The sequence below is a fragment of the Carassius gibelio genome, chromosome B5 (genome assembly GCF_023724105.1).
Source record: "Carassius gibelio isolate Cgi1373 ecotype wild population from Czech Republic chromosome B5, carGib1.2-hapl.c, whole genome shotgun sequence".
Classification (NCBI taxonomy): Eukaryota; Metazoa; Chordata; class Actinopteri; order Cypriniformes; family Cyprinidae; genus Carassius; species Carassius gibelio.
This window is the reverse complement of record NC_068400.1, coordinates 28595627-28667715: the sequence shown is the minus strand read 5'-3', so window position 1 is coordinate 28667715 and position 72089 is coordinate 28595627. Positions and strand designations below refer to the sequence as shown.

The following is a 72089-nucleotide window of genomic DNA, read 5'->3' as shown; positions in this document are numbered from 1 at the left end:
ACCGGAAACGCAAGCTCATGTGAAAAAGTTCGCATTTTGCTGCGTTCCAAAGTTCAAGTTTGGTGAACTCTGACCTGCGAATTCGCATCACGTGAAGCTGTGGGACAAGTAGAAGATCGATACGTCACTGCGTGACCTCTCTGTAACGTTACAAAAATTCAAAAATGAAGGATTTGCTATATAACTTTAGCTGTCCTATTTTATATATATATTTTTATTATATATATTTAAAAGATTATAAAAATAAAATAAACAAAGAAGCTGCATGGTTCGCAGTGTCATTGGAAACAGGAACAGATGGCACATTTGAATGAGGACCTTTCAATAATTTTTTATTGCTTAGGGTGTAAGTATATATTTATACGGAGAGAGAAATACAGAGAGTACAATATAATAAGACGCTTTCGACGCCGTTGCAAGAGACACAGTACAAGCACATATCAATCCATGTGATAATTGAGGAGAGACCATTTTATCTTGCTCCCGCCCATATTCGCAACGGCGTCCGAAATAATTTTGCACGTTTAAAGACTAGTGTGACTGCACCTTAATGCCGATATTTGAAAAATATCCTTGGGCCTTGGCGATATATCGGTCGACCAGTATTCTTTACTGACCACCAACTTTTGATTGGTAATGTCCAGTGTTGGGTGTAAAGGCTGATTTATACTTCTGCATCAGACCTACGCTGTAGCCTTCACGCCGTAGGCTATGCGTCAGTTTTCATTTATACTTGTGTGTCGTTGCCTGTGTCAATGTGCAGTACTCATGCAAACCACTAGTCTGCAGTGTCCTGCGGCATTTTGATGGTGTAACCTGCAGTACCACAACAAAAGCTGAAGAACAAGCGGCTCATCTGAGAAGCATTATAGCCGTGATGGCGACAAATAAATATTAAATCATTATTTAAAACTACAAAGGGAGACAACATCGGAACAAGAGTAGATGCCATTATTTCCATCTTCACAGGACTTGTACCACGTCAGATCAACATTGTTTGTTGCGGACAGCTAGTGATGTATAATTCTATGTAGTATAATAAATGATAAGACACTTCTTTGCTTTGTTTTATTTTATATAAGAAGGTGTAACATTAAAATATATTAAAGTGCACGTGAACACACACAAAACTAAAGTATATACGGAGGAAGGGATTCTTGCAGACCGATCACAGCGCTTGCTGTCTGTGTAGAATTGACGCACTGTTAGATTTTTGGAGAGGTGCACATCAGACTACAGTAGAAGGGAGTGCGTCTACATGTAGCCTACGGCATAGGTCCGACGCAGAAGTATAAATCAGCCTTAATGCATTACTATCATTAAATTACTTATCCACTGAAAAAATAAAGTAAGGGAATACTGCTAATTTTTAGGTAATATAATTACAGTTACTTATAAAGTACTTGCGTTACATACTGTAAATAATTTAAACAGTTCTAAAATCAGTATTGAATTTGAAATTTAAATTTAATGTCTAAAGATAACATTTTAATTCAGCGTCTCTAACCCTCTGTGCACCAGCGCGTTCACTTTCAGTTTTTCCCGATTCACAGAGAAACAATAAATGCTCAGATACAGATAAGACAAAAATCAATCAAGTCTAAAAAGGGCCTACTTTTATTTGTGTACACTGACAATAGCAACAAAACATTGTGCTTTTACAAAATAAACAAAACATCACAAACTCTTTAAGACTTTTTAACAAATTGAAATAGAAAATGAATATTCTCTGATTATGTAATCCATATGAAACTAAAGCGAGGTCATAGGCGGTGGGTGAACCATCTCCAGGGTAAGGCTAAAACTAGCCAAATGTATTAAACATTATAAAACCATCTCTTCGGGCAACAGCCAGACATGGGTGTCATGTATAAAATATGTTTAATGGGACTGAATTTGTATTGAACGTGATTACAATTTAATAAAAACATTATACATTTATAATTAGGCTCTATAAAGTTATATAGAAATGAACTGACATTATCACTAACTTCAGAGGCATCATGTCCATTCAAATCTTCATTCATGCTTTGGCTGGGACTGAACCAGAGACAGACGCGTGTGTACAGCGCTGCTGCCTTATAGCAAATCACACACGATTGTGTTGATCTTATGAATGCAATGGCCATTTATTTAATTTGTTCTTACCTACATTAGTTAAAGTGTTATTTTTACATACACCTGTACGGCTTTTACTAGCTGGGCTTTTCTTACCAAACAAATGTATTGTTTAACTTTTCTTAAGCTTTTTTGTTATTCAGATATGTTGTTATTCTGAGTATTTCTATTTGTTAAAGGGTTAGTTCGACCAATTTGCAAAATTATGTCAATAATAACTCACCCTCATGTCGTTCCAAACCCGTAAGACCTCCGTTCATCTTTGGAACACAGTTTAAGATATTTTAGATTTAGTCCGAGAGCTCTCAGTCCCTCCATTGAAACTGTGTGCACGGTTTACTGTCCCTGTCCAGAAAGGTAAGAAAAACATCATCAAAGTAGTCCATGTGACATCACAGGGTCAGTAAGAATTTTTTGAAGCACCGAAAATACAGTTTTGTCCAAAACTAGCAAAAACTACGACTTTATTCAGCATTTTCTTCTCTTCCGTGTCTGTTGTAAGACAGTTCAAAACAAAGCCGTTTTTGATATCCGGTTCGCGGATGAATCATTCGATGTAACCGGATCTTTTTGAACCAGTTCACCAAATCGAACCAAATCGTTTTAAACGGTTCGCATCTCCAATACGCATTAATCCACAAATGACTTAAACTTTTAACTTTTTTAATGTGGCTGACACTGCCTCTGAGTTCAAACAAACCAATACCCCGGAATAATTCAGACTGTCCAGCAAATCCAACAGCAACATGTAAACGCAACAGCACAACTGGAAGTGAAAAATTAGAAAATGAATACAAAAGAGAAACTCTAAACTGAACATTTGGGGGACAAAACTGCTCACGCTGGAGAACATTTGGACATTTCGATGTGATAATGACTCAGCCAGCATCTCATTTGATGCACTGTGTAGGGAGTCTCCATTCTGTGGTGACTGAAGACATATCGGTCGGATAGGTGTGCTGGGTGGAGAGAGAACAGGGACTGTGTCCATAAAGAATGCAGATGTCTGTCTCATTAATGTGCCATCTGTTCAGGGGCATGCTGATGGGTGCACAGGGAACACTTTGTCACAACAAAAGAAAGAGCATAATCAGCCATTTGTCCTATTTTTTGTCTCTCTTGTTGCTCATCTGAACTTCTCATTCTTTTCCTTTGTATCCTCCTGTATTCTTGTTTAGATTTCTGACTTGTATAATAATTGTTTCTCTCACCTTTAATGTTTTACTCTCTCTCTCTCTCTCTCTCTCTCTCTCTCTCTCTCTCTCTCTCCCCGCTTTTGTCTTTCCAGGAGCAAGACTTGTTTTTCTTTCATGACCTGAGTCCAGGTAGCTGTTTCTTTCTGCCTAAAGGAGCCTACATCTATAATACGCTGATCGAGTTTATTAGAGTGAGTAATCCCCATATTTTGAATTCATAGTTCATTTTGTTACTACAGAGCTTATTTCATCCATTTAAGAAATTACAATAGCTGACAAAACAAGGGTGAGATGTAGAGCAGGGTTTGCAGAGGTCTATTAGGATATGCTAAATTGCATTTTATGGATGTCACGGTTCAGTAGACCATGTTATGGATGGGTTGGTCCACTTCAAGGACCCCATTAATGATTGTGAGCCAACCACTTGAATATTTATGCATTTTCACAGACCGTTTTTGTTGCATTCTTCTAAATGTTATTGTGTAGAGTGAATACAGAAAGAGGGGATTCCAGGAAGTGGTCACACCGAACATCTACAACAGCAAACTATGGCAGACTTCAGGACACTGGCAGCACTACAGCGAAAACATGTTCTCCTTTGAGGTGGAGAAGGAGATCTTTGCTCTCAAGCCCATGAACTGCCCTGGACACTGGTACTAAATCTTTCTGTATTCACTGCAATAGAAGTTTTGAAGGAGTTGTTAATTGTTACCGGGATTGGCAGTTTCCCGAATGCAAAAACTTAAGCAAGGGGAATCATTTTTTGCAGGATTTTTCTTTATGTAAACCTGTTCCTTATTTGGCAGTCTGATGTTTGACCACCGGCCGCGCTCTTGGAGGGAACTGCCTCTGCGGTTGGCTGATTTTGGGGTCTTGCACCGTAATGAGTTGTCTGGAGCTCTCACTGGCCTGACCAGAGTCAGACGTTTCCAACAAGATGATGCGCACATCTTCTGCTCTATGGACCAGGCAAGTTACTTTGGAATAAATTATGCTTCTTTGTGTGACTTGCTGTAAGGGCTGCACAATTAATCGAAATGTACTTGAAATCGCAATTCGACAGAAGCTGCGATTTTTGTGCGTATCTTTCAGTGAAGCACGGTTCTGTGATCAGTAGTAAATCTCAGTCCAAAGGCCAGAGGTCAGAAACTCCAAATATTCCCAGAAGAAGAAACACAGGAAATGCCTGTAGCGGTAGCTGGATAAACAGAAGATTTAACTGCTTTTATTGATTCAACATGACTAATAAACACGATTATGAACATATATGGTTTATCTGAGTTATTATTATTATTATTATTATTATTATTATTATTATAAATTTCATTAAAAGGAAGTATATTTACAATGCAATGCCTTTATCACTGCTTAGAATACTATGAAATATGTTGTATGTGAAGCTACGCAAACAGCTGTCATTATCGCAAACGATTTCTTAGATTTATAATCGCGCAATAAAATGTCTGCATTTGTTTTTTTTTGTTTTTTTTTGGTGTAACTTGCCAGTGAACTATGGCTCTGTGTAGTATATGCTGCTCCATCTGAAAGCACGTGATGATGATTTACTGCTGATTACAGAACCGGGTTTACTGACAAAATGCACATGACAATCACATTTCATTAATCGTGCAGCACTACTTGCTATTTAGGTTTACCTTTTTACCATATCTGTTGTACATGTAATTGTGTTGGGTTATGCTCTTTAAGCCATGGAAATGTGTGTTAAAGGGCTATTTTCGATTAACAAGCCTATTGATGATTTGTTTGTTTGAATTGTATTTAAGAGGTCATTATTCTCCTCATCTTACCTCCATTTCCTATCTAATAGATTGAGTCTGAGATAAAGGGTTGTCTGGACTTCCTACGCACAGTGTATGAGGTGTTTGGCTTCACCTTTAAACTGAACCTTTCCACCAGGCCAGAGAAGTTCCTAGGAGAACCTGAGGTGTGGGACCAGGCCGAGAAGGTAAAATTTAACACAAAAAGAACATAGGAAAATAAATGCACATATAGTACTGTTCAAAAGTTTGGGTTGGTAAGAATTAAATCATGCATATCTTATCTAGTGTGAGTTCATTAAGCCCCTGTTAATTGTTTTAGCAACTGGAGAACAGCCTGAATGATTTTGGAGAGAAATGGGTTCTGAATCCTGGTGATGGAGCTTTCTATGGACCAAAGGTGCAGCTGAATAAATAAAGCCTAGTATAAAAATATGTGAATTTAGGAAATGACTTTACACTCAAGTATTTTTATTTTATTTTTTTTATTCAGATTGATATTCAGATAAAGGATGCCATTGGCAGGTATCACCAATGTGCCACCATTCAGCTGGACTTCCAGTTGCCTATTCGCTTCAATCTTACATTTGTGAGGTATGTTTACTCGAGTAAACATTACTTGTTTTCCGGAGTAAAATAACAAGAAAAAGTGAAAACCTGAGAGTACATCCAGATACATTTCTGTTCCCTGCACAACAGTGACATTTTGTGGTTCTATTTGATTACTACACCCCTGCTGGATTTTGAACTGTGCAAGTCGCTGACTTTGTAACTCAAACTTTGTCTTTCTTCAGCCATGATGGCGATGACAAGAAGAGACCTGTGATCATCCACAGAGCGATTCTGGGTTCAGTGGAACGCATGATCGCCATCCTGACTGAAAACTATGGGGGAAAGTGGTACGGCTTAGCAAGGGGACTCTCACACTATAGTGTTTAGTCACACACCATATGTTCGCATTCTAAATTCTCCGGCTTTTGTTTCCCACAGGCCACTGTGGCTGTCCCCACGTCAGGTGATGGTGGTTCCTGTAGGACCCACTTGTGATGAGTACGCGCAGAGAGTACGTTCTGCTTGCTATTTCCCATGCAAGCTCTGATTCCAGCACAAACATTATCAAAAACTATCCCTTGTCAATCTCAGGTACAGCAGGAGTTCCACAGGGGAGGGTTGATGACGGATGTGGATCTGGACCCAGGCTGCACCCTGAACAAGAAGATCAGGAACGCTCAGTTGGCTCAGTACAATTTCATTTTAGGTGAGCGATCCAGAATAATGTTTAAATTAGAAAAACATTTTGATAGATCATTTAAAAATCTTCTTTTGCTACTGTAAATTATTCGTTTTATTTTTATGTTTATATTGTAATTTAAATGAGCAAGGCTTACAGTTATTTTACCTGTACAAAAAAGTTAATGTAACTGTAATACTGCTTTATATTGCAAAGTGGTATTTCATATTATTAAAATTATCATAATCATATGCACACTTTTTTTAAAGCAAATAGTATTACAGTTTTACCGCACTTTATTCTTCTAATTATTTACCTAGAGCAGCTAATGAATAGTCTTGCACATTCAAAGAAAACGGCATGCTTCTACGTTGCAAAATAAAGTGGATAATTGTCTTGTTTCGTAAAGTCGTAAACAGCACAAGCAAATCATTATTGCTTCTCAGTAGCTTCAATTAAAATTCCATTTGCATTTGTTTCAATTGACAAATGTTAACAAATTAGTTGTGATCCTAACTTTTATGGTTGATTCAATGACAGTGGTGGGTGAGAAGGAGAAGAGCAGTGACACGGTAAATGTTAGGACTCGTGACAACAAGGTGCATGGAGAGAGGAGTCTGATGGACTGCATGGAGCGACTCAAGGAGCTGAAGGCCTCAAGAAGCCGTAACGCAGAAGAGGAATTCTGAACTTCCTAAACATCCTTCCAAGTCTTCCTTCATATGCTCAGATGCTACTGGGCAGCAGCGTGCTGCTATTCTGCATTTATGATCCATAATTTCTCAGCCGGATCAGTGTGGTTCACGGGCTCAGGTTTTAAATCAGTGGCATTATTTAACTTCTCATTCAATTGTCCAAAAGTCTGAAGAGATGATTTATCAGTAATACTTTGCTTTTAAAAACCCTGGGAATTTTATTTGTCAGAAATCCATTATACTTTGTTATTACAAAGGGTCTTTTCTATCAATATATGAGAATGGGTGAAAATGACAATTAAGTCTGGTAGCTTATCTGATGTTGTTGGGGATGAAATAAAACGGTATATCTTTCCATTCTTTTTATGTCTCACTTTTGCTATAACGACTTCCAATGCTGAAAGCTGTTATTGTTGGAAAATTTATAATCAACATAAATAGTGGCGCAGAACACTTTGTTGAAGTAGACGTAGTTGTTTACGTGTTTAAGCCCAATGTTAGTTTCACTTTCGCTTGCGTTGTGCAAGTGATTTAGGAGAAATCGTCTGCTTGCAGTTTGTACGTCTAACCGGATAAACGAGCGAGTAGTAAACGACAAGCAGACTTAAATGTTTTAAGATTTTTTTGGATATATTATAGCTTATTTTAACTTTATTAAAAGTATATATGTTTTCCCATCGTGTACTTCTGCATTCGGGCGTTTCGACCGAAAGCTTACGTTCACGTGATGTTTATTCGCAAATAGACTTTTTTATTTTTTATTTTTCTGTTCACTGATCTATTAAACGCTCCTTTATCAAAAATAAGGATTTATTATTATTTTTATTTATGAAAGGTAAGGCAAATTCATTTTGTGTATATATGTTTGGGAAAGAGTACTTTACATTATTACTAGTATCGTCGATACTGTACATAAGCTGACCCTGTATAAAGTCAGGATATGCATAAGTTAACTAGATTCTTGCCGATCTTATGAGTGGCTATAGGGCAAAAGAATCAATCTGTTTTTAATTTGAAATGTAATATTTTTCCCGACAAACTACATTATTGTAAAGAAAAACGAGTAGACTCTTAATTTCACTTTCGTTTATGCACAGTTAAATCTTGCTTGCTTGAAAAAACGCTGTGCTGTTTTTCTTTAATATAATTGACATTTGATACGATGTTTGTCTGATGCAGACAATAAGTGTAATTTATAGTGTCTAAGCAGTTTTGGGCCACTCCTTATGATTTCGATGGAAGCTCATAGACCCGACAGGCCGTCAAAACAGGCTACATTAAAGTTTACCTTCCATGCAATGTCTAACCTCTTTCAAGAACAGTTTATTTATTTATTTATTTTTTATTAATAATAGTTTGCTATTATTCATTGAGAAATTATTTACTGGTTCTAGTTCTGCGATGGAGTTTACAGAAGAAGAGAAAATATGGCTGCAAAGAGTGTCTGCTGAAGTAAGAATACTGTTTTTCCTCTCTCTCTCTCTCTCTCTCTCTCTCTCTCTCTCTCTCTCTCTATATATATATATATATAATTATAATTTTCTATATATCATTTATTTACTTTGTATATTATTCCAGCATGGAAAAATAAATAAATAATTGTAAAGTCTAAAAGTCAAAACAAAACAAAAAACCACCAATTTAGTCTGCCATGTGATGGCAGTATAGTACAGGGCTATACTGAATCATGAATCATGTCCTCAGTTGTTCTACTTTATCATTTTCACCTGTACTTTGAATAAAATCATATATTACATAAATAAATGGAAAAATAATAATAAAATAATAATATTTAACTTATTTAGATACCTGAAGGAAGTGAACTCACTCTAAAAGAGAAGCAATTACAGGAGAAAGCTAAGCCAGAGACTGAATTTCAAGCCCAGCTCTTCCAAGCTATGGCCTCCATACGATTTGGACTGAATGATATAATAACCTCAACAATAGAGGTGAAAAACTCCTTCCAGCAGAGGAGCAGCATCTCATCACAATGTGGATAAACATCAAATACCAAGAAGAAGTCGCGTCTGCTTTTTCTTTTTGGTTATATAACAGTGAAGTCAGGGGATTTTGGCACTTTGTAACTAGCCACAAGGATACAAGTTCATCTTTTTCATGATCTCAGCAGGATATTCTCATGTCATTAATGTTTTATTGGTGGATGTCAGGTTTGGATCATAGTTCCACCAGATAATGTAGCAGCATTGAGTTTTAATGACCTCAGCTCATGTAATGTTTCCTCGGCTGTGAACAACAGGATGCTTCACTGTGCTATTTAATGCTGACTTTGAGAAAAGAATGCTATTGCTGTTTGCATGTTTTTGCTTTTTTGTTATTGTTGCTTTTTGGTACGATACACATTAATGCTTTTGAAATGTTTGTCTTGCACAGTGCTCCAAAAACTCAGTATGCTTTGTTTTTATCATGTTTGCAGGGATGATAACATCTCTACCTCAAATACAACTGCAAACAGCACAATACATATTTTCTTTTGCACACATGTATAACAAATTGAACCATGGGATCACGGATAAGTGCAGAGTTCTAATTCTCAGGTGCTTCAATTGTTTATTTGATTTATATCCATGGCTTACACAAAGCTTATAAAAAAATTTTATTCCAAAATGTCCGTGCATTCCACACTGTTTTCAAGTTTTGAAATCATTTTACTGTATTTTGAAGTGAATAAAAATTAAAATGAATCAATGGAGTGTATTCTATATATACATTTTAATGCAGGAATATGTAAGGTAATATGTAAGAATTATATATGTATCTCAGTATGTTACACGATTTCAGTATATTTTTGGCTGTTTGTGTGCAGAAAATAAGTCACTTGATGTTATAACTCTGACATCCACACTGTGGTGCTACTCCGTAAGATAACAAACGCCACAATGCAAGAAAAATAGACCCAAGTCAAAGAGTCTAATCTTCACTTCAGTTGAACCCTGGCCCCAAGTGATATATAGCAGAGAGCCACTCCAAGAATCTTCCATCTTCCATATGTTTCATCGGGCACCTGGCCATGCGGAGTAAATGCTCCATTAAGCTAAACAAACTGAGCTTCTTCTGCACACAAAAAACTCAGCGTAAGAGGACAATGAGGGCTGCATGAGTTCGGTGTTCTGGATCAAGAGCCTGCAGCACATGAACAGAGACATGGCTCATCAGCTAACCTCTGGAGAGAAACTACAGAGATGTGCAAATACTCCATGATTGGAGAATCTAAAATATATAATAATTAGGATAAATGCTTTTAAGATAAATATCAGAAATATTTCTGAAGGGTCATGTAACACTAAAGATATAATGATGCTAAAACACACACACACACATGTTTGGTCAGCTATCCTTGTGGGAACTCTCCATAGGCGAAATGGTTTTTATACTGTACAGACCGTATTTTCTATCGCCCTACACCAACTTTAGCCCTAAACCTAACCCTCACAGGAAACTTTCTGCATTTTTAGATTTTCAAGAAACTTCATTCTGTGTCCTTTATTAGCTTGTTTACCCATGGGGACCTTGATTTTGGTCCCCACTGTGACACGAGTCCCCATGAGTCTGTGTGTGTTCAGGTTTAAGTCCCCACCAGAATAGAAAAACAAACACACACACACACACACACACACACACACACACACACACACACACACACACACAAACTGCATTTTAAAATATATTAAAATAGAAAAAAATTATTTTAGATTGTAAAAATACTTCATGATATTACGGTTTTTGCTGTGTGTTAGATCAAATAAATGCAACCTTTTGAGCAGCAGAGTGACTTTAATAGTTTAATGAATAGTGCAAAAGATTTTTGTTCATTATGTGTTAACTAATGCTCATAAAATTAACATTATTAAATGTTGCCAAAAGCATTTCTTGTTTTCCATGTGGTCTTGCAGTTTATTTAGTAATTGTTTATTTATTAATTCATTCTATTTTATTAATTAATTTAATTCTAACTAATAAACACTTCTCCATTTCTCACATCAACAACTATGGATGTGAACAAATCCCTAAATGATGGTGAGTTACCCATGAGGTTTTTGCATGGGAAACCAAACTGCCATCTTTAATATCATAATGTCTCAAAATCGCATGGTTCTGCTTATGCATCTTTGATGACATTCTGGCACATCTGGAAAGATTGTTTGTGACCTCAAGCAAAGCCTTCCTGCAAAATCACAAGTATGACCTCTGCGGATGACCCGATGTAAATTAAGCAAACTGCTTTACACAGGCAGCATGGCTGTAGAGGGGAGCGTCACACTCCGCGCATGTGCAAGCACTTTTCAACTTTGAAGTTCATAATATGGGTTTAACCCTAGATAGAACACAGTGAAACCAAATATTTGCTCTCAGGCGCACCACATCATAAATTGCACATATATAACTGCAAGGGAACTGGCCTTGCAAAGAGCTATATATGTTTTCAGTGTAGCTTCAATTCATGTTTTCTGATTTATTTCATAAAAGGAAACAGCTTGTACATTTTAGTTATAAGGTTTTAGCTCTACCAGAATGTTACATTGTCTTCTGCTGTGAATTACTAAAAAACGAACCAAATGAATGGCCTGACCCCTTACACTGTTAAAGACTTACTGTGTAAATGAGCCCAGTCTTTGTAGCCCGTGGCCTGGGCATTTTGGAAACTTCCCCCTTAATTTGTGCCTTGTGGCTACAGAGGTCTGACCAATGACATGACATGAATAAATCATCTGTCAAGAAAACCTCCAATCAGAAAACACCCCAGGTGCTCAGCAACAAGCCTCCAAAACCTCCTCCACACAACATGCCACATAATGATCATTTGGTGGCCAATTAGTGAGTACCCCATGCTAGTGCTAACACCTTCCTCATAATGAATAGAGAAAAGAGACATGTGTTCTTCATAGTGTTGCTGATGTTTTATATTAAGCTGTGGTGAGATCAGGGCGCTATTTGGATTGGTGATTAAGGCAGCATTGAGCGACCGAGAGTTTTGTGTTGCACATTTTCCCACATGTAAAATAAAGGGAGGAGGGATGTGAAATGCTTCTTCTGTTGACACTCACTTGTTGACTATACTAAAGGGCCACTATGCCAAAAAAGAAAATAATATATACATAAATTTCTAAACTGGCACTTTTCTCAAATGTATGCAGAAAGAGTTCATCTAAAAGCAGAAATTTGCCTCTTACTTACATACAGAGTTGCTTGTGGCTTATGAATGGCTGGAGCTTCAGGCTTGTGCTCATTCACACAAATTACTGTCATCTATCTCTCAGTCAGTTAAGTCATCTGTCAAAGAAAAGTGTTTGGACTGACAAAATGTTTAAGGCCTGTGCTGCATTTTAAAGGGATAGTTTACCCCCAAAATAAACATACTGTCATCATTTACTCAAGTTTACCTAAGTTACTGAACATAAAAGAAGATATTTGTAAGAATGTGGGTACCCTTGCTGGTTCCCATTGACTTCCATAGTATGGGAAAAAATACTCTGAAAGTCAGGGGGGGGTCAGAGACTATGTGTTTACCCACATTCTTACAAATGTCTTTTTGTGTGTGCGTGTGCTTGTACATGTGTTCAGCAGCAGCAGCAGCAAAAAAAAAAAAAAAAAAAAAAAAAACTTTTGAGGGTGAGGGTGAGTGATTGATGACAGAATATTCCTTTTTTGTGTGTGGACTATACTATCATTTTCAGAAGAGTTCTTTGACTGACAGGTAAATCTCTAATAATGATTTTAGACACACATATGCCAATGAGATTAAAAACTGAGTTATTGCTGTTCTGTTTCTGGAATCAACATGTCTTATTTTACTGTACATATCAAAAGTTATGGCTTTGTAAGATAAACAAAGTTGTGTATACCTATACCAAGCCTGCATTTATTTGATCAGAATTACAGTAAAAACAGTAAAATTGTGGAAACATGACATTAATTATTTATTTATGTATTTATTTTTTAATGTAGAATATGACTGTGGCAGTAAGCTCCATATTAGTAGTCATTTAGTGACACATGATCCTTCAGAAATCATTCTGATTTGCTGCTCAAAAACATTTATGATTATTGTCAAGGTTGAAAAAAGCTGTGCTGCTTAATAATTTTGTGGAAACTGATAATTTTTTTTCTGGATTATTAAGTACAAAAGAACTCCATTTATTAGAAATGGGAATATTTTGTAACATTGTATCAGTTTGATATGTCCTTGCTAAATAAAACAATTAATTTATTTTCTTTAAAAAAAAAGAAAAGAAAAAAAGAATGGAATAGAATGGAATAAAATAAAACTGAAAAACACTTTTCACCGCTATAGTCTTGAAATATGAATAACAGATGCCCCAACAGAACATATAGCCAGGAATCCAGATCATGATAATTGATTGACTGTAAGGATTATAAGTGTGGCGCCAGAGCTCAAGTCATGATACCTGGTTTCTGTTCAAAGACTGGAGCCAATGCAACCAGTGCTGTCCTGTTCTGATTGGTTACAGCTGAAGAACAGCCTTTCATATCTAAAACATTTTAATTTTGCACATTCATTTATTTTGTAGTGTTTATTTTAGGAACTATCAAAAATAAACAGAGCTAAATTTAAATTATTTTATTTCATTTAAATGAATTGTTTTTATTCTGCAATTTCAATCCAGCTGAACAACACCATTTAATTTTTAAATAATAATTTTACATGTTCATTTCATTTTCATTTCATTATCGACACGCAGAAAACTAAAAAAGTTGTGAAAGTGCAAGCTCTCTATGTGTAAAACGTCAACAAGCATATACATAAACTCACTTGGCGTCTAAACACAATTATCACGCTCGATTTCAAACATCTTTTTTCAACTCTCTCTCTTTCTGCCTCTCAACAGGCCAAACATTCAAAAGGGGACATATATCAGAAGGGAAACTAAGCAAGACAGAGGAATGCACTCAGTATTTTCCCTATTTTTTCTTCCTTCTTTCGCTCTGCTTTTTCTCCCTCCCTCGAAGGAACGTTTACTTTAGGTCCTTAAGAGAGAGGCTGGGAGGCTCGAGTCCCGATTTGGGTGCCCACAACTCACCAGGGCCTGCAAGCCTGATGAAGTTCAAGCTGACAGCTGCATAAATCACAGCCCACTGGAGCTAATAGGTGGCAGTATTAAAATCCAGCCTCCCGCCTCGGACCACCCAGGTAGCCTTTACAGGAATAGGAGCATCCAGTCATATCTAACACAACTGAAACTGTACAGCCATCTGAGGCACTTAGCCCCCCGCTCGCCCCCCTTCTGGCTGCTCCTCAACGGGTGGGGGGCTCTCTTAGTAACACAGGAGAGGAGGATGATTCATATTTGGCACTTCCATAAAGGCTTCAGATTCAGGCCCAATATGGCATAGTCTGTCTCGCTCACGTTCTTCTTCTCTTCGTCTGGAAAAACCTATAAAAATCTAAGCCAATAACTCAACAGAAGTTACTAGCTTTCCTCTAAGAAAGAACTTGTGAACTGAGCCACTGTTAGTCTTTTAAAAGTGCAAAAATACCATGTTAAGATATTGGCCCCCTTTAGGCCAGTTCATAAACATTAAAATACATAATAAAGTAACAAAACATAAACAATATGGGTGTTAAAATGATTACAGTGTGAAAAATTTCTTAGCTTTCCTTTGCAAAGTTCAACCTTGGTTACACTTTAATATGAACAGGCATGTATGAAAGTTAGTGGAAGTTAGAGAAAAGTGTTTATAACGTTTTAAATATGGATATTTTTCTTACAAAAATGCATAGATTCACCTTTATTCACCCAATGGAGCCATGTGAGGCATTTTTCATTATGGATGTATGCACTTTATTGCACTTCTTTGGAAAGTTGAAAAAGAATTAAGTGCTATTATAAAACTTGGAAGAGCAAGGAAAAATGTTTAACATAACTCTAATTTGGATTTATTTGGATGCCTTGACGGTGACTAAAGCATGGGCTAATTTTCATTTAGATAACATAAACTAACATTGAAAAGTACTTTAGTTTCGTGTTAATTTTAATATTTACTAACACATTATTATAATCTAAAGTTGTATCTGTTACTATTATTAAATGGACCTAATCGTACATGAACTAACAATGAACAGCTGTATTTTTATTAACTAACGTTAACAAAGGTTAATAAATACTTTACTGCATTAATTCATGTTATGAAGCACTTTATTGTAACACGTTTCTATCCACTTTTGCTTATTGCCATGAAAATCATCCCACTTAAATGATTCAAACAGCTTTCATCTCAAATAATATGTTTTTACCTTTGTCTCTGATTTATTACAAAGCTTTTTATAAAACGTTAAGCATAAAATTTCTACTTTTAAATCGGTCCTTTTTTACTTTCATTGTAGTATGTTCCTAACTTTAACCTCAAGTTTAGCTTTTTTTTATTTTATAAAAAGGGGGGACAAGGAGTACCCCTTTAACCTCTGTTACTTGAATGAACCAACACAGTACAGCCAAAAAAAGCAAAAGAGTTGTATTGCATAGTTACCGTATTGTCTGGCTACAAGCAGAGTAAAAATGGGCCTCACCGTCCCAGTGGGCCCCCCACATAGTGGCTTGGCCTACACTCACTTCAGCTCTGTTTTCCCCATTTCAGAGGGTGAATCCCACGTTCTGTCATGCTATATCTGAAATCAGACCTGACACAATCACTTTCTGTCCCTGGAAAGCACTCCTAATCCCCCTGCTGTTCGTCAGAGCACTTCTCTCAAAGATCAATTTAGATTATACTGGGGATGTATGACTGCTTAAAGATGACACCGTGACTGACGCACATATTTTGTGGTTGTCATGAGCTACAGCATATGCTTACTGTTCACTATGAGCACATATTAAAAACTAGTTCACAAGCATAAACCACACTACAACATGTTTATTTCCTCTCATGTTTGATTGTATGAAACATTTAAACAACTTCGAGCTGTTGTTTTGGCCTAGAGTGACCTCATTGTAAACAGTTTTTCTAGTCAGTTGTTGGGGGATTTAAGAATCATCTTGGAACATTTAAGTACACATTTATCATATGACACCTGGGATTCACCACACACACACGCACATGCACACACACACTGCCACCGCCACACACGATTATTTACCTTACAGGCAGCTTGCTCTGTTCTTGCCTTTTCACAAGATGCATCATCCTAAAATGATTTGTAGTTGCTCTTTTTACAGTGTGTGGGATCTGGAAGCAGTACAACTGATTAAAATAACCTTAAATTATGAAGCCCTCAGAGAGAGCGGAAGTTGCCTCTAGTAATGTGTGAAGTGCAGACAAAGATACTATGAATGAAACCTTGTCATTGCTGAATTACAGACATTGCCCAAAGCCAGCAAACTTCACCACAAGAAATCTCATGAAACACATGCTCTGTTATTACTACTACTGTAAATGATAAATTTTAAAATATAAAAATGTAATAGTAATGTATTATATCATTAATACAGATATATTCATAGTTCTAGTAAAATATGTATGTATGTGTGTGTGTGTGTGTGTGTGTGTGTGTGTGTGTGTGTGTGTGTGTGCACCTACTTAACCATATTTTGAGACAAATTTGTACTAAACATGACAAAATCTTCAAAAACCTCCCTTTGGGGATGTACTCATTTGAAAAACTTCAAGTTTTTTTTTTTTTTTTACTGTTAAAATTACATTTTCTTTAAGGGGTGGTGTAAGTAGTGAGTTAGAATTAGCTTATAAAATCTATAACTAAATGTTTATAGAACAATAAGTCTATGTAATGTCCCCATTTAGACAACACATTTTAAGTCCTGCATGTTATATCTTAAAGAAAACAATCATTTTTATCATTCTTGTAAAATAAAATAAAATAAAATAAAATAAAATAAAATAAAATAATTGCAAGATGCAAGACAAACATAAGGGTGCAAGATGAAATAATGTGTGTAATATTATTTTGTTATTGTAATATTGCTGTGAGTTTAATAAAACAAAAAAATTGCATTTTAATTACTTTTTAATAGATTCAGTATTTAATTATAAAATCGAAAAAAAATGTCATTACTCTAATTTCAGAATATGAATATTTTCTTATGCATCAACCACTAAAAAACTAAAAAACTAAAACAAACAAACAAACAAACAAACAAAAAATCTGGTGACTGAGTCTCAGCAGGTTATTGCTATTTTAATGTCACATCCAAAGAAAATTCAGCATGTATTTTTCATGCTGGTGAGTTGATGGGAGGAATGTTGCCTATATGCATGTCAAAGCTTGTCAAAGCCCAGCGGTGAGCTGCATTTCAATGAGAATCTGCGTGCATTCAGCAGTCCCTTCAACTTCCATTACAGTGACACCACTCCACCCCTTCACACCATCAATACCACTCTTGTGCTCATGTCTGAAAAACAAAAATAAATAAACTCACTCAATTCATTGCTAATGACCAGGCTCTTAGGTCATTGCTTTGGCGACCTCAGGATTTGGCCCGTTACAGACACAGTATGTGTGTGCTTTACAGTCTGTAAATGGTTTGAGGTCATAGTCCATTAATGATATTTACAGTAAAAGCTGTGTATGGGCGCTGATGAAGGGCAGTTTGAACATTTGAGGGAAAATAAAGAAAACACAAACACTGATCCAAACAGTACTCACCCCAGGAGAAAATGAGACACTCTCCCTCCTTCTGTACACATGAACACATTCAAGGACGACAACATATCAGAAAATGTCACAGGCAAAAGGAACTGAGCTGCTGGAAAATAAGAAAAATAATACATTTGTGTCAAGCAAACAGTTTCCAAGGAGCACCGTTTTATTTTTCAAGAACATAGTTTTTCATGTCGAGCCGCATGACAAACTGTTTTATGTCTTGAAGTGATGCTATAAGACATGAAGCATTCAGTAATAATAATTTACCAAACAACATATCCTGGAGAAGTTTCACAGGTCTATTAATTTCTGTTCTGACAAGTTTTTGACCGATTAAATTAAATAACTTGGTTATAATAAAATATTTTTTTTTACATTTATATATATATATATATATATATATATAAAATAAGTCAACAATTTTCTTGACCAAATATTCAATAAAAAACTGTAATTTTGTGAAACATTACAATTTATTACTGTAACTGTAGTTGATTATGCTTTAAATTGTCATTTTAAAAGCCAAATTGTTTAGCAGCCATTACTCCAGTCTTCAGTGTCACATGAATCTTCAGAATTTGTTCTAATACGATTATTTCTGCTCAAGAAATATGCAATAGTATTATTAATGTTGAAGACAGTTGTATACTTTCTCTTCAGGATTATGGATGAATAGAAAACTTTTGTAACATTATACAGTAAGGTATAAAAGCTTGGCATCAAATAGATTTTTTCTTTTATTTATTTTTTTGTGAAAGAAATATATGTTTCTTAAGCTGCAAATCAGCATATTAGGGTGCTTTATGAAGGATCATGTGATGCTGAAGACTTGAGTAATGAAGCTGAAATTCAGTTTTGCCAACACAGAAATAAATAGCATTTTATATAGAAAAGAGTTATAAATTGAGTTTTAAATGGTAAAAATATCTCACTGCTTTTACTGCATCTGAACTGAGTGGCAGTGAAAATGGTTAAACACATACACAGTCCCTGATCAGTGATGACTGTAGCAGTACGCTGGACATGAAGAGTGTTGTGCCAGGGTTCTGCGGTGTTATTCTACTGTGGTTGCGGAGCAGGATTTGAAAGAAACTAAAACAGGGCTCTCCTGCAAGTGGCCAGTGAAAGCACGTAATGCTGACCAGGGTGACCACAGATGAAACCTTAAGTGTGGTAATAGTTTTGAATTTTAGGGGAGTTTTTCTTCTTTGGGTTAAGAGGTTTTGCAGCTTTTACCCACCTGCTGTCTCTTTTTAATGAGGCACAGTGTCCGTATTCAGTGTGACCAATATGCATTGGAGAGCCTTTTGAAGAGATTCCAGTCTTTGCTTCTTGAAAGCTTCAAGCTGATTACAATCCCCGTCGTCAGCGAGTGCTGCATCCAAGTATATGTCTGTCTTGAATCCTGGATTAATTAGACTTCTGTGATACGGGCGAGAGGCCAAATTAATTTTGTAATCTGTCTTCGAATAAACAAGAACCTTTGGGGAATGCTGCATTCCTCGGTTTTTGCTTCATTAGGACCATGCAGTTCTTTTGAGAGGGTTATAATGGGATTTCTATGGACTGAGAAGCACCCTGAGTGCTGTAATGTTTCGTACCGGGTGCATTATCCCATTCTAAGCACTTCGAAAAATTCACTCAACTTTTTTTCTCTTTTTTTCTAACACTAATGTCTGTTTTTCATGATCTCCCATTGAATACTTATGACCCTGTGACCGAATGTTAAATTTAATGCCCAATTTAACACGGGCTTTCTTGTCAGATGCCTCTTTGTAGTCGTGGTCCTTCTAATCCGCCAGCAGGAAGCTGGGTGTTGTTGATGTCTGAGCTACACCAGCGGAGCTCCATTGTGCGGCTGTGACAGACTGTCCCTGGGTCCGGCCCCAGAGCTGTCAGGTCTCGCTGTCACACTTCTCAGCGGGCACGCCACGGCCAGCCGTCAGGGGTCCTAAAGCCAGGTCTTGAAGCAAGATGCCAGGCTCGGCTGAGTAGCAACAAGCCATGTCAGGCTCCAGGTTTCATGGGTGAAGTGCGGCTTTGTTTGTGTGTCAGTGTATCAACAGACGTCTCAGAATCAGAGGTTAAAGAAATCTGCCATTCGTTTGGAGCGCACCACACAGCTCAAGTGTTACAGTAAGGTTTGGATAAATATCCACATGAGTTCCTGGAAAAAAAAATTATGCCAACAGTTGATTGTCAGATGACATCACAAATCACAGCTTGTAAACAGTTCAGGCAGCTCTCATGTCTGTCAAAATGGCTTTAGCAAGAGAAAAAAAGTTACATTCAATACTGTTCAAAAGTTGATTTTATGTGTGTGTGTGCGCGCGTGTGTTTGTTTGTTTGTGTGTGAGTGTTTGTGTGTGCACTCTTAAAATAAAAAGTAATTCACAATGCCATAGAATAATATTTTTTTAGTCTAAATGGTTTCATAAAGAATCTTTAACATGTGAACATCCTTTATGTTTCACATAGGATTGTTCTTTGCAGCAAAAGAAGGTTCTTTAGATTATAAAAAGGTAAGGAAGAGATGGTTCTTTAAAGAACCGTTGACGGAATAGTTTCATTTCAACAAGAACACATTAAAGTGTACAGATATTAATGTTCTAAAATATTTATTCTACAAATATTTCAAATGAGTCCTGAAAAACTGCTTTAAACATAATAATAAGAAATGTTTCCTGAGCAGCAAACCCCTATATAACAATGATTTCTGAAGTATCATTTAACTCTGAATACTGGAGTAATGGCTGCTGTAAATACAGCTTAGCTATCGCAGAAATAAATTATGTGTAAATATATATTAAAATACAAAACAATTCTTTATTATTTTGTATTTTTATTTATATTCTTTCAGGAGTGAACTGAAGGCCCATCAGCCACCTCCTCTTCCATTTCCAATTCTTCAGGAATCTCTTCTGGTATTTAACAGCTCTTCCCAATTCTATTTTAATAATAAAAAAAATCTTTGCAGAGAAAGAGCAAGCAGTTTCTACTTTGCAAAATGCTAAGAAATAGCAAATAACTCACTAATTATTTAATCTAGAATATGGTGTATAATGTAATTGAAAAGAATGAGTAGTCTTTCCTGTTTTACTAGAAATGTATATTACTGTGAGATGTATTTATATCTGTTCATATCAACTATACTATGCTATGTCAATTTATTGATATAGCACACACACAAAAAAAGAGTGTGTGAGAAAAATCTAGCCCACTGTGGCCCACTGCTTGATGATTATCAACATAACATGTATTCACATTTCAGCCACAAAGTGTATGACCTTTTTGTCGCTACATCCCTTGACTGCAAACAGTACAGTAGCACACATTTCATCCAAGAGAAAAGACTAACCGTTTTCCTTTCCTTTCATCTTTCACCTAATCCTTTGTTTGTGCAGCTCTTAGTCTTGTCATCGTGGTTTATTTAGGTGCTTTGCCAGTCTTAACAGAAGTTGTCTCTCTGCACTCTTACAGTCCTTGGACAAGCCTGCTGCTGAGAGATGTGAAAGACCCAGCATTTGCAACAATCTTATTTGCTTTGTGGTGATGATTATGTTAAGCTTCATTTACACACCTAAACTAAAGGTTAAGAAATGTCTCTTGGGTAAAGTGTTAGTTAAACTACACTCGGATTACATAAACTATACTACACTAATCAGATTTACAGGGGAGCCTATCAAAATGCTGAAACGCATAATTATAGGAGAATAATAGGTATGGAAATAAAAAAAAAAAAAAAAATAATAAAAAAAAACTTGTATGAAAGTTAGTTTTCATATATTTAAAGTCACTAGTTTGACTTTAATTGAGTAAAACCATCACCAGACTCAGCAGTCTTAGATTGATGGACAAATTATCCTGTCACATCTGGAAACATAATGGGTGTTACTGACAAAATGAGGTATGACTCTGAGCTGAATTGGTAAGTTGACATATTTGGTCCACGAATATGACTTCATCTTCTCTGTCCAGAGGTTACGTGGACGGCGCAAGAAGGAAAAAGTTTTTATTTTCTCACAGCTGCGAAGAGCCATGACTCATACCAGAGCTTGTCGCAAACGGTTGAGTTTTGACAGTTTAATATATAGACTGTGAAGTCTTCAGACAGACCTGTGTAGTCACAGAAGTGGGTGTAGGGAGAGAAACAGTTCCTTTGTTTTGCTGGATGAAGCCATGGAATTACAACATATTTCTAGTAGTGCAACTCCATTACCTTCACCGAAGTGATGTTAATAAATCAAATATAAAAAATCACAGACTGTGAGCTAGTCTAACATGTCTAGCTTTAACATTTGTGCAATTTTGTGCAATTTTGTGCAATTTGACATATGACAATTTGAAATAATATTACAGCATGTTTTAGAACTTTTTTGTGTTGGCAGAATGAATTTGAAGATAACTTTGGACTAGAAAAATAGGCGAAAGTAGAAAGTAGAAAGCACTGCATTTTACAAATTTTTGCAAGGGCAATACTATTGTTTTTACAATATATTAATATATTTAAGTATATTTGGAATAAAAATGCACAAAAAATGCAATAAAAATAAAATGCTTCATGCAGGGAAAATTGCATTTATATGTAAAAAAATGTATATAAAAAAGCCATACGGTCTAAATTCTTTTTGATAATGATATGGAAACGTACCTCTAATTAAACATATTAACAAACTAATTAGCACCCCTAAACCACTTTGCAGTGGCGTCTTGCCAGATAAGAGAGTGAGGTATCTGCCGTTCACTTCCCCTTAAAACCACTGGTCTGTACTGACATTTCTTTTAACAACATGATTATAAGCACAGCGAAGGCCGCGGGACAGTGGGGGGGTTGAAGTTTCCAGCACTCGCTCAAGAGAGGGGCGTTCCTCTGCAGCCCAGAGCGCTGAAGGTGGAACTGGATAATTACAGGGAGACAAGACCTGCGCTGAAAACACCACTTCCACCTGAACCATGTCATATCAGCCCTGATTTATTCAATAGTGAAAGGATTCCTTGAAAGCCTTAAATAAATTTTAATTGCAGTAAGCTGGTTAACACAGGAGCTTTGACGTTCTCACTGACTCCTCCCCTTCTTCCCTCTTCTTTGGCTGGGAACTTTGAGGGGATTAGGAATTGGTGGCGGTGATGGAGGGGGCTGTTGGGAAAAATTGTGAGCGCAGCATGGCTCCCACAAGTCACAGAAAACTCATGCTGGATTGTTTTAGCTTCCAATGCAGCTGCTGGGAAAATCGCCATTAATGTCCTGTATGTTTCCTGTAGAAATGCTAAATCAAACTGCACAAAATCCCCCCTTTAACACATATGTCAGTCAAAAAGCTCACAATATAGCAAAACTGAGTGATAAATACATGCGGTTGTATGTGTTTAGACACTATAAGGAGTATCTAATTTGAGGCTAATTAACTATTAGGTAAGTGTGTGTAGGTAAGTGTGGCTTTGACAAAACAAATCACTGATCAACCTACTTAGTAGATATTCATTTCTTCAGTTGTACCCTTCAGCTAAACTGCATTCTCAAGGTTCTTGTCTCGCTTGTTAAGTCATGTTGTGGCATTTATGGGTTTGGTGTCTTTGTTTTTGTTCCTATGGGGTTGAAACTGCTTAGCGTCCCAGCTATTTCTGATGTCAATGGCAACCTTAATTGAAGTGGAAAGGAGATATCAGAATGACTCAGATCTGCCATGATTGGAAAAAAACTATGATCTCATATCAAGCAGTGTTCAAAATCTCCAGACATTCAGTTTAGATTATAAATATGCCAGTATTCTAAATATCTATTATCACTAGAATCCGAACTAATGAATGCAATGTGTAATGAGGTTAGTATTTATACTCACATAATTATTTATTCTTATTGCAGAGGCTTTGAGCAGAAGACGCAAGAGCATTAACAGCCATTAAGCGAATAGCAACAAAAACTGAGATTCAGCTTGTATTGTGCAGATCTTTAAATTCCCAAATGATTCTGAGGGTGAGAAAGAGCATTTGGTTTCTGAGAAAGCATGTTTTTGGCTGGCCTGAAGGAGGATGCATTTCAAAGAGCTTCAGTACATGTCCAGGCCTGCTGGAGGGGCAGATAGAAGAGAGAGAGAGAGAGAGAGAGAGAGAGAGAGCAAAAAAAAAAAAAAAAAAGACAGACAGACAGACAGACCCAATTAATGACCCTGGGAGGGAGTCAGAATTCCTCAGATTAGAGTCACTGGCAGTTTGCTTCACAAATGCATTTCTCGTAATTGAGTACGCAACCTGTCTCCATTAATCGCCTGTCTTCTGCCAATTGGTGAGATCAACCCATCCAAGCACGCTAAAGTTATTAACAAGTACTGTTAGATTCAGTGCTAATTTGGTACTATTTTTGAAATAAAGAGGGTGTTGTATTTGTTGAGTTTCATGTATAATGATTGGTTTTTTAAGTTAAGGTTTGACATTTATTGCCTCAAATTTTAATCATGTCACTCTCACCAAAAATGGTGCCAACTTATTTTCATTTAATACATATACTTCACCTTATACAGGAAGGCGTCGACTCGCATCTGCTTCCAGTTTAAATCAAAGAGCTTTTTTTTCTTTTTTCTACAGCATATATAATGTGTATGCTCAGGCCCTATTAAGAGAGTTCCCTGTGTTCCAGAGCCAGCAGATATAAAATGTAGTAAAACTGCATATGCTGGAAAGCTTAATTTACCATAAAGGAAAGTTATGATTTTGCAAGCAAATGTTTTTCATAGCATTTATCACCATGCTTGGACATGAATAGAAGTATCATTTAACACTATAAAAAGACTTGATTTGTAAAAAGCAATTATTATTAGTTCTGAAATGTTACAATTCTCTGAGTTACCACAACAAAGAATGTGCACAAACATAATCCATTTGGACATCAGTCAGCACTGTGACCCATGTCATGGTGACATATGGCCCAGCATTAACCTTTACTCGTATAAAGGTGGGATAGTGTCATGCGGGGTCTCTATGTGGCTCTCTGCCATTCTGAGATGAAGCCATCGATCCATGCCTTTTCAAAGCTTCTTCTTTCAGCCATACCCTCAGGCCTGTGTCTTTAACAGATGGGCCATTCTTCAGAGGCAGCCTTGCCTCAGATGGTGATACAGTCACTTTGGTTCATAGTTGGGTTTGAGCCCTTTGAGACAACTGGCTATACCCTCTAATTAGGCAGCTTGATGGCTGCTTTCACTCATTCTGCAAAGAGCTTGAGAAGCCCAGTGAAGAAGACAATAGGAACAGGTAATTCATTCATTTCACAATGATATTCATGGGAATGTCTGAGTGACTATGATAAAACATAAGCCCTTTTAAGACGAACACCCAATACCCAGATAACAAACGTGTGTTTCAAGAAAATTTTACTAATGTTCTCATTAAGTTATGAAAATATTATTCCTGAAAGTTCTCTGAACATTTGGAACATCCATTTTTATGCCTCTTATTTGGTTGTGCACACATTGGAGATAACATTAAGGGAGTGTTTTATCATTTTGCAAGCATTATGGGAATGCTACTTTAGAACATTCTCTGAACATTCTGAAACAATTTGTAAGAAGTAACATTTAAATAAATCAAAAAAAAAAGTCTAAATAAACTGTTTCAGAACAGAAATTTCATGAACAATGCATAACTAATGTTTTAATAATTTGTAAAGCAGTCATGAATTGAGAAAGCCTTGATGTTTTGACATGTAAGAGGTTATTGTACTATAAAAACAACCTTATGAGTTTTAGAGCTCAAAACTTCTTTGTTAGTTCAAAAACAGCTTTTACTGAATCCAAGATCATAACTGATATTTGATTTTGTCACATTTTGAAATAAAAGACATTTTTTACACTTGCATGAGAAAAGTGGAAGCTTCGAAAAGTTGTGTAAAATAACTTTAGCTGGAACCTGTATCACAATGCCCAAAGCATTGTATTGTTCTGATTTACTGATGTACAATTAAATAGATGTATAATAGATCAAAACATATTAACCACAGTTTACAATCATTAATCAGGTTTGACAGAACGTAGAAAATTTTTATTCAGATGCATATTTAATGATTTAAATGGGAGTGCACAAGCCATGCTGTTTTTGTATGCACAGTACTTCATAGTAAAACCAGCTTTTTATTAAATAAATTCAAGAATAGCATACAGACAACCTGTATGCAGAGCAGGCGATTGCCTAGGGCCTCAGGCTTTGAGGAGGGGCCTCCATAACCATAGAATCCCCTATATGCCAGTCCACAAGTCAAGATGGGCAGCAAAATATTGTCTCGTTTTTTCTTGAATATAGCTGAATTGTCACCTATCTGCAATTAAACCAGTTAAAGGATTATTTCAACGAAAGATGAAAATTAGGCTGCATTTTACTCACCCCCCAAGGCATCCTAGGTGTATATGACTTTCTTATTTCAAATGAATTCAATTATAGTTATATAAAAAAATGTATTTGATCTTTCAAGCTCTATCATTGCAGTCAGTGGGTGTTTCATTGCTTCAATCCAAAAGACATGAAATAAAAAGCGCCCATCCATAAACAAAAGTGTTACACACAGCTCTGGGGGTGAACAAAGTCCTCCTCTAGTGAATAGATGCGTTTTTGTATGAAAAATATTCCATATTCAAAACATAATAATCGCTTTAGCTTGCGCTCATTGTACATGAAAGCAGGTCTGGGTGGTTGACATATGATTTCGGCTTTGCGCATGCACCGCTCAGAAGGGACACACGCGTTGGTATGTACTTAATACATTTCATAAATATTCTCACAACTTTCTCATTTTACTTTCCACATTTGTATGTTCTCACATTACTTTTCTTTATCTGCTAGTTCATCATTTTCTAATTTGATCTGATACTTATAATTCTACTACTACCATCTAAACTTAGAGTTAACAAGAAATATTCTGTTTTTTTAAGGATTTGAATGCAGAAATTCAAATATTTACAGTTGTTGTATAGGAGTTTAGTTGATATGTTGTCATCATGGCAATGAAATTATGATTATTAAGCATTTTTTTACATTGAAATCCTATACTGTGGCTATACTATCATACTAACAGTATGGCTATACTGTTTTCAGATGGGTCTCATTTCCTTGCATTGTGAGTGCCTTACAGTAACAGAGATTATTCCTTTTTTTATTTTTATAAATAAATAAATAAAAAGAATGTTTTAATAAAAATATTTTATAAACTGTATCTATATCGATTTAAAATCTGTATATCGAACTGTAAAATGCAACAATACACATTAGAAAAAGAAGAAAGAACGAATGAACGTAAATAACCCGAAGCCTGTATTTGTTTAAATGCTAAACGGAACTTGCATGACATCTTTATGAAAGATAGTTACCGGACAGTATGCATTAGTCAATTATAAGCATGTAGAAACAAAGTTTGTGCTTTTTTTAATGATCAAGAGGAGACTCAACCAAGCCAGAAGGAAAAACAAATCATCTTTTCTAGCATTTTGAGTTTCTGCCAGCCATGTGACTCTTTCGGCTATTTCAAGACAGTCTTCTGCCTTTCCAAGTTCACCAGGCCCAAGAGATGCAGCGTACCCTGAAAAATATGTCTGAACAAAACCAACAACCTCAAGCAGTGATTGCAGTCGAACAATGTAACCTAAGGCCTACCTGATGCACGGCGGGCCAGCTGGCACTGCAGAAAATTAACACCACTCGGAGTCATGAGTAACTCCATCTCCACGCCGCTGCTCAGCAACACTCCTGTACTCCAGATTCCATTTCAGTCAGCTGCGTGCTGGCTTCCCAGAACTCTAACTGCTTAAATTACTCCTCACAAGCCTCCGCAGCATGGCACACGTACAAAATGATAGATCATCCCTCAAATCCTTGCGTCTTTTCTGTCATCCTATATCATTCTTCCTTTCAGAGGTTTGAGACATACATTGTTCAACAGATCCCCACAGCAATGATATGTCTGCAACCACGGAGTCACCATAAGGTTGTTACGTTGTTATACACAGGGTGAAAAGGTGATTTGGCTGAAAGTGAGTGTTTGGGAATGAAAAACCTCAGTGCATACAGTATTAGACATCTTAACATGGCTCAGTCTCAATCCTAAAGAACAATAGAGAGCTTTGATTGTGAAATCCACTCTCTCGTAATGGAAGCCGCAGCCAGCGCCTTAACACTTCCCTTTTCTTGCTGTGTGGGGATTAGGGAGTGTGTTTTTGTGAGAGTGCTTGTTCTGTGTCAGTACACCTCATGAAGAGAGTCAATGGTGGGAATAGTCCCACAGAGCAATATCACCGTCTGCTCTGCATTACATTTACATTACATGGATCACAAAGTTACACTTTTTTTCAATGCACAAATTCGCATTGCATGCATTTGAGTAGCCTGGAGAGAACATTTGGATCGCCGATATATTTACATTTAACCCTCTACAGTGAGGTGTAGACTCAACCCTAAACACATTTGGCTTGAAGTAACAAAGTACCAAACAACAAATTCATTCTCACTTCACCAAGAAGAAGGGATCCAACACAAAGAAACAGAAATTGATCATATCATCCACTTACAGAATTTTGGCTTCTTCTTTCAACAGGTGAGCTTCAGCCGTGACATCTTTTGCCCTGTCAAAGATGTATTTTTATAGCCAATGTTCTAGAATAAATTCAATCATTCATTCAGGATGTTCCAATGCTCCTGACAGAAATTAGATAATTTATAAGTTAAAAGTATTCTGATCATTATTAACATATATAGCCTACTGTACATATATATGCCTTTGATAGAAAAAAAAATAATAAATAACATTGCCTTGAGGTCATTATGCATTTGTGTATAAATATATAAAGTAAATTAATATATAAAGTGTACAATTTAAAATGTATTCAAAATAGGTACATATATTTCAGTTGTTGACTATTAAAATAATATTTCAAACATGTCACATTTGTAGTAAAACTTTAGTTAAAGAAAGGTAAAATTCTTGCTATCAACAAGCAATTAACTGTCTTTTGCATCAATAAACTCCTAATGTGTTGCTTATTAATAGTTAGTAAGGTAGTTTTTAAGTTTAGGCTTTGGGTAGAGATTAGGCATGTAGAATATGTGCTTTATGTAAAGCCAATATATTAATAATAGGCATGCTAATAAGCAACAGTTGATAGTGGAAATTGGTGGAAAGTGTTACCAAACTTTCTTTCTTTCTTTTTTTTTTTCAATGTTTGTAATGTAAACCACAGAAGGTTTAGAGGTCCATTACACAGTTTTTACTGTAGAGTAGACCAGTAAGTGGATTATGTAAACAAACCCAGACTTACTGTGGCCAGCAGCCTCTTTGCATTGACACTCATCTGCCAAGAGAGTAGAGTAGAACAAGTTTACATCACGGCCTAATGGATTTATGCACATATCTGCTCATCTCTTCACTTTTAACTTTACATACTCCACTTAACACTTGAGCTGCAATAGAAAGGTTGGCATTTCTCAAACTTGATATTGCATGGCTACTATCATTCATTATCAAAAACTATAACCAAGGAATAACAGAACTTTAATACAACTGTCAGAAAGCTGTGTTCTTTACTTTAGAAATACAATTTTAATTTATTTGTAAACTCTTCTTCTTCAGTACAGCTGTTCATTAAAAAATGCAAAAATGAACACAATCAGCGAAAGCATGTATGAATCAGTGACCAATGAATTGAGTCACTCATACCTGTAGCAAAACATCTGATATACATTAAGGTTAAATTGCATTGAGTCTAGAATAAAAGCAACAGGAGCTTGTAAATGTGAAGGGAAGGCTTACCCTCAGGAAAGAAGGACTCCACTTTAATGGCACCAATAAATGACTCAACAACAGTCATCTAGCTGCATAGACATGCATCATATTTTCTCCCTTATTTTCCCCTGAGTTTTTTCCCTTGGTGTTCCTTAGGGGTAATAGGGAAAAAAAAAATTAAGCAAGATGCAAAAAGGACTTGACACTTGAGCAAACCTGAAAAAGGCCTAGCCTGCCAGTTGTCATGATAAATAAAGCACACATGCACTAAAACCTGGTCATGTCAAGCAGAGTAGATTAGTTTTGAGGAATCAGGTCGTAATTTTAACACATGACATCTTACCACTTTCCAAAGCCCAGGCAACTTCAAAGGGAGAATATGGTATTTATCGATGGGACCATAACTCTAGATCTTTTAAAAACGGTCAGGTTTCATTAGACAATGCAGGGAAAATAGAAACCAGATGAGAGTTAGTCCACTGGACTCAACTGAGCCTTAAGGCAGATAGGGTAAAGGTAAAGAGATAGTAGATCTAAAAAGTTAATATATAGAGAAGCTATGACCTATATTTATATATATATATAAAAGAAAAACTTTTTATATGAGTACATTACAAGTTGTGTATATAATTACAAGACAAGCAGAAATGCTACCTTGGTAGCAGAGCACATATTTGGTTTCATTTTGACCCTTATAAATAGATCAGAAAAGAGGAGAGCTTACTTTATACGGACATAAAATGCCATTGGATAAGAATACATATAAGAGAGTGTTTCTTATGAAGACTTTTAGAAAAAAAAAAAAAAAAAGATCTTAAAACTCCCACTTCAAACTCTCACTTTTCAAAAATGTCTAACAACAATGTAAACAATAATTCGGTCATTTTTTTCCCATGAAAGTCCTCTTTGTGGGGGAAATGTTTTGCGCATTTAAAAAAAAACAAACATATTTTGTCATTCTAAGGTTAATATCTCAGCTAGCACCACACACACACAAACACACACACACACACAGGTTCGTCACTCTGCTATTGATTGGATGGAGGCGTGCAGTCAACTGTAAGAAGGATTTTAAGTGGACTAAAACAGCTGAAAACATTTAAGATGTGAAAAATCAACAGATATACTGTATGACCCATGTAAGTACATTACGAAACAATGTATTTTTTTTCCTTTTTCGTAAAAATTATTTGCCCTCATCCCTGTGGAGGCCATGAGTGAGACATGAGCGAAGATCATTATCTTCTTTACCCTTATACATTCCACACATACACACTCACACACACACACACACACACACACACAACTCAGCAACCATGAGACCGATCCGTTCCATCTCACTCTACATGCCAAGAGGATTTTCACAAAACAAACACTGCTGGGAGTGTGTTCATCTGTGTGTGTCTGTGAGTATGTTTCCTCCATGTGATCCTCCTTTAGGACCACGGGTTCAGATAGTTGAGGTAATGGGTCATATTTTGGCAGGGCCTCAAAAATGCTTTGTTGGAGATAACAAGATGTTCTTTCTAATATCACATTGCATTTCTGGGTTCTGTGAATAGAATATGTGAATAGATATATCTCACTCTGTCCATCTGTACTTCCGTTCATCTGTCTGTCCATCCATCTATTTGTCCACCTCTCTATCTGTCTATCTATCCATCTGTCTTTCCTTCTATACATCTGTCCATATATCCATGTCTACCTGTGCTTCCATCTGTCAGTCTGTCCTTCTGTACATCTGTTTGTCCTTCTGTCCCTCTGCCTGTCTGTCAGTCCATCTATACATCCGTCCATCCGCCTGTCTGTCTATATGTCCATATATCTGTCTATCTGTGATTCCATCCATCGATCTGTACTTTCTTCCACCTGTTTGTCCATCTGTCATTTTGCCTGTCTATCTGTCCATCTATCCATCTGACTGTCCTTCTGTACATCTGTCTATTTGTGCTTAAGTTTTTCCACCTGTCCTTCCACCCATCTGTTTGGTCATCTCTCTCTTCCCCCTTTTTTTCCATCCATCTGTCCATATATCCATCTATCTGTGTTTCATTCTGTCCATCTGTCCCTCCTTCCATCTGTCTCTCTGCCTGTCTATCTGTCCATCTATCTGTCTATGTGTCCTTCTGTGTCTGTTCTTCCATTCATCTGTCCATCAGTCCAAGAATATACTGAAAAATATGAATTGTTAGGTTAATAGCATTACATTCAGTTTTAGTAGTTTTGTTTAAATATCAAGAAACAGCGGGCCTCTTAATGAAATGATGAATTACAACATCTGGAAATGTGTTGATGATGAAATTATTCAGGATTGGTTCAGGAAGTAGTGATGCCTGGCGCAGTGCCCTGAAAGATGTGGCTGGTTAGAATGTTTGCATACACATGCTTTTCTTTATGTATTGTCCTGTTCTCCTTTGCCTTCCCTGGGTGAGACACTGAAGTTTTGAGATGTGTCAAGATCTGTTTGAAGTCCAAAGTCCAGCCATATGGACACAGTTATGAAAATGACTGGAGGAGAGGGACTTTCTCACATGATCATCACATACATATACAGAGAATGCCTTCACAAGCCATGATTTCCACCTAAAATTGTTCCTGAATGACTAAATATTAGCACTTTGACTTCCAAAAAAAGAAAAAAAGAAATTGGAAATCTTTTTGAGGCTACAAAACTTTTAAGCCTGTGTTTTGTATTGCTTTGTTCATGGTAATACAATTTGATATTTCAGTACCTCAGACATCTTGGATGCATTAAAGATCTCAGGAAATTGAGCTTATTATTCACTCACATAGGATGACATTTTGAGGTCATTCTGTAGGTCAGTGAATTTTTGTACAAAACTCATGCTATTGAGCTGCTGTCAAAGATGATGATACACTGCTCAAACATTTAAACAATAAAAGGTAGCTCATCCAAAAAAAAAAAAAAAGAAAGAAAAAATCCATCATCATTTCCTCATGTGGTTCTATACCCATAACCCTTTCTTCTGTGGAACACAAAAGTGCCCATTCTTGGTCCCCATCCACTTTCATTGTATGAAAAAAAAGCAGCTTTTACATCTTTTGGATTTCACACCAGAAAGAAAGGCACATCTGTTTGAAATATAAGAGTTCATTTTTATTTTTTAATGATTTTTCTATTTTCTTGTTCAGTTTTAATTCATTATTTTATTTGATCTATATATGATATAGATAATATATAGGTTAGATAAGGCATAAATCAAATTAAGATCAATAACTGTTTTGTCTCAATGTGTTTTAAAACTGTTGATTGAAGTGGTCATAAGCTGCCTTTGTTTTTTATTTTGTATTGTTCTGAGATTCACTTATAATGTTATCAAGATTTTAACATCAAAAACATCATTTATAAGTAAAAAGCTATTTTTCTATTTATTTTTCAACCCTCCGATCAGAATGCTCTGTTTGAATAGGTGTGGTGGATTGTAGACTCTGAAGTAAAAACCCACTGATATAATTGACAGTGTGTACATTTAACAGTGTACATTCCTCAAAGATGAACAAATAACTCACTACATATCAAATGATCTGTAAGAAGAGATAAAGCAATACTGACCACATAATGAAAACTATTACTCACAATTGCGTTGCGACATTACTGTTGATTCTAATACAGTCAGCACAGCAATGTCTTTTAATTTCAGTTGTTTTTAAAATCCCTTGTCAAATTGTGCCTTGTTTGAAAATTAATTTGTGTAAAATGAAGTGAACAAAGGACCAAGTTCATACTGATGTAGTTAAAGTTCATTAACTCTTTCCTAATGTTTGCACCAGAAAGAAGACAAGGCAGACAACATCAAGGCAAACAGCAACATCTTTATCGTCTGGTTTCTGCAAAGACCTGCACATTGGCCTCTCTCATAAACACTAAATGTGCAAATCAGTGGGCGGGGCTAAATAGGCAATGATGTCAAAGCAGGCAATGATCTTCTCTGCGGAGGCGATGTCTATCCACACTATTACATCATACAGTAGAACATTCCAAAAGCTAATGTTTCGGCAGACTGCCTTTAATATAAGCTGTTTTTAGACAGCTTTTTGTCAAAAAATCAAGGGAATGTTGTTTTCTCAGTTCATTACCCTTTTAAAAAGAAAAAACAAAACTAGTTTTCCTCTGGTTTTTGCAGGTCACTTTTTCAAAACTCTCCACACAGTGAGCACAATAGCTGTCAATGTGAGCTAAATTGTGGCTCATTTTCCATTTCTTTGTCATTTGATGACTGCATTTTCGAATTAAATTAATTTTTCTCACAAAAGCAACCAAAAACTCTATGCACCTATAGATCAATCATTTACATACTTTTTTCAAAACTCTTAAACTTAAGTTCAAAACCCATATAACATAATATAAAAGTAAATATGATGGTAATCTGCAACATTTCTACATTAATTCCATACTGATATATATATTCCAGATGAGAACAATAAGATGCAGCTTAACTAAGGAATAATTGTGTACTCTCATGCAATCATGGGCAATGTAACATAGACAGCTGTCAATGTTTGGTAAAGAAATTTTACGATTGCAAGCATTGTATAATGCTACCTAAGCTGAAAGTTGGTATGGAGAATGGTGTTAAGAGTTTTATATTGTGAAAGAAGAAGGAATTTCTTTATTTTCATAAACTGAGGATGAAGATGAAACAAAGAGAAAGTTTGAAATGCAGGAGCAGTTGCTATAGAAGACTGAACTAGTTTCCAGTGTGCTTAAATAACTGCTCCTATGCATGTGAATTGTTTGGCATGGCTGCTTTAAACTGCTGGTTTGGCACAGCAGAGATGCTACTAGCTGAATGGTTTATGTGAGTCTCTGTTTGTTTACTGTGGTTTTCTGGTCATAAAAAATGAGAGGAGTGGAGCGGGACAGCCCTTCCCTTGCTCTGCTCTCAGTCCTCTCACTTTTTCTCTTTCCCCTCATGCTTTCCTCTGCATGTCTTTCCATTCCCATTCTCTTATATATTCTTTTCATCCAAGCACACTCTCTATCCCAGAGTATTGGCGCAATCTCAGGCATGCAGTCTGAGATGATTTGACTCCTCTTTGGCGAATTTGAACAAATTGCTGAGTAATATCAGCCGTAGCAACCTTCTCTGTTGCACAGCAAAACAAATCAACAGGTCGTCACATGCAATTTCTGCTGCTCTGTTTTTCAGCAAATTAAACAGCAGACACAGGCATGTGGACATATGAATGCTTACCATATCATATTTAGTTTAAATATGATATGGCAAAAACACACTCACTAGTTATCTGCCTCTCATACTCTGTTATATGTTGTAGGTGTTGTATGCCTTGGGGAATGAATGGAAATGAAAGGTTGTGGTTTCAATCACACTGGTAAAGAAAAATTAGACATGATTATGTATTTCAGAGGGTTTCTGCTTGGAAATGCCATATATCTTTCTCAATAATAGTGAAATGTTAAAATAAGATCTGACCTTAGTAGCCTTTTAATCCATACCAAAATGTAAATGATAAAGACACACATTCCAGTTTCTGGGAAAGAAGTCATCTTTCACCCTCACAGAACAGCACAGCACAGTCAGTCATTGCTGTACATTGTTCCACATATGACTGTCCTTCTCCTTGTCTTTTTCCCAAACATTAATAAAAGTCCAGCGTCTGCTCTCAGTGATCCCTGGGCCTCCGCCAAGACTGTATATGAGAAGAGTCTCCTGCTCTGGAATGTGTAACGGAAATTGAAAATAGAGTTACACATTCAAGTAGGAGAGAGGAAATTGAACAAATAAAATAAATGCCTTGCTTCATAAGGCTTGAGTCCAAATGTTTTTATTGACCTGCTTAGCTAAAAAGAAGCTTGCAACAGTTGTGAAGATGAACTACATAGTCTTGGCCAGTTGCAAATTTCTCATTTAATTTCTTAAATTCTTAATTTTCTTTAATTTTAGTGTTGCTTTTGGACCTAAAACTGTTAAATAATCTTTCACATATTTTCTCTCTTGATATTAATATTGAAATAATTATTTCCTACATACATATACATATACATACACACACACACACACACATATATATATATATACATTTCATGCATTTCATTCATAAGTTATGTTATGTCCTCGGTAAAGGACATCAGGACTCAATTTCTTAAAAAAAAAAAAAAAAAAAAGACATGAATGAAAATGCATAAGCAAAAACAATTGATTTTTTTAAATCACCAATACATTTTTAATGTTCAAGATTTTTTTTTTTTTTTTTTTTAACCAAGCTTTGTATAAAGATGATTCTCAACTATGGTATAACAGAATGATTCAATATACCATTTTCTTTCTGCAAAATGTGTGTAAAATGACCATTAATGGGTTTTCTCATTATATACATATCTATAAACTAAATCTAATTTGCATATTAATGTGTTTTTGAGGCAACATGTAATGAAATAAGAAGTGTAATAATTAGAGTAATAATTGATTTTCATAATAATATATAATATTTAATAGAATATTGAAATATAATTTCTTTCTCTATTCATTTGTTATGTCTCCAAAAATGCGTAATAAACATGCTTTTAGTGTCCTCATGTGAGATCAGTATGAAATCAATGTCCTGTTTAGTAACAGAAAGTCATATTTTGATTTGCAATCCCAATAACATTTTCCTGAGATGTTGATTTATGACACATAATAAAAAAAACTAGACAGATTTAAATGATAACTACAAAATATTATCATATTTCCATAAGAGTGTCACTAAATTAATTTCAGACATTTTGATGACCAAGGAGAGGGAGTGGTCATGTGAAACATCCAATCATTTGGTATCTCTGAAAAGCCCTGAATGTGCTCTTTACAGGACATCCAGAACTAAAACTGTGGCATGAACAGTGTCAGAGAAATTCACAAAAATATAATGGCCTCATATGAGGCTGCAGGGTCTCAAGAGGTTAAGAAATATTTTCATGTATATATGTAAATACATATATAAATATGGTTTATATTACATATATTTCTTAAATATATACACTTATATGTGTGATTTATATATGTATATATATGTATATTTATATATATATATATATGTGTGTGTGTGTGTGTGTGTGTGTGTATCATACATGTACACACACACACACACACACACATAAAGCAAATGTATTCGTATAACCATAATGAACCATCCATTTGTTTTCCATATGATTTTTAAATAATTGTGTATGCATAATATCATGTTTTGTGGTGTCCATTGAATGCTTCAGGAATGCTATGCCTCTTTGCCCCTGAGAAGTCAACATACAAGTCACAACAACCATCTTCTTATCTCTGGATCTCATTGGCATGAAAGTGTAAGCAGTGTGAGTGAATGTGTCAGAGAAGGACAATGGCGGCAAGCAAACTCTGCAATGGTTTGCCACTAAATGAGCCTTATCCTAGCTATAAACGTCACATTCAGCTCCAAATAAACATTTGGTTCCAAATAAACACTTTCTTAAAGTTAGTCAGATAACACCGTACTGATAGAGATCACCAGAGAAAAACTGCATAAATAATTGTGGACAGTGATATTAGAGAGAGAGAAAGAGAGAGAGAGAAGGGGAAGAGATCTTTTACTTAAACTTTAGTATATTATCAGACGATAAGAAACCATAAAAAGTAAACTCACTAATAATAAACAAATAATATAAAAATAATCGTGATAATTAAGAATAATAACAAAAAGGTTTTTTTTTTAATAATGTTTAATGCATATTTTATAATTTTTCTCTTTGATAATAATTCAACTGGACAAGACAGAAATGACAGGATGCTGATTAAGATTTATTGGCCAAAACGTTTTGGGTTGAAAATCACACATGCAGACGGAATGATACAACCAAAAGCCACAGCCAAAAAGCTTTAGTGGTCTGCAAAGGACAGGAATGTCCATAAACACAGGGCCTGCCTTCTTCCCTAAACTTGATTGGGGTTGCAGCCGGCTAAATGGGTGTGTAAATCTTCCCTGGAACAGCACAGCACCGTGGGCTAAAGGCTAAAGTCAGCAATCTTGGCAAACATGTTTTCTCTGGAGCCCCTGTGGTGCACAATGACTTGGCTATTCCCCTAGAATGCCCTAAAGACAAACACTTTGAACACTGTTATCCAATCAGACATTGGCTGAGACATGCTTCCTGTTTGTTCAGCTTCCTGTTTGGCGCTTATTGCCTGGCCTGAGGTCTCCTATAGTTGCTAGTATCTTGTCAGATCCTCTCTGAAGATAAACGACTACAATGCAACTGTTCTGAGCAGCTATTTCTCATTTTTTCTCTGCTCTTTTTCAATCTCTTTTTGTCTTTTCTAATCAGATCTTTCCTGATGTTCAGCTGTGGTTATGATATTAACAGGGATAAGCAACTAAAACAATGAGCGGCAAACCCAAAGTAAACAGCCTTGTGGTTCTGGACCTGTCTCCACTGAAGATCTTCCTGTCTGTTTGGGTAGCCAACATAAACTTACTGTGATTTAAAAAATTACTGTATATCCGCCTACTGAAAAATTGCATGATTCATGATTTGATTGAAAGATTTTGGTACTCCGATAGACATTGTGCGTTTATAGATGTGTCCTATAAATGAAACTGTGCTGGCATCATCTGTTATTGCTGTATAAAGTATTAGTGGCATAGTCATCAACACTCATCCTTACTTGAAATTTTATTGAAATAGCACTTGAAATAGCAATACAAATATAGATAGTAATATTTTGCTAACACTTAGTATAGGGACCAATTCTCACTATTAAGTTGCTTATTACCAAGCCTTTTATTAACATATTGGCTGTTTATTAGTACTTATAAAGGACATATACATACTTATTAAGCACATGACCTACATCCTAATCCTAATCCTACCCAATACTGTTAATAAACAACAAATTAGGAGTTTACTGTGGCAAAAGTCATTGTTAATGGTTTGATTAATAGCTTATTATATATATGTTATAAACTGTTATAAACTGTACACATATGTATACATATATATATACAGTTTATAACATGTGAGGTTTAAAAACAGGAATACAAAATGTGTACGTTAACTTTCACTTCAACTGATACCAGAAGCTAAATCTACAATCAAATGGTATTTCCAAGGACCTACAGAAACTCTTTAATTAAACATATTTTAGCAATCATAATTTAAATGCCCAAAGTATATTCAGCATACGGTTTGCTTTAAGGTTAAATTGTTATGCATGACTCTGCATGAATCTAGTTTTAGACTCTGAATAAACAATGAATGGACAACCACCAAAAAACTAAAGAAGGTCAAAAAAAGAAAGTCTTTTGTCACTGTTATTCTATATCATTCTGAGACGGCCGATGTTTTGTCTTGGATGGTGTTCAAGACCTTTCAGAAGAAGATGTGTGCCTCTTATGTGCACTCGGAGAGGTTTAAGCTGTGGGTCAAACCAAAATGTCATCTTGGCAGATAGCTAGTAAGGGAACTCCAAGCCAACTAACAGCACAAGCTCTTCCAACAAGAACATTCAGTACTTTAAAACAAACTATCGAAACGTAATGACAATACATGAGATTTTTACTTATAAATCCCAAATTATATTTTCCAGAAACAGATGAAAAATGTAAACCACTTAAACACAAAAGTGACAGTAATTAACTAGGGACTGTAAGGGAAATGTCAAAAAATGTGAGAAAATGAAAAATGTAATTTTAATTATAATCAAACAACAAAACCACCCGGAAAAAAAAATGTAAATATTTTTTTTTTTTTTTTAATTATCTGTTTGCTAACATTAGTAACACTTTAGTGTAAGGACCAGTTCTCACTATTAATTAGATACTTATTAGATGATGCCTATTATTAATGTAATGTATTGCCTGTTTAAAGCACATATTCTGCATGATCATATTCTTCATCCCTAATCCAACCCAATACCTAAATTTAAAGGTACAATTTGTAAGATGTTTGCAGTAAAATATCTAAAAACCACTAGGCTAGTGTTATATATGTTGTCCAGCTGATTACTAACAATAACTCTAATGTTTTCAACTACTTGTAAATCATGAGAAAATTCCCATTCTAAACAGTGACACGGGGCAGTGCAGTCGCCTGTCAATGTTAGTTAGTTACCCTTTGTTACCGCCTTTACTGATGTAGAAACCACATGACAACAGTGTCGTGGACAAATGCGGAAGAAGTGTCTAGCGTCCAGCAAACCACTAGCTTACTTCAAGCAGTTCCTTATTTACTTCTTCTTGCACGTTTAATGGTGGATTGTGTTACTTATTTATGGAACATAATTACTGTTTACCATCTGCTGCTGGTTCCGTCGACAAGGACAACTCCCGTAAACATAAGCATACGGGCCAACCAAACAGGGCTCGGTTCCCCAAAACGTTCTTATCGCTAAGTAGTTCTTAACCTATTCCTTAACCTCTCTCTTAGCGTTGTTTGAGCTCAAGACGCTACTGTACAGCAGTCTTCAGAAATCAGTGCAGTGAAGTACAAGTCAAACTATGGTATGTTGACAGTGTTGTGGCTCAACAATGATTTTATGTTATTTTTTAAGACTCATAATAAATTATGTTCGCAATGGATACAGGCCTATTTATGAAGTTGACTTTATGTGGTATCAGAACTAATATGGTGGTAATTAGCCTAGGCTTTTTTGTAATGTAATTAAAGTGAATTGGCTATCAATTTTTTGATAATTAAAATTTGGCAAACAATTTGGCTCTAAATGGCTAAGATCTATAAATGGGTAATCATGGTTGTGTCCAGTAAGCGACCATAGCAGCGATCCTGATGTCCTTGTATTGAATGAAAGACGGAGCCGGACGCGGAGCCGTTTAGTCCGTCAATTTGTTTATTCGACAAATGCCCTTCTGACATTTTGCCTGACGTGGCTATATAAAAAAAAAAATCGCCTCCCAAGACAACTCATTATGGAGCTGCTGGAGCTTCTCAGACCTGCGCTTGCCAGCCTAATGCAGCGGAATTTTGCTTTAAGCCCTGAAGCCCAGCGCTACGTTTTTTTTTTTTTTTTTCATCGAGGTCGTGGGAGAGGGCTACGGCCTAATCAAGACCTCGGTGTGGAGGTGCGTCCACACTGTCACCAACGCCCTTTTGTGTCATGCCAGGGATTATTACATCCTGGTGGATGGCACACTCATCCATATCGCCAATTCATCAGTGATTGATCAGGCGTAGGCTACTTATCGCAAAAGGGAGACACGGCCATTAACGTGAATGTTATAGTGGACCACAGGGGTGTGATCTCCAACCTGGTGGCAATGTCCAGCAAAACCTCAACATCCTCTGACGAGAAGCTTGGTGACCTTTTTACGTTGCTTCCCCATCGTATTCTGTATCTAACTCTCACTCTCTCTCTCTGTTCATTGTAGATAGGTTGCTTTGTATTTAAAACATAAACCAATTGCAATCAATACTGCATTAAACAGAAGTAACTGCAGCTGCTTGCCAATCAATTCAGATTGTAAAGTACCTTACCATTAATATAAAAGTGTATTATATAATTTTTATAAGTCGTTAAACCCATGTCAAGAAGTGGCACAACGGGATAAGGAGGGTGGATGATTAGCGAGGGATACCCGGTTCGTCTATCCGTCACAACATATCGTGTGAACATATTACTGACCATTTGATAATTAAATTTATAGCCTATATTCTACTGATAACTTAAAATATGTTAAAATAAATGTTACTATAATAATTTGAGGAATCTTTCATTTGCATAGAACGTGTTGTCTTTCTTAACACTGTATTGCACCTTCGCGTGAAGTGGAAAATCGATTCATGAGCAATCGATGCCAGCTAATTCAGCACCTTCACTTTGGACAGCGCTCTTGTTATGTCGGACGTAAGAGGCAGCGTGGTAGAAGCTTCCTAAGGGACACTTCGGGGAACACACTTAGAAACATAAACAACTTGTAAGATATATCTTTCGAGGTCTTCTTGGCATGCTAAGAGTGAGCGTTATCGGGAAACCGGGACCAGACCAAGAAGAGTTTGGGACAAGAGGAGACAAAGAGCAAGGATTGATATCAGTGTTGCATTTTCTAGATGGAGAGAGCTTCGCGACAAACTTCAACTAGAAAGAGATGTCGCTCTCGCTTGTGTTTTACTCGACAGGTTAGTTGTTTTGATTTGTGTTTTTACAGAAAACGTATGCTATAACGATCAACAAGATTAGTTTTATGGGGTGTACACGCCAAACGCAGGGCATCGCGTCTCTAGACCCGCGCGAGGAGTGTCTGATCCATAGTCTGACTGCGTCTTTGCATTGACTTTGTACGTAATCTACATGCGCAAATCGTTGAACTCGCGTTTGAAAATTATGACATCAAACACAACATTTATAAAAAACTTCACCTCATCCGTTAAATCCATGATTTATCTTTCCGTCTGATTGAATTTTTGTCAGCGGTTGGGTAGGAGACAACAAATCCCATCATTCCACACTCCTCCTTAGTGTCATCAAACCATGCAATTGTTATTGTTTTGGTAGTGCGCCCTCTCATGGCAGGTCCTACAAACTGTACCTTTAACAACTACATATTAATAAGCATCAAATTAGGAGTTTATTGAGGCAAAAGTCATAGTTAATGGTTTGTTAATATGAATTGGACCTTGAAATAAGGTGTGACCCTGATATTTAATATATTTCATCATGGTTTATCTATAGGTTTAGTGCAGGCACGATAGCTGTGTATGTTGAAAATATGAAGAGAGAAAAGAAAACGCCTTTGTAAGTGTAAAAAAAAAAAAAAAAAATCTATTTCTGACACTGGCACATGATCTTTAATAGAGAGCAGAGTTTACAGTGAAAATGCTCTTTTACACTCTCCTCCATATGTCCGTACAGCTGGCAGAGGCCGCCGCAGACACAAACAGAGGGAGAGCTCCTTAAGCCACTCAATGTTAACAATAATAAACCCAGCCCACGGTGCTCACAGGCTGTGGCTACCCGATTACTCAAACATGTGGTCGAGAGTCGGTCTGTGTTAACCGTACAACTGTTGTAAAGTGTGAAAGTTGGTTTAGTATAGTTACTGAACCATTACGTTAACACTTTCATTTGTGAATGGTGTCTTAATGCTTGTCAGGTCAATGAAGTAATTACATTTAGCAAAGAGAAGGTAATGACATGTGCCATTCAGTTTTATTCATAATCTCTAAATTCTATCATTAAAATAACGTTTGACAGCTGGTGAAATACTGGTTTACTTACAAGCTTTATGCAGTTTTAAAACATCTTGATATAAAGCACAAAGCAAAATATGAAATTGGTTTTTAATACCTAACAAAATGTTTTCATTTTTAACCAAATATATTAATTCCTTAGCTTGCCACATAAGTAAACAATCACTCTGTAATTAAACTGCATGCAAATTATCTCTCAGTACTCCAGTTCCAAGTTCCAAAATTCACCATATCCAATGTATATGTTTTTTTTTTTTTTTTTTTTTTTTACATTTTTAATCAAAGTACCATCACTTTATATTCTGGTTTAATGACAGTCTTGACAACTAACTGCAATCCTGCCACTGACATCTGCTTCTATCATGATTGATAGAACCAAATTCCATGATTCCTTTTTTTTTTTTTTTTTGACAATCTGCTTTACTCAAATGTACATCACAACATGGTGTGTCACAATATTGCATACAGCTCAACATTAATCAATAATTGGACTTGCTTAACGTAATGACTACTTCTTATAGTATTTTTTTTTTTACTTTATTAAAATACATAAAATACATTTGACTTGTTTGCTGTATATTACATGTCTTCTAAACATACAATGTATTTGTATAATAAAAAGACAAAAATTCAAGCCATTATTCACTGAAGATCTTCCCCTCTATCATCTCTGACAAATTTGCTGACAATATTGCCTTTGCGGTGCATTAGATGGGATTATTGTGATCAGAGAATAAAGTGATGTGGGGATTTTAAAGGATTCAGGCTAAATAGGGTGTTATTGACTTACTGTTTACAATGAGTTTAAACAGCATTCAGGCATTTAAGGGTTTAGCATATTTAGATGTATGAGGCTTTAATAGCTGTCAAAGTGTTTGGCTTGGTTGACTTGCTCCTTGTGCTTGTATTGACATGATTTTGTCTTTGAATTTTCCAAGCTAATGGAGTATTATCCTGTGAAGCTGTAGGCTAAAACAATGCACATACTGTACCTGAAACATAACATGCACAATTAGAACTTTTATTTAAAAAGCTTGGCAAAGTTACAAAACCCCCTTACATTCCCACACACCCAGTTCCTCTTCAGACTTCGTCATGAAAACTATTAAAGTACTGTTGACTTTTCTCTCAGCTGGATGTGCTAACACAGACTCCATGTCGAGGTTGAGGGGGAGTTTGGATTGCGCTCTCCGTATGGACACAGAGAGATGAAAAGAGAGATGGAGGGATGACCTACTGTGAAGGTGTGAAAGCGAGGACCAAAAGGGAAATTCTCAGCATGGGGCTTTTGATGGAGGTCTAAGTGACAATGCACACCGAGATGTCTGAGAGAACTGGAAGAAGCTGCATAAATCACCCAGGTTGTGATATTTAGCTTGGGATTGACTTCTACATGTTCCTTAGTTACTGTTCCTTCACTGGACTCTACTTGACTTCACTAAAACAATGAAAATATAAACCCCTGGTGATCAACATTGTCCAATGGAAAGCATAAATACATGTAAAGACAAAATACATTCACTTCACACTATCAGCCGATAATAGACTATTGGTGGAGACATCCAAAACAACATTGCTTTTGTGGTTTACATGAGAAAACGTAATTTGGAACAACGTGAGGGTGAGTAAATAAAGTCAGAACTCTCATTTTTGTGTGAACTGTCCCTTTAAGTAGTATGTCATTGCTTTCTAAACAGTTTGTTTAAGGGGTGAGCTGTTTTGGTGCTCTGCACAACTGTTTCCTATCCAATGGCTCAGGGCAGAAGGGTTAAGCATCTCACAGATCTCATTGGCCATCTTAAAGCTCGAGCTGTGAAATGCCTGGAGCAAACGGATACGTCCTAAAATAAACAAAAATTAGGAAAACCAAAAGGAGGGGTGGAAACAGGTGCTCTAGAAAGAGCGCTGAAATAAAAGGACAAAAGGCAAATGTGAACAAATTTGACCCTTTAACCTGTTCATTGGCGCCTTGTTTGGATAAGCACATTAGAGTTGAGAGGGCTCAGCATCAGCCTGAAAAGCTACTCTGAGCCTTTAAAAAGAAAAAGGCCTTTGCTTTCTGTTCTAAAAACATTGTTCTCTGCTGTGGATGCTTGTTTGAAAGTAAAACTTGTTGATACTCATTTAAATAGTAGAAAGGAATTCAGAATGTATATCAACATATAATTTCAACATTATATCTCATTTCTGACACCTAAGTACAATACACGTTTAAGTGCAAAAACACATGCCCTCGTATCTCCTGTTTGCCCTGATCCAGAAACAACTTTCACTTTTCTGATCTTTTGAGCTTAACAGTTATGAGTGAAACACTAAACTGGTTTCAGATCAATGGGAAAGGGCAGCTTCTGAGAGGGTCGCAATGGGACATTGACCTGACAATCTCATTAGGTTTATCTCTTTTTAAAACACAGAGGTCATACTACAGTTGCAATAAATGGGAAATAATCCCCTGAGGAATTGTGGGTGCTTTTCACAGTTTTAGCAGGTCCTTGCTCGCTCTTTGGTCCATAACATAACAAAAGCAGTGCACCTTGAGAGGCGGCAGGTTATCAAGACGTTCAAAAGAATTGACAGTCAGTAATTCATAGCACAAGGTGTCTCCAACTAAATCTATTGTTGTGCCTTGGGAGATGAAAGAAAATGGACTGAAGGCAGCTGAAGGCATTTAGACGTTTGACAATTGAGCACAAATGACTTTTTCCCAGAAAATGCAAATATTAATTTCCAAAGATATTTAATGGATTAAAGAAAGTGGTGTGAGAGGCTGTATGTTTGGATCACAGCTCTAAAGAAGAGAACACTGAAGAAAATGGGTTGGAATGACATGGCAAGAATTACTGAGATCTGTCTTGGATATGCCATCATCTGCCCAGACATTTGTCAGCAGTAAAATGACAACATGCCATCTGAATATGCGCTGTGGTTTGTCCCACAACCAAACAAGGAAAGCCAGGAATACATGTAAATTAAAAATGATTTGCAGACTACTAATTGCCAAATGAAAACTTAATTACACTGTAATTAGTTCCCCAATGTAATATTACTTTCATGCCTTTGGCAAGAAGTAATTGTTGAGAAAGATTTGTAGGATCTCATGGTCTTTAATTCCTTCCAAAGATGAAAGGAAAACTTTGTGAATAATAAATCGAACTTAAGACAGACCATCCATGAGTATTACAACAAATATGTCCCATCAGTGAACTGGATGATATTAAAAATTTAATTAAAATCTAGTTTTTGGGCATATCTTGTGCCATGAGCACAATCAACATCCACCAAAAAATGTACTTTCAAGTGTGGTGTGCATCAGTAAAATCATCGGTTTGTGGAATGGTGCACTATTGATTCTGAATTTAAGCAGTCATTTATTCTGACTGATTCATAAATCTTTGAAAGAAAGTCATGTAATCACACATTTTTTTCGTTTCTCTCTTGAAAGAAAGCAAAAGAATGTGATGCATGTTTTAAATTTAGAAAAGTGCTTCCAAGTTCTCTTGGTACTTCACTCTCACTTTTAAAACTAAAACAGTTTATGCCCCTCCAAAAATTAAGGCCTGAAAGCCTCTAAGGGATAGAACCAGGCATGCTGAATGCTGACCTATTTGTCTGGTAAATGGACTAAGGTAAAATTATTTTTCTTTTTTCTCTCCTTCGGAAGGCGCATTCATCACATTGGGCTTGCACTTCTTCATATTGAGTTAACCTGCTGTAATTTGACTCAATCTAATAAAGCAGCATTGGCACTGGAAGATTTCCAGGAACACAAGACACACACCTGGCTCAAAACCGTGGCCCAGATGCAACAGAGCCCTAAGCAGGATGTCAAGAATCTCTGATTAAAATTCCTCATTTTCCCCCACTCGCTCATCAAGTGTGTTGAGAGAGGGAGGTCAGAGTAGAAATAATTGTGTCGGATTCCTTCTTCGTCCTTCATCAAGGTGCCATAATGAAGGCTGAAGGATCCAGGCCCAAGATCTGCTCTCTCATAGCCCAATATGGGCTGTAAACCAATACTCTTCCAAAGAGAGAGACAGCGTGGGTGTATGGGGGATGGGAGGAGGGGTGAGGGTTGTCTCCTTGGTTACCAAGCCCTTTTAACTTTCGATGCTCTTTGGCAGAGCAGGGCCGTGAAAAAGGTTCCTGTGAAAGCAACAGCTGTTGTTTCCTCTGTTTTTGTTAGGCTCCAAAGTACAAGAGTATTCTCTTCGTCAAGTCGATAGGGCTGTAAGACAACAGTCAAAAAAAACAAGAAGTTGAAAGAACACACTTCTGTTTTACTGAGTCTAACAAATTAGGTCTGTCAAGATATTCACTGGACGATTATCATGGCCAAAATTATTCAAATTAATATTATTGCAACATCAGGCAGAGAGAAGACAGAGAGTAAATTTGTAACCATTATTGTGCAAAATGAACACAATGTTGATCTTTTTTTATGGAATTAAAAAAAACTCCCACGCAGATGAGCTAACTTTTCTCAGCAGCAGATACTGTCTCTTTTTCGACTGTCTGTCAGTAGTAGCTACACACTGGGTCATCGTCCTTTTCTGTTTACAAAAATTGGCAACCAGCATTATTGTCTAAATACCACTACCTACATATGTTCAGGTGTCAACCAAAACAGGAGGCAATACGCAGTTAGGTTTCATATTTAATGAATTAGTCTCATCAAAGTGAAAACACATTGCTAAAGTATATCAGTACATTCCAATGATTCACTTACTCACCTCCAACCACAGAAATGTGTTAACAAATGACTTGGTTTGTAACTGTGAGGCAAATAAAAACCAGATCTAGGCTCAGTTCACACATCAACAGTGTTGCACTGAACATGGCATAATACTGATAAACAGGATTCAGTTTGTCATCGTTACTCCAGGCTTGTATCGAAAATGCAGGATGAAGTCACCGACATGTTCCAAAAGTTTTTTTGGGACACAAACAGAAAGGTTGCAGTTAGCACTTTGCCTGGGAAAGAGCCAGCTGGAGCAGGTTTATCAAGGAAAGTGATTATGAAAGAAAAATGGGGACTAGAGTCCAAACATTTTCTTTCCCAATCAGTCTTGTCCTGAGGGGATGTAGTGAGAGAGCACAAATAGGCTGTTATTTTGGCTCCTGCCTTGACAGGAGGGAGAAAGGGAGGGTGAAAAAAACAGTGACAGGGTCCATATATGTGTCCGTGAGGAAGGATGGAGGGAATATTTGATTCTCTCTGCTGCAGTTGTTGCCTATTGGAAGCAGGTCTGATTCAAGGCAGCTGGCCCCAGAGCTATAGGTATTGTCTTCTCATGTCAGCGTTGGGTTTCTGGTGATTTTCATTGTTCACAGCAGCCAAAGAAATTATGTCTTCCTTTTTTCCAGCTGCTTGATCTTTAACTTCCTATTCTGTCCACTATAGGAACCTAAATGTAGCCTTACTGTACTGTACTGTACTGTACTGTACTGAATATATCTATATATTTTTTAATAAATAGCTAACTCGTTAAATAAGCAGGTAATAAAATAATCAGATTATAGATAATCTTGTTTTTGCTGTTGTTGTTCATTGCTTTTTGTGGATTTAAAATTATGGACTTCTATGGAAATGTCTTTAGGTTTAAATCTACTGTTTTTTGTGTTAAAATAATTAAAATAACTCAATTCCAACTGAATTCATTATACCGAGAGCCTGTTTGTGCTTGCTATACAAAGCCACTTAAATCTGCACACCATTTTAACATATTTATAACCTCTCTGTGCACTCTCTCTCACGTAAACACTCTCTCAGATTGTACCAAGTCACTAACCCAAACCATGGGTACTCTGGCATGGCCTTTGCCATGAAAAGAGACAACATAATGGGGGAAATGAATGTGTGAAGGATGAATTCTTTCAGGAAAACAACTGGGTGCAATTTGGCCCATGGCCCTGGGGGTCGACTTAATAGAGTGAAACCCCCAGCCCCCATTCAGTTTCTGAGAGACTATTAACTCTTAACAACTCCCTTGCTAGGGCTTCATTATGTATTCTATTCAAGCTTTTCTTTACTCATTCCCTCTCCCTGTTTGTGTTCTCCATTTTATTGTCTTTGATTGATATTGCACTTAGTTAATCATTTGATGTCGTTCTGTTTTGTAATTCATGGTGACCGCTGCCGAGTGCGCTCTTGACTCTATGTAGGCTGTTTGAGACATCTGGCAATAAAGCATAATCGGTTGCTTTAAAACAAAGTTTGTAGGTTTCCTGGGAAGTTAACGCAACATGTAGGGAGCTTAAGAACTGTTTCTCAATGAAACAAATACTCATTTGAAACTGACTACTACCATACCGAAAACCACAGCTCTGGGTTAGACTTCCAGCGTACACTGTAAAGAATGATTTTTCCAAGTTATAAATAAAACAATTATTGTAGTACGTATTATGTATGTTTTACTTGATAATTTCATGTTTAATTCAGTGTGTTACTCGCTGTCATAATTGTCACATTTCAAAGCTAAACTGACAAAAAAAAAAAAAAAAAAAAACATTTGATACCAAAAAACCTATTCTAAGAAGATTATATGTTCAGAGGTATTGGCATTTATTTTGGGAATGTGGGAATTAATAGGTTAACATGTTTATCAAAGCTGTTATCCAGAGTTATAGGTAAGTTAGTCTGTAATCTAACTGCAGGGTGCAGTCTAAACTGTCTGGTTTGAAAAGTACAGATGAGTGATGGAATGTTCCAGACACCCTCAGGTGTGATTCACATTTGCATTATGTGATGCATGTGATGTGATGTGATATATATTTAGAAAATTCCATTTTAAAATACATTTTGAAAGCAGCATACATAGTACACTCCAAAAGATATATGTGGAAACTTTTGGACATGTAAGTTACACTTTACACAAACAAATATCACACTGCATGGTAACTCTATCAACAAATAGTTATAAATCATATATAAATAGTTAAAAATTGTATACTATTCAATATTCTGCTTTAAAATACTAATAACACTGAAACAACTGGAAAGTTAGGCTGAGGTGATAACACAATAATAAAATATACTTATTTACTACTTATTCATTCTTCATACACACATCTAAATGAATTGAAACAATCTAAACATTTAAACACAGAACTGCCATCTCATTCACAGTTCAGTCGACCCTTTCATTCCTTAAACAGTGCTGCTGCTTGTTTACTTTCATCTGCTTAGGGGTTAAATCTCTAAATCACATACCAACACATCTTGAGGCAGAGGGATGATCAATAGGAAACTGCCACTGATGACTTGTTTTTTTAAATCCTTCTGGTCACTTCCTTTAATAGGAGTGGAGCTGGGATGAAGACTGAGCTGCTCTTGAGGGTCAGTGGAGCCATTGAAGTAAAAAAGGCCCTCCACAGCAGGCTGCTCCTCGCAGCTGCCCTGTGACCGTGGAAATTAAGTTATGCCCCGTGTCAGCAAGTTTTCTTCTTCTTTCGGACACCCTTTCTACCTCGATCGATCCCTTTGGTGCTCATTTTTTAAACTTTCCTCCTATTCATATTTATGAGAGAGTCTGTAGACACAAGGAGAGAGAGAGTCTTAGCTGGAGTATTCACTGTTTGTAAATAGACATAATGGCAACGACAGGACAGAATGAGGTATTGTGTGGTTGTAAGTGAGAAGGCCCAGTGCGCTTGGTCAATGTTAAGTCAGTGGCCTCTCGTTGAAAAACACAAACACACACACACACACACACACACACACACACACGCTCCTTCTTTACCAACAGGTCTGCAGGGCTCAAGTGGAAAACCTCCTCTTTATTCGCTCAGCCTCTGTGTCCTTCCTTGTTCGACATGCGCTTGTGTTTTGCTTGTCTGTGGGATAGTTTATTTGTCCTGTGGTCGGATGAAGAAGCTGGATGATGACTCCTGCTTCTGCGGGTGTAATCGTGTGCCTGAAACAGCTGCTTGCTGCCAGCAATTCAGAGCAGGCCATGTTATGCCTGATCATTTGAATACTGGGTCAGACACAAAGGCTTTGTACAGAGCATAAGCAATTGCTAAAACCAACAAAGATATGTTGTCATATTCGAACACCCTTTTGAGTTGTTTAATAAATCACTTAACAAAATAATTCAGTTTTATTTATCTGAATGCCACAAATGACAGAGGAATCCTCAAGAGAATGCGGCCCATGCGCCAGTTTTCTGCTTTTAAAATGTTGTTTCTCATACACAAAGATTGTAATTCTTTACAGATTTAGTGCTGTTTTTCATTCCCTGGAACCATTACCCAGCATTCCTTTCTCTCTACTCTCCTGCGTCTGCACGCTTCCCTCCCCTGTGCTGCCTGTCAGATGGATTTTATGGCTGTTGGTACAAAAAATGGGCTGTGGGCTGCTCTAGTAAAAAACACCTCTCCCTCCATCACCTCATTATCCTCCTGAGTGAAAACAAGCGGCCAAACGTCTCCTTCATTTGCCATTATTCCCTTAAGAGTGATCGAAGTCCCTCTGTTCCACTAGAGCTAACTGTTACAGCATGCATTAATTACTTCATTATTCTCATTTACCTGTATAGCTGTTCAATAAACTTCACGGTAAGAATGAACAGTGATAAAATACAAAAACAACTAGCTTCTTTAGAGCTCAGCCGTAACATATGGACATTGAACTTTGGTCAGTTTAACAGCTCACACAGATGTCATGTGAATTAATAGAAATTACTTGCAATCTTGTATTATTAAATTGCTGGAGTACAGTCAGTTAAAATCAACACAATGTTATCATGCTACATCATAGTTCATCAATGAGCTTTAAAGCGATATTTCACCCAAAATAATTTGTCATAATTTATACATCCTCACATTGTTCCAAAACTGTATGAATTTCTTTTTTTCTCTTGAAAAAGAGAAAAAATAAAATGTTCTCTCTCTTTCTCCATACTACGGAAGTGTCAGCAACTGTTTGGTTACCAATATTCTTCAAAATATCTTCTTTTGTGTTCAACAGATTTGGAACAACATACGAGTGAGTAAATGTTGTCATTTTGGGATGAACGCTCTCTGTACATACTGGTGACCAACTAAGGCAGAAATTCACATTTTTTGTCAGCCTTACATACCCCCTGAGATTTTAAATTAAAATGTCTATAATATAACACCAGATTAGCATGTTCAGGGTTCCCCAATGTCAAATAATAGTCAGTTTTATTTGGTTTATTGCCTATATGTTATAATTAATTTATTTCACTTTTATATTTTAAGATTTAATTACTAACTTCAGCAATTTTTGTTTGCAAACTAAAGTTTGGGAAACTCTGAACTATGGCAATGCCATTTTAAAATGTCTTTGGTTAATGCCATGGAGAAAGAAAAAACGTGCTTCACTTTCACCAATACTCATGTCAGTGTTTACAACAACGCTAACAAAAATGGTAGGAGTTATTTCCAGTGTTCCAACAATATAAGAACGGGACATTAAGCTTGCTCTATTGCACTAAATACAGGGAGCAGATTTAGGAGATGCTCTTAGTGAATTCTCAGGTAATGATCTCTTTGTGACCGGCTTAATCCTGAGCTTTCGCACCCAGGGAAAAGCAGCAGACCCCTCGAGAGAGCCAGGACATAGGTCTTTTTACTAATTTCAAAGAGCCGTGAACTCAAAAACTCTGATGAAATCAAAGTGGCAGCTTGAAGGAAAAAAAAAAAAACTATGATTTGTCTCTAAAGACCAAAGAACAAAGAAAAGAGAAGTTTCTTCAAGTACAAAAGGGAACATATGTGCAGTGTGGGTGGAAAAAAGAAAGAATAGTCCAAAATCCATATCGAACAACCAATAAACACACAAGATGTTTAAACACCAGAGACCAGCTCACACCTTCCGTCGTATCATTTAGAAAGCAACTGTTACTTAGGAATAAGACTACAAGGGGCCTCAGCCAGCAACTTCATCATTAAATACCTTGTGCTAACTTTAAAGGATTAGTCTAAATCCTATGCAATGAGCTTTCCATTTCAATGCTCAGCCCAGGCTCAGCCATACCAAATGTCTATATGTCTCATCACTTATCACATCATTTCTCAAGAGTTTGATAACAATCCTTCAGTTGAAAATATGCTTGAGCACTACGACAAAGTATTGAAATTTTATGGGCTAAGGAATAGTTGCAAAACGTTGCTGAAATATAACTCGAAAGCCCTGCTGTGAGGTTTCCTGTCGTATTCCTGTACCTCTTGGACGTGGAACAATTTTTTATTTTTTTTTGCCAAGAGGTAATTGAAAACACAACAAGTGAAGTGTACAGTCTTAAGACAATTGGTGCATTATCTAAATTAGTAATGAAGCAACTATTAATGTTTTGAATTTTGTTCAAATAAAACCTTCACTGAATGTGAACACTGAAAACAACATTTAAAAAATAATTAACAATAATGGTCACACTTTATTTTAAGGTCCAATGCTTTCTGTTAAACCCTTAACTATGACTTTTGCCTCTATAAACTCCTAATTTTCTGCTTATTAATGGCTAGTAAGGTAGTTGTTAAGTTTAGGTATGATTAGGGATGTAGACTATGGTCATGCAGAATATGTGCTTTATAACAGCCAAGACGTTTATAGGCATGCTAATAAGCAACTAGTTTATAGTGAGAACTGGTCCACATACTAAAGTGTTACCACAATAATAAACATTTAAAGTGGATTTTTGAAACTCTTAATTTCTTGTATTGTCTTTTTCATTTAAAATCAGATTTCTCGTTTAAACTAACTGTCAAACTGTACACTCTGGATTAAACATTGAGAATTAAAGGCATTAAATGCAAATGCATTACTTGGAAATACACTTCCATGGCAGTAGTCTCCTTCATTCACAATGCCACTGCAGGAGAGTTACAGCAAAAAAATCCATATTTTTCTTGAAGAGGCCACAGTGACATGACTAGTTTAGATGCTTGATTTCAATTTTTTCATCCGATTGGCCATTCTGACGGCACTCTCATTATTTCATATACGGCACATGCTGGGCTCTATTGCATGGACTGAAACTGAGCGCAAGAGAGAAAAAAATGTGGTCTTCGACTACCCCCCAAAGATGATGAAGAACATAGGCAGCAGTGGGGACTGCATAGAGTATGTGGACCGGGGGGCCAGAGGATCTTTCCCACATGCTACCCTGTGGTTCGGCTCTGAAGAGGTGTCAGCGAGCTCTAGAGGAATGAAGTGCCTGGGCATTGTGCTGTTGAACTATTATGTGCTTAGCATTACCATGACAAAAGTGCCACTCGACTTCTCCTCCATTCAGCTGGCTGAAGGGCCCTTGTCCCCACTCTAATAAAACATTTTGCAACCATCACCCCCATTTGAAGACCCTGGTGACAAGAGTGGGAGAATGAGAGTGGTGGGTTTTAACAGCATGGAGCTGAGACAGAGAGATGCCTATATGATTAAATGACATGGAGGCAACAATATGCATATATGCACCCACAAGCCCCAGATGGAAACCCACAAACATCAAATTTGTTTCTTTGTAAAAAAAAAAAAGGCGTTTAACCATCAAGCAAGCCATTACGTGTTACAGAGAACTTGACACAAATTTGTTTATGTATAGCTTGTTCATGTATAAAAGGGAAATACATGCAACAGCAATATATAGAATGTATAAAGAAATATATGCGTATATGTTACAGGGAAAAATATATATAATTTAAAAAAAGCTGCAAATTTCCAATTGAAGAAATATTTAACTTAAATTAAGGGTTCAGTATTTACAAGACCGACTTGGGTTTGCTGGTATTATGAATGTACTGTATAACTTATCCCAGATACATATTTTCACCATTAGTCTCTCTTATGAAGCTGGTTAAAGCAAGGATCACCAGTCACACTGCAGATTAAATTAACTTGCTTTTTGGAAAAATTAACATCAAAATCAGTAACGTTCAAGTTTACTCTTATCCTACACAGTCCACACCCTTCTGACAGTTCATTTCTACCGGCTTTCCATTTTTAGCATCTAAAAAGATCAATCCACTCAAATATAGAACTTGTCACAATATAATCAATTTGCAGTTTGTGTTGTTCTGTTAAAGTCCGGCTTTATACTTGCAGTAGCGGCGTGCAGACAAAGGCCTGTAAGCAAACACAGTGATCGCAAAATAAATAAACCTCTGTCTGTCTTGGCCCAGATGCAACACGGACACCCCAGGGAAAAGCCACTCGCGCTTTTGTGTTCCCATTCTAAAGATATCCAAATATCAGAGTTTATGCCTTCAGCAAACACTTGTGTTTACTAAGTCGTGTGTCAGCGCTTCAAGCTCCTGTGTGCGATACTCAATCTGTTCCTGAAAAGCTCTGCTGTGGTAGCTAGCATATTCTAAATTCAGCACTGGAATCTGTGCATGGGGTCAATACAGTGAAACTTCGTAATGACACGATGAAATATAAGGAACATAAAAAACTGCACATACTCGGTTTGAGTCTTTGTACTTTAGTTTTTATGCCTTCTATAAAAAGAACATCACTGAGGCAGTCATACAGTGGATTTAGACATTTCTACACAGTAAATAGTTCATCTTAGATAACAATTAAAAGATTCTCTGGAAATCTGTACACTGTACAATATCTTAAAAGAAAAATAATTACAACAAACATTTAACTTCCCTTTAAAGCTGGAATCACCACCCTTTGTTTTGACGGCTATTTTACGACAAAAATAAAGTTTGCTCTCTTGAATCTCTGGGACTTTCATAAGGTGTGTCAAACGTTACTAGCTAACATAGAGATCTACTCCTTATTCATTCCAGCATCCCAAACACTTTTTTACAGAAGTTACTTATGCAAAGTCATTTGCAACTTTATAAAAATACTTTACATATTTTAAAAAATCTAGTTTTACATTGGCAGTGCACAGTTTTATAATTTCAACTTTCGCTGTTAAAATGTTTAGGTAACAAAATAAACTTTTTCTATATCTTTCAGGAAATAAATTTGTCTTTTACATAATAGCACTTATAATAGGCAAGTTGGTGTTTAAGGCAGTCGACTGACCTAAAGTATTTTGTATCCCTGCTCTTAACTTCAGAATCAGAGTTTTAGCTTGATAATTAAAACTTTCACTAGACAAGGCATTGTTCACCTGGGTCGAATCGGTAACTGTTCATTTGCATAGTGAATCAAGACACATTTACAATGTGACAATTTCTGGATAAGAACTGCACCTCAATGTCACACAAAGCTTAACCTGTACTCTTTGGAGAAAAATATTGTCATACTATGTTTACACTTATTCCTTAAAGCAAACTATTTTTTTTTTTTAATGTTACTAGTAGTTTTTTATTTGCTAGCAAGTAATCCAACAATGACCTTTTCTTCAATTCACTGAATTCTTCATGAATTAGTATTTATTCATTAGTTAGCCTACTTGTAATTTAGCTATCAAAGTAATGTCAAGTAACTAATCAGTTGTCACTGGTATGAAATTGTCTATTTGTTTATTTATTTTCTGCCATTAATTTCTATGGGGAGCTGTGGTTCACAAACTTTTCAAACACTTATTAGAATCTATTCAGATTTTCAACTGAATATACACACTGGCCTTCTGGTTTTTCAGTACTTTTGTACTTTAATTTTTTATTTATTTTTATGGCTACAAAAGTAGCTACTCTTGACGTGTCACTACAATTGATCAATAAAAGCAACAGCAACTAGTGAGATACGAAAGTTTGCTAGAAAAAAAGTGGGATATATATACTAGCAACCACTGGGAAAGCCACTGGTAACTTAAAAAAAGCACCTAATGAATACCAAATAAATGTTGAAAATTATGGTCACTGTTGGATTGCTTGCTACACATAAAAATAAAAACTAGATTGTTTTATGAAATAAATGTTTAAACAGCATGCCATAAACGAAGTGGAAAACAGAAGAAAAATGACCAAATGCACTATTCCCGAACAGCCGTTGGAGCAGATCATTAACTCGACTTCAAAGTGATCAAGGAAGCGGCACTAGAGCCAAAATGGATGCCACCACAGTCAAAACAGAACATGCCACAAAAGCTGAACCTGTGTTCATCGTGGGCTCTGGGTCTAGGTAATACTCATCATCGGGCTCATCATCGTCCAACCCACTGGAGCCTTCTTCATCCACTGGGGGAGAGTCAAAGCAAAGCGTTTTCATACTATATTTGATAAACTCGCAGATAGTCCGCTCTTGGCCATCACAGACGCAAGTATCCAGGAGTTGAGCTTTGGGAAGTTTGCGCATGTACGCGATGACATTGCGGCACGGGTTCGAGCAGCTGGAGCCGCTGAAGAGTTTCCCGCAGTGGTGTAAATAATCGCCCATTGCGCTCCGGCACTGGGTGTCCCTCTCGCACTGGCGCCGGGCTTCGGTGCAACCCATGCTGCTGGTTTTGGGTAAGCACGGCTCGATGGCTCGCTTGATCTCCCGGCAGCGGGGGTCCGAGGCGCAGCTGCAGTCCTCCAGCGCCGGGCCGCTCTTGGTCAGGTTGAGTTGCACCAGCGACGAGATGCAGTGACTGGGACACTTCTTCCTCTGGCCGCTCAGGATCGAGTCACAGGCGTGCAAATATTGGTCATAAGCGTAATGACACTCTTGCTCCGACTGGCAGTTCAGTATAGCTTGCCAGCAGATCAGCCGACGGCCGTGGTGGTTGGAGGAGGCGACGGAAAAACAACTAAAACACACAAGCACACAAGCGAAGGGCCAAATGAATGTGCGCGCGCCTCGAACCAAACCTGCACAAGTTGCCATATCGAAGTCTGTAATCGTTTGGCTGGCGTCAGGTCTGTTTTAAGCATGCATATTTCATATTTCCATTGCATCTAGAGAGGGAAACAAATCCCCCAGCTCAGATCATGTTCGCAAGGTCCATCCAAAAGAAAAAGTTTGTTCCACAACTGCGGTGAATCTATAAAGACATTTTCCTGTAATCCATGTTCTTAAAATGAAGCCTGAATTACGAGAAGTGCTATTTCCAGCAAACGGGTCGTTCACTCCATCTTCGCGGTTCGTGTCCGTGTGACAGTGCGGTGATTCCTCCTTCCACCTCGTCTTTCTTGTGGGCAGAAGTGAGGAGCTCACGAGCTCGTCCTCTCGCTCACATCCAAATGCGCTCGAGAGCTACTAACATCACGCTTCCCCGCCTGAACTGATATATTCACGGGTGTGCGCTTGTCGTCCGTCATTAAGTACGCACCGGGACGCGAACAGATAATAACACGGCGTTCAAATTCACACACTGGCCCCTTTCTGACCCGCTAGTTTTGCTTTATCCATTCTACTCCTGCGGAAGTTTTAGTGATTCCTATTGGTCAGACCGTTTGTTGTTGCAAATCTCGACGTCAAGTTAGGGGCGGGAGAATGGGGGTGGGGCATGATGGGTCAGGAATGGTCTCTCTCCAAAAGATTTGGATTACCTCAGAGCAGAACGTGGGTTAGAAAGCCCAACTATACCGTCGTTTCTCAGACCTTCTTGGGCAGCATCATAGATTATTATGTCACTATGTACGAATAGCCTACTTGATCAGAAACTCGAGAATCGGCCGTTTCTTTTCAAGAACAAACAACCAGCAATCTTCTTGAACAGGATTGCATTTTTTACGTTTTAATTAGGCTAGTATTTTTAGGCAAAAAAGGCAAGTAGTAGCCTATCCAAAATGTTGAATGCCTTTTTCAAGCAATGTATGCTTTTCAGTTATTTTAAACTAAATAAAAAATAAAAGTAAATAGGGTCTAAGGTAATCTGTTCAATAAGATTTTCCAATGATTTATTTATTAAACTAAAAATATATATTTTATTAGATTAAAAATAAATGTATTCTTGTGATGACAGCAGAATTTTAAAGAAAAAAATATTAATTTAAAATAATAATATTTTGTGATACTGTAAATGTATTTACTGTTACTATTAATAAACTTAATGCATGCTTGCTGAATACACAAATAAAAAAAATAAAACAATTACTGACTAAACTTCTAAACAGTAGTGTATACAGCATATATATATATATATATATATATATATATATATATATATATATATATATATATATATATATATAGTAGGGTAAACAAGAGAAAGTTTTCTTGTAGACACAAAGACTTCTGTAGGCTAATGTAACTTCTAATTTAGAGTCAGTTGTTTATAAATCTCAAGTCAACCCTCAAGTCAATCTTTTTGCAACTCAAGTGTGAGTTTCCATCCATGCTCATTAAATCTAACTACACAGGGTTTTCATGAAGGAATGTAACAATTGCGTTGTGGAAAGTCAGTTTTCTTTTATCAGATGTCCCTGCAGCTGTAATTAATTTATTTCAAGAGATATAATTAACATTTGGCCTTTGCTGATAATACAAAGCTGTTACCATGCATGCCAGAATTAATTTTATTAGTTTTTGTCATTTTGGACAAGATCTTATAAAATAAATTCTTACATATCACAGCAAGTTGAAAATGCTTTTTGGGCGAATGTTATTACAGCTTGATTCAGGCAAGGAATGTGTTTGAAAATGATAGTTCCTGGCTCACTGCACCGTGTCTCGTCAATTACAATAGAAAAAGAGACATTGGCTAGCAGCAACATCGACAGTGGGTTCAGATATAAAATGTACCCATGAGCCATGAAAAAAGGTGGACTCCTTATGTGTAAAATGATAACATACAAGTTCACACTCGATCGTGAAAAGGGGACATTTGCTGATGCTTAGGACTGAGGATCAGTGGGTCCACCTAGCACAAAGAGGGTTTGTGTTTCAAACACTACTCTGGAGTTAGGAATGTACCTTTAGGCCACTGTGCAGCGAGCATCTGACCCTAAACAATGAACTCAATGTCAGTTACGGATGGTCAGATCTGACAATGACGCTTTTGCACCAGTTCCAGGTGATGGATGTAGGGAACTCTATACCCCATGAGTCAAAAGTCTTTAAAGCACAATGATTTGATCTAGAGATAATAGTTGCTTCACTCTGTATCTAACAGTGAGATCAACAACCACCTTAGCAACAAGTCTTTACCATTGGGCATCAAATACCATTCTCCCTATTTTCTCTTAATACATGAATTCATTGAAGTTATAATTTTTATTTAAAGGAGGTCTAAGCAGAGGGAGGAAAACATTTATAAACAACTGTTTTCTTTGGCAGGCCAAATTTAAATAAGCCAGATGCTCGCACAAGAAAGAGCTGCATGCCTTTACTTTAAATGGGGATTCATTTATATTAACAGCATACAGCTTTAAATGGTGATTAATGCCTCAATTATTATTATTATAATACATTTAATAGCAAACACAATGAAGTCACAACACAAATGACATCCTTCCCTGCTCTTTTAAGAAAATGTTCAATTGGTCAACATTATTAGCTTGACTTGTTTATAATATCATGCATAAAATAAAATAATAAACAAAAATATGGTATTTTGATGGAAAGTGTTGGATGAGAGCTAATGTGTGTTGGTGCAGGCATGCAGCAAAAGTAAAGCAATCAGAATCAATTTCTAGATTTGTATATTCTTGTAAGGATTCATTCATATTATTGGTTAAAAGGTTTATTGAAATGAACGGGACATTTATTTTCTTCTTATTCCACATTCTAAAATATTAGTGTATGTCTATGTTTGTTTCTTTAATATTTTGTTCTGTGATCAGATGTTACAGTCAAATGTTATAATGTAAAAGTCACAGATTATGAATATAATTTTATAGTTTAACATGCACTGCCAAATTAAAATGTTTAAAAAACATGAACTTTATATGGCTAAAAGAATGTGTCCATGGACTTAGTTTTTGCTCTAATCTAAGAATAACTTTCTAACACTTTTGGAGGCCTTAATGAGAAACAGGTTCCTTACAATAATCCATGGGGTGCTGTTGCAAATTCCTGACCCTGACGGATGACCCCAAACAAAAACTCACCCGTGCTGTAATTAGAATAAACTCACATCACTTTTACCCTTTTACATTGTATCATGGCTGGAGTGGAGGAACAATATTCACAAAACAAAACATGGAAATCATACAGCCAGAACATGAACATGAACAAATCATACAGCACGGCAATCAACAGTACAACATAACAACATCTTTAGAAAAAAACAAATCAACATTTTCATCCAATAATGTTTTTTTTTAAATATATATAGTTTTCAGGAAACATTGGGGATTCAGCAGGACCAGATCAAGCATCAACATTTTTTTATTTTTTTATTTTTTTTTTTTTTTTGGATTTCTTGCCATGCAAGCTGCACAGTTTTAGCACCATTCAACAATTGTAAATAAACCCTAAAGTATTCCTAATGGAATTTTTGACCTATTTTGTACCATTCTATATGGACCAAATACGAATCCTCTGAAAACCTGTTAAGATCCCACTGGATAAACAAATTCCCCAATAAATAAATAGAAAAATAATGTTAATTTCAGTTTATACTGTTGGATTGTAATTGTTTAGCTGGTTCTTGTAAGATTCAAAATTATGATTGTAAGTATAATAACAGGAAGTTGTGACACAGCACAGCTGCTCTTGGTTTTATTGGGGCTCTAAACACACCAACAACTGTTGTTAATGCAATGATAGAGACATAGACAGCTGCCCTATACTGTTGTCCAGAACTGTTTAGAAATGAGTTACTGCTGAATGCGACTGAGAAACAAATTTTAAAGTTCAGCATAGCATAACCAATACCACTTTAAAGTGTTAAAAAGCATCGTCTTTTTAACCTGGACGTAACTGTGCTTCATAATTCTTTTTTATGAATAATACAAAGCCAACACTAAGCCATTGAGCTTTTGAGGGAGGATAATCTGTATCTATGTAGAGTGTCCTCTGGAATCCAGCCTTTAATTTTGCAGTCAGGGAGGATGTTGATTCCCTCATTCCCTCTCATTCCATTCCAGCATTGCCATCAGCTGCCATCCCATCTTCTGACTGACACCAGATAGGAAGACAGATACTGTATCTTCCCAAGTCCTGTTTGAACCCATGGCCAAGTCAACTCCTTTGATCAGCGTGCGCGCGCAGACACACACACACACACACACACACACACACACACAGACAGACCAGCTGTTCCAACACATGGCCCCCTTGCCTTCCCATACTATAAGTGACTATTTATACAGGCCTAAGGGCCCGTCATACCATTGCAAAGAGGGGAAGAATGCCATGTGCATATGGGGCCGGCCAATAAAGACATAACCCCTCACAGACATGACCTTAATCCAACAAACATGGAGTGCAGCATGAAAGAATTTTACTGCATGAGACACAACAAAGCCTGACAGTAAAAACGAGTGGCAACCACAAACATTCTTCACGGCATTAATGATATTTAGAAATCAAAGCACAATGCTAAAGTCACGCAAACGCAGACTTAAGACTTTTTCGTTTCGATTAAAACTTTGGATACGAGGTCAGGTGTATAAATAATTCAGATGAGTAATTCCTTAAAACTTGCACTAAATTACTGGCGTATATTGTTTCCCACACCCACATGCAATTATGCACTACTCTGCTATTTTTCCACAATAGTTAATTCGCCAATCTGTTGATGTTTTTGGCAAGCTGCAGTCATTACATGAATTCTGCAAAAGCATATTAGTTTAGAGACTATAAAATATTCACAGCCAAATAAAATACAACCACACCTGTCTAGATGCGGCTATGGTCGGGTGGGAAGATGTTCTCCGAGTTTCTGAAGCCTGTTTCCAACACCTTGTCTGCCCTGTATTGGTATTTGGGAAAGTGTAAAACACAAGCTCACTGAACCTTTAGTAACCATGAGACGTTAAGGGTAAGTGTCAAAAATGGCATGCAGGACACCACCTCCACAACCACCCTATCCTTTTGCCCTCTGCCCCTAGTTGTTGCAAAAAGCCTGACCTGACCTGTCTGGTTATGGAGATGTAAAGAATGAAGTGGGTAGGTAATGTGAAACCTTTAGCATTATTCCCCCTTTTGGTACATTACGGCCACGGCCCCTGTAGTGTAATGGGGCCACAATGCTTAGAATAACCGAATCATACAATGGTTTCTTCTCTAAATAAACAGATATGGGGAGACTGTTAAATCTCCTAGTCCCCTTTTTCTTGGCCAGATTCCACCCCCCCCCCCCTGCCCCCCTAAACTCCCATCTGCGAGCTTTAAGAACAATTTCTCGTTCTCTTCTCCTCTGAGAAATGCTAAGTTTCGCTCTGGGCAGCTGTGGAGCTGAGCCCTGCCCTTCTTATTTTACCGCTTTGATTAGATGATATCAGCTATCACTTCAGGCCCACATAATTGCATCTCACTTGCTTTCTCTCTCTCCTTTTTTCTTTCCCACAGACATATGCTAAAGGAGTCACATGTGTCAAGCCCTCAAGCAACACAGTTTCTGTTTTAGGTTACAAGAACAGTCACATTCTCTAGAGTCTTCCATTAAATGTGATTTACCTGTTGCTAAGAAGATTTAAGAGAATAATGACTATTTGGTAATATACAGAAATGGGTATACGGATACAATCTTTCAAGAGTCTGGGTTTAGTAAGTTTGTTGTTTTCACATAAATATTAAGGTCTAGAGAAAATTCAGATTTCACCTTAAATCAAATACAGTTTAATATATATTCAAATAAAGTTAGCTAAGTGAGTTTAAATGTAAATATTTGTACAATATAATTATTTTACTGTAATAATCTAATATGTCCCTATAGACCCCATTTTTTTTCTTTTAGTATTGTATGTCTTAAAACAATGACAAAACACTTTGTATAACACATTATATTATTATGTGTTTTGAAATTAATGTTTTGCTCCAACTCTCAGAAAAAAAAGCTCAGTAAAGTCATACAATTGCATTGCATACACACATAATCAGTTAATAACTCTGCAATCCACAATCATCTATTAAAAAAAATAACATTGTCGCAACTCCCATGAGAGGAATGAATCATCTAAATAGCTTTGGGTTAGGAAATTTTGTGAGAACTTTGCTTTTACAGTCACTATAAAGTCACATTATGCATTGAGCTGAATAAATTCTGTTAAATAGCAATTAGACATTTAATATCTGGTTATTCATGGAATCACACATGGCAAATTATTGTGTGGGGTTATTACGGGATAGCCTAGAATAATAGGGTGGGTTTGCATTTGTTGTTCTGTATGTGTATGATTATCAGAACCTGACTGGTTTCTCTGTTAGTTGCATTACCCTTAGCCCAACTAATCTATTATCTGCTTTAAGCATAACCATGTGTAGAAAAAGCAAGACTGTGCTTGCAAAACATGACCTTATTTTGACATAGGATGATTCTAGCTGTAAACAGAGTCTCAGGTTAATAACAGGCAGCTGGGCAGTTACAGACAATAGCTGCTACTATCTCTAACTTACCCTTTCTTTTAGTCTTGATCTAGATAAACACATTTCTAAATATAATTAAAACATATAATCTTTAAACACTTACAATATAGAAGCATTTTAACACATTAATGATCATAACCATAGTTCTAATACATCATATGTATCCATTTATTTTTACACCTTTAAAAAGTATAACACAAATAACAAACAACTGTATTATAATGCATTTTATCTTAGGTTACAATTATTTTTGAAAATACATGATGCATTGTAATGTAAATTATGAATATGTTTATTATGGGTAAGGTTTCTAGTAATGTGTTACCATACATTTTGACCATCCAAAGTTTCTTTCAGCACCTATAAATGTGTTGCCTGTATGTGTCTGCTATTGACAGAGATGAAAGAAATATGCAGGAAAGTGTTGTGTCACGATAACATTTTACTGCATCCATTAATAAAGCTGTTTTTAATTGCAACCAGATGTGACCTTATTAGCCAAGTGATAAATTCCCAGCTGCATAAATCTCACTCAGAGAAAATGCATGCTCAGCGTTCACATAGCACAGTGTCTTACGAATCCTATTTGTTACTATTATAAATTATCAAGAATTCAAGCTGTCGCTAATCAATACGAAAAACACTCTTTAAAGAAACTTTGCAAGAAACAGATGCTCATTTGCAGTACACGCCTAAAAATTCCCACACAACACTCATCACTACACTCTCAGCTGAGCTCGGTTAATGACAATATCTAGATGCTGGTATTTTGCAATAATGCACTCATTAGTGTCTGGTTTCTGCTACTAAGACCATTGCTTATGACTCTGGAGTCCCACAGATGTCTTCAGACATATTCATCACTTCGTGCCTAAAGGTCATTGCTCAGTAATCCATCAGGAACTTGCTTCTTTTCCTCCCAGAGTACGGTTCAGGCTGAGGTTACTAACATCACGCTAGATTTATGTGCAGGGAGTTTGCAGTTTTCTACCATGGGTTGTAATGTTGTGTGATTGCTCTGTCATGGTTGCACATGGTAGTACATGATGTTTCAAATCAGCTTTTCAAGTTTAAGGCCTTATGAAAGACATGCTCTCTTAATTACATTGCGAACGAACTTTGTGCAAGTGTCGGTTTTAGCCAGTGAACATTTGCAATTAACTGAAACTAATGGTGCAGTTTTATATACAATGAGGGGATGAATTAATAAGTCAAGGGAACATATTCTAAATTCATGGACATAATATATTGCCCCCCATGTATAATATGCAGGGCTCTATTTAATTATTATTATTTTTTGTTACATTTCTCTATTATTTGCAAATCATTTAAATGCTGCAAGTGAATTTAGACATCGCAACATGTATATAATATACACTACAGATAATATAATCATCTTTTGTGAATATATTCCTTCTTTTTTTTTGTTTATATTTTATAATTAGCATTTTTAAAAATTAACATTAAGTGAGGGTTATATGACGGGTCACTTCAATGTAAAAATTGCCAATGTAAATATGTAAATAAAAATATTTTAGTTAATAACTAATACCAATATATCATACATGTCTAATGATTATATAGATAAATATAATAATAGAGATACATAAACACTATAGACATTAACTTTAACAATAAATAAATGCGAGAGATTTTTGAAATAATTTGTCACTTGTATCAATCATTTTCAGGAAACAGAAATTATCCACAACATGAAAACACTGTTTGGACACTTTAACTAAAATAAGTAATTTTTTATGGTGAACCTTTGGCCTGCTATTGGAAACATCAAAAGCAAATATTTTTTGATGAATAAATGTGATTATTTACCTTATATTGTGTAAAACAGTCAAACTATTGCCGCAGGAACCTGCCAATGCTTTCCAATGGTCATGTTTTTTCAGTGCCTGCAGCATCATGGTTGCTTAGTGCTGAAAACAAACACAAGGCCTATAACAGAACATCATTATTAGAGACACTTATCATCCAGTCAAAAGAACAGTTGATATCAGTTTGGGTTTGTCCTTGCATAACTGCTACTTTCTGAGCATTACAACTCATAAATATTATAAACATGCCAGCGTTGTCGTAACATGTTCAAACAACAGCGCTAAACATATCACAGTCTCTGTTTGTCAAGAATTATCTCTACATCTTTATGTGTTTACTTCACATTTAAAATGCTGTGCACATTATGGTTTTGCAGAGGAGCTTGGTACAGTTTGGTGGAACTTTGGTAACAGTCTATTGCAAATGGTCATGTTTTATGAAGAAAATAATCAATATTAATGAATGTTGGATGTTGGAAGCACAGCAGCCAATGTTACAGATTAGCAGGTCAAGATCAACAGTTTGGCACAGTCGCTGACAGCCATATTATTTTCAAGAAGAAAAAAAAAAGTCTTGTGTACAGAAAATGCATAAATGTATAATCACATGCAGGTGTCTATGCATTGTCTGACCTAGTTCAGTTTTCATCACAATACAGATAAATAAAGATTCTATTAATCAAGTAACTGTGAATAAAGCTAATGGGCTTTTTCCTCCATTTTTCTTTCACACACTCATACGAGCATATATTCACTTAAAAATACATGCACAGCATCCTGGTGGTCTTTCCTCTCAGAGAATACTTTAATCACAACCTCCCAAGCTCTTACACAAACACACGCACACACACCTCTTCACTCCTTAAGGAATCGGACCACCTTCAGCCTCTGATATACACACCAGTGCTGCTCATAAACAATGGAAAGCTCAGCTGCTCTCTTCTCCCATAAGCAATGGGAATTGTACTGTGATACAAGCACAATTCACTGCAAGATTTCTGTCACCAGTCATTAATCCTAAAGAGAAACAAAAGTATTCAGGGTACTAATACGGGTTGCTTTCCAACGTACTCGGATATGTCAGTGTGCAAATTTGCAAAAAACTTCCCTCTCATGAACTGAAAGTTAATGTTCTGTTCGTGGAGCATGAAACTAGCACTTTTGAGTACTGACCTGAACACTTGCACTCATGCAAGTAGCCATGCAAGTGGTCTGCAGAGAGTTTAGGATGACTGTTTAGCATTTCCATCCGTCTCGCTCTTCCTGCCTGCCTCAGAATACTGTAACCACTTGAGCTGAGACCGCAATGAAAACATTGCAGTATGATTTGGATTCACAGTAGACACAGTGCCCTGCCGCTAGACACTTGTGGAATGTTTGTATTGTGGCCTCCTGTGGAGACTATTAATTGGACTCGTGTTATGATCTTGCCCCAGGACAAGGCATCCCATTGGCAAAGCAACATTTAATTGATTCAGACTGTGTGAGACCACCACTGTTTCAAGATGAAAAACATCAATCATGTCAATATTATTACATAATACTTTGAAGCATTTACTAAAAATGGTCTTATGGATTTATGACAAACATAATAACTGTAGGCCACTCAAAACAGGGATATGGAACACATTTTTAATGTTATTTTGAGTAAATATTTACCTTATATGCTTTTATTGTCCCTATACATTTGCAGTTTTTTCCAAATGTTGCTCTACTTGTAATTATACAGTGCATGTCATGTTAAAAACTCAACTTTTGAAAACTTGTGCACCATTTCTTGTAGTTGTTATCGTCATCGGGGAGACTTTTTACAGTTGCCAAAGTCACAAGCAGTAAAATCTACTGTGCCCCAGTAAAATGTCACTGGTAAATACTTTTTTTGCAGAGGGATAAATCCATTAATCAATCATGTGTGGAGTATACGTTTAGAATTAAAACGAGTCGAATTGTGAATAAATCATTTTTTGGAATACATTTTAATGAATCGACTCAACAGGTTTGCAATACGTTTTAAAACAGTTTGCTATTTAGATCAGAATCACTAAACAGTTCACTCGCACCCTGAATCGTTTGGAGTGGCATATATCCATAAATATTTGCCCTGTCCAAATACCAACACTTCCATTCTTGACCACTTGAGAGCCTGTGTGGCCGACAGCAGGTAAGTGCGCCAGACTGTCCCATGTCTTATAAATGCCAAAGCGCAGTGCCCTTAACGCACTTTAAATCCACACTATGGCTGCATCTGAAAACTGAAAAATGCTGCCTTCTGAGTATGCATTCTGAGGTAGAAAGGCATTAAGGCATGTTCAAATACAAAGTTAGCTTCACTTACTGTCTCATGAGATGCCTTCATCTGAGTTTTGAAGGCATTGGTGTATCCTTCGCTGCCTTTGATATACCACAATCCTGTGCATTTCATTCCGTGATGGTTGAACTAAAAATAAAAAAAAAATAAAGATGGTGTCTTAAGCATAGGCGGAGGGTGAACCAACTCCAGGATAAGGCTAAAAGCAGCCAAATGTATTAAACATCATGAACCCATCTTTTTGGCAAGAACCATACATGGGTGTCATGTAGGAGAAAAAAAAAGAGTTTAATGCTAATTCATTTGTATTTAACGTGATTACAATTTAATAAAAATGTTAGAAATGGATAATTATATAACGTTTCCTTTCCACGGTTATTCGATCAGCGAATATATAGCCTATAGAAAGTGACATTATCACTAACATTGATCTATTGTGAGTTCAAGCACTCTCAAAAAAAAACTAAATTATCTTTATAATCACTGAAGCTGTATACACTGTTAAAATAATCTTTTAATTGCATTGTCTGTACATCTGCTTTATGATGAGAAAATTCGCAAGAGTACGGAATTCAGTCAGCGAAAGCACTCGATATTTTTGCTCTTTAGATGTTATTTCTAGCAAGAAAACAGTATTATAGTGATTAAATATTCATTAAGGCCTAAGGCCATTCTATTTTGTTGTAGATCTTTAAACCGTTATGCTGCCTCAGAAGCTTGTCCAAAATTAATGAGGTACCTTCATCCAAAAACGCAACCTACAAAGTCATTGCTTGATAAGGCAGCAATGCAGCAAGTCAGCTGGCTTGGCTTTCGAATGCTCCAGAGTGTACCCCATCAAGCATCATGTTCTGGAAATAAATTGTGAGACTTTTTGCCAAGATTTTGCGAAAGGTCATGGAAACCTTTCCGATTTAAGTTAAATTTGAATAAAAATTAGATATTATAAGTTAGTAGTAAAACAAAGTGTTGCACGATTTATCGGTGGAAAGATGATTAGTGGTGATATTTATTTTGTACAACATTTGCAACTGCTTTTTATCACTTAATCAAAAACACCACAAATTAAATTGTGTCATTTGTTAGGGACTACTAAACATACATTTAGAAGATTATTTTAAAATTCAAAGAATTTAAAATAAAAAATAAATAAAGCAGCACTATAAGTGTGTCCCATCAGGTAATGAAAAGTTCTACACACACTTGTGATCTTCATGCTCACATGAACACTTGGGCCAAATTCATACATAATATAAGCAGTCTAGAGCAAAGACCGCAAGTGGGGGTTTTTGGACAGGGAATAAACATGGAACAAAGTAAACTAAAGCAATTGCTGAATTACAAAAAGTTCATTTAAAAATCAAACCCACAAATGCATCCTTTCGATTGACAGCGATAAAGAATATTTCAATACTTGTATTTGAAGCTTGTGAGCAACTGCTTCTGCAGGTCGCAACATTTTCTGATCAAAAGGTTAAAATGAAGAGTACACCGTAGATCAGTATCAAACTGAAACAATGCATGACCATATTTCATAGACATGTACAATATAAATCCCATGGTACATGAATATGGAAATTATTCAGTAGCATATCAAAGTAGATATGGCAGTATTATCCTATGATTCTATGCACTGCAGAACAGTAACTGTACCATGGTTGTTTTTAATATACCATTTATGAAGTGAGTGAATCAAATCAAAGTTCTGTTTGTTCAGAAAGACGCGAGTCAGTTAAATGACGCAATGTCTCAGTGTACATAATGTATCTTGTAACAACTCTTATCTGAGTTGAAAAAACAAACCATCATAAGTTTTGCAGACCAAGCGCAAAAGTGAAAGTCTGTCGACGGTGTATTTACATTTTACTTGTAAGCAATCTGTCTGTTGATTTAAATGAAGTTATTAGTTGTGGTGTGATTTAGATGGTTCACACAGCTGTCCACAGCCTGTCATGGCAGATCCTTCTGTCTTTGGCCTAAGAAGCAGATCTAATTTGAGTTTTAACACCAGGCATGACATCACTGCCTATAACAAGCATTGACCCCCACCCCTTCCACAACCTCTACAGCTAGATGAAATCAATATGCCTAGAATAAGAATTGGGAAAAGTGTACATAGTACATTCACTCTTTTGAATGTACTATGTTACTATGAGAACTAAAGGCTGCCATTGAATGAATGTTTATATTTTCATCCAAAATTCTAAAAGTCAAACAGTCACAAATTCTTCAGTGAAGAGTAAAAATAGTGCCAATGATTGTTTTGACTGTATAAGTTTATTGACACCGAGGGCAATTGCATTAGAAAGTGAGCATTACTATGACCTACTCACTCCATTCTTCTTTGGAAAACCCTATGCATGCCAGTAGAATCACAATGTTAGATTCAAATTAAATTATTACTTTTAGGAAACTTCTGCTGCTTAAAAGAAATAAAGTTTTATGTCAAATTATATAGGATTCATTTTTATGATGGATGGATGCAGTTTATTGGACTTTCTAATGAACTATTGAGTAGCCTACCAACACTCATTCCTTTTCATTATAAAGCTTTGGAAGAGCAAGGACATTTTTTAATACAATTCAGATTGTATTCTTCTGAAAGAAGAAAATCATATACACCTGCAGACCTATTTAGGATGGCTTGTGCGTGAGTAAATCATGGGGTAATTTTCATTTATTGGATGAGCTATCCTTTTAAGTAGCTCTCCCTTCCTGTAGTGCCTTTCAAGTGTGCAAAAACACAATTGTGCCCTTTTGTGTTTGTTGGCATATCTTTCTTTGGCTGGGTTTTAGTGAGTGACTAAAGTAAAAAAGTCAAGTAAAATGCCCTTAGTTACAGCACCTTTCATTTCTGTTGCTTTATTGTTCCATGAGCCAACTCGGAAGGGCAAGCAGGTGTTCTTCTCCATGGCAAGCAAAGGTTTATGTCTTTAGCTTCAGGGATTTTGGGTGTACGTGAAAAGAGTGAGCTTTACGCCCTTGGCCCTTAGCTGGGTTTTAACTTGATGGAATGCAGTGTGGCGTTGCAGTGGCCTGCTGGGGGATGTTTAACAACCCCTGGAGAGAAATTTGATTTACTAGCTTGTCTTTAAACAACAATCTTTTTGATACAACATGTACAACAGCCAGTTCCGTGAGCATTATCCATGCAGAGGGTGGAGAAATTATTATTTTGTCCCCAACTTTATTATTCCATTTGGCTGTAATGCAGTTTGTGAGCACGTTTGGTAAGAGAGGGAAATAACAGTCTAGTACGGTATCCATGGAGAAGCAAACAGACAAAGTGTGGTGAGTGTAAGAGTATTTGAAAGTGCCCTGATGTAAAAAAGACAAGAGACAAAATGGACAGATTTTGTTGATTCAAAAGAATGATCTACAGACAGAAAGTCTAGTGAGTTACATTAGTCCCTGTGAACAAAATGGTGGGCTTACACACACACGCAGTTATTCAAACACAGTTCCCTCAGAGATCCAGGAAAATAGAGCCGCCACTGGACAAGGAGTCCCAGCCAGTCTGAGATAACATTGGAACAATCCAGACCTTCTTCTGTCCTGTGGTGCTTACTCCCCATCACTCTTTAGGGCTCAATGAAGATAGATGAGGCTAGCAGAGGCACAGTTTGTCTGTCAACATGGAGGTGTGTGGACGGGGCAGATGACTGGATAATATCAGACTAAAGGTCTCTCTGCCTGCTGTCCAACAACCAACCCCCATCCCCCATCCCCCATCCTAGTTAGTTCTTCATCTCATAGGATTTAAAGTCCTGCATAAGAACAGAGGTCAGTTACTGCTGGCACAGAAAGACAACCTTTCTGTTGCTGGTAAGTGCAAGTGAGGCAACTGATGGTGTAGCACATGTTAGTTTAGAGATGTGAAGAGTGTGACGACTAATCAAGATTAGTGCTGTCAGTTCTCACCATTATGCTGTATTGTATCCTGCTTCAGTTTCAAACTAGATTTAGATAATATTACTGTTAAAACATTTTATTTTTATATAAAAAAAATAGGACTTTAAAATAACATGT

At 36.6% G+C, this 72089-nt stretch overlaps 2 protein-coding genes across 2 annotated transcripts in view; one reads left to right on the top strand and one right to left on the bottom strand.

Annotated features, from left to right (window-relative positions):
- LOC127958210 (threonine--tRNA ligase 1, cytoplasmic) overlaps positions 1 to 7375 on the top strand; it is an 11663-nt gene extending 4288 nt beyond the window's left edge. Inside the window, exons 10-19 of the mRNA XM_052556993.1 lie at positions 3407 to 3505; positions 3801 to 3967; positions 4121 to 4283; positions 5143 to 5280; positions 5415 to 5492; positions 5586 to 5686; positions 5887 to 5991; positions 6083 to 6155; positions 6236 to 6350; positions 6864 to 7375. Coding sequence (XP_052412953.1) covers positions 3407 to 3505; positions 3801 to 3967; positions 4121 to 4283; positions 5143 to 5280; positions 5415 to 5492; positions 5586 to 5686; positions 5887 to 5991; positions 6083 to 6155; positions 6236 to 6350; positions 6864 to 7012 — 1188 coding nt within the window. The 3' untranslated portion in view covers positions 7013 to 7375. The remainder of the gene's footprint in view (positions 1 to 3406; positions 3506 to 3800; positions 3968 to 4120; positions 4284 to 5142; positions 5281 to 5414; positions 5493 to 5585; positions 5687 to 5886; positions 5992 to 6082; positions 6156 to 6235; positions 6351 to 6863) is intronic.
- A 47653-nt stretch (positions 7376 to 55028) lies between these two features.
- On the bottom strand, positions 55029 to 57880 carry LOC127958557 (growth arrest-specific protein 1). Its single transcript, XM_052557455.1, has one exon. It carries the CDS (start codon positions 57330 to 57332, stop codon positions 56550 to 56552), a length of 783 nt encoding a protein of 260 aa, XP_052413415.1. The 5' UTR covers positions 57333 to 57880; the 3' UTR covers positions 55029 to 56549.
- Positions 57881 to 72089: the final 14209 nt, after the last annotated feature.

Bases quoted from the DNA above. Each gene is read 5' to 3' on its own strand.
- LOC127958557 (XM_052557455.1), bottom strand. From the start codon at position 57,332: ATGGCAACTTGTGCAGGTTTGGTTCGAGGCGCGCGCACATTCATTTGG.